The sequence below is a fragment of the Hyperolius riggenbachi genome, chromosome 6, assembly GCF_040937935.1.
Source record: "Hyperolius riggenbachi isolate aHypRig1 chromosome 6, aHypRig1.pri, whole genome shotgun sequence".
Lineage (NCBI taxonomy): Eukaryota > Metazoa > Chordata > Amphibia > Anura > Hyperoliidae > Hyperolius > Hyperolius riggenbachi.
The window spans coordinates 149,762,568-149,834,656 of NC_090651.1; positions in this window are offsets into that span (position 1 = coordinate 149,762,568).

Here is a 72,089-nt window from a genome sequence, read left to right on the forward strand (position 1 = left end):
GGATCTGGCTAGATGGGATCCAGATGAGGCCCTCAACCCCATAAATCGCATTGAGCAAAAGAAAGCAAAAAAGAAACGAAGGGGGTCCTCTGGTCTGGACAGTCTAGAACCCTCTAGTATTGACACAGATGGATCAGTTGTGAGTCGAAAATCTGTGACTTTTTTAGACGAGAACAATCCCAACAGAGGAAGAGGCAGAGGCAGAAGAGGCAGGGGAAGAGGGAGAGGACGAGGGGGAGGGGGGAGGAACAGGAGGGAGGAGTTAGAACAAAACGACCAGGAGAGGGAAGAGACGTTAGGAAGAGTGACACGCAGCGGGAGCCAAAAGAAGTAAAAGTTATGGAGCGGGGAGTTGGTGATGAAACCAGCAGGAATGTGATCAATCTCTCAAAATTTAAACTGAATGAAACTCATATCTCCCTACTTGAGAAGGGGTTGTCTTTCTCCCCTACCATAGCTGGTGATGTATTTGAAATCTATAAGGACATCTATCTGTTCTTGAGGAAAGTGACACTAAAATTGACCCTAGGTGAAAACCAATCACCTGAAGTCAATTCCCAGAACAGATATGAATGCCTATCAATAAATGAACGGGAGGCAATGATAGCCCTTGAATCACTTATGGACGAGTGTGGTGATCACTCTTGGAGTATAAATGAAGATGAGAACAACATTTCCCCCTCAGGGTCATTGCATCCCCCTGTGGTATCATCCCCCCCCCCAACCACGAATTTACGGGTAAAATCATCATTTATGCCCCCCCTATCTCAGAATAAAAATGTTCATGTCTTTTTAAATACAATTGAACAGGAACTGTGGAAATTAAATCTTCTTCCTCCCAGAGGGGAAAACAATCTAACGTCACAAGAAAAAACAGCACTGGATGAGCTGCAAAAAGCCCCAAAACTGATTATCAAACCAAGTGATAAAGGGGGAAATGTTGTTCTTATGGATGAGGACAAATACATTGAAGAGATTAAAAGACAGTTGGAGGATTCACAAACATATAAAAGACTTCGGGAAAATCCATTTCCTGTAATTAAAGATCAGGTTAATTGTTTGTTAGATGAGGGAGTGCATGGGGGAATTCTGACCACTAGGGAACATGAGTTCCTTGTGGTGGGTACCTTTAATGTACCAACTATATATATAATCCCCAAGGTCCACAAATCCTTGACCAACACACCTGGCCGACCGATAGTATCTGCTGTGGGCAGTCCAACACAACGTTTGGGCCAGTTTATTGATAAGAAAGTACGACCTTTGGTTCAGGCGCTGCCATCCTACATACAGGACACCCGCGATGTCTTGGGTGTACTGGCCGGTTTCGAGGTGCCCCCGGGGTCCCTCCTTGTGGGGATCGATGTGGAATCCCTCTATACGTCGATCCCGCATGAGGAGGGTCTCCGGGCAATGTCCTTCTTCCTCCATGAGCGGCATCCCTCCGCTTCGGTCCATAATGCCTTTATAGTCGAGGCGATGAGACTGATTCTTACGCGGAACTGTTTTATTTTTGACGGGCAGTACTACCAGCAACTGCGAGGAACGTCGATGGGGGCGGCGTGTGCGCCAGCCTACGCATGTTTACATCTGGGGCTCTGGGAGAGGGAGCAAGTGTTCCCTAGCCCGGAGTATGGCGCGCATGCCGCCCTTTGGCTTAGATTTATCGACGACATTTTGCTGGTGTGGAAGGGCACCAAAGACGAATTGGAACGATATGTGACCAAACTTAATAAAAATGGAAAAAATATCCGGCTGACCTTTTCTTTTGGCAGTGAAATTCCTTTTTTGGATCTCCTGCTGAGAATTGAGGGCCAGAGGATAGTCACAACGTCCTTTCGTAAACCCACGGCTGGAAATACGGTACTGCATGCTAATAGTCATCATCCGCCATCCCTAAAGAAGGGAATACCGTATGGCCAATTCCTTAGACTGAGAAGGAATTGTGGCAGAGATACTGATTTTAGAAACGAAGCCCGAAGTATGTATAGAAGATTCCGTGAACGTGGTTATACGCACTCGGTACTGCGTCGAGCATTGAAGAGGGCTTGGAGTTTGGACCGGCAAGAATTGCTGGCTCCCGGAGGGATGCCGCGAAGGGCGGGGGAGGTGGGTCATTTGCGCCTGGTCACCGGCTATGGAGCGCATTGGGAAAACCTACGGGGATTGTTAAATAAGTTCTGGCCTATTTTGACTTCAGATAAAGATGTTGCAAGAATTGTAGGTCCAAGACCCCTTCTTACAGCAAAAAGGGCACCAAATCTCAGGGATCGGTTGGTGCATAGTGAACTGCTGAAAAATCCCTCCACTTGGCTTGACCAGAGAAAACCAATGGGAATGTATAAATGCTCAAAATGTAAAATGTGTCCCTATGTTGATAGGACCGATGTTTTCTCAGACTGCAGGGGGGAAAAGGAATATGCAATTAGGTCCTTCATAAATTGTGACACCAAGAAAGTGGTATATATGATACAGTGCCCATGCGGCCTGAGTTACATTGGCAAAACTAAAAGGGCCTTAAAGGAAAGGGTCTTGGAGCATTTTTGTAAAATTACTGGGGGAAAAGCCACAGGAACAATATATGATCATTACAGGGAATACCATCAGAATAGTGTAAAAGGGACCTCGGTGAAGGGAATTTATAATTTGAAAATTTCAGGTAGAAGGGGAGATTTTGATGAGGTCCTCTACTGCAAAGAGGCCATGTGGATCTTTAAACTTGGGAGTGTTTTCCCGGGCGGACTCAACGCAGAATTGGACCTATCCCCCTTCCTTAAGATTAAAAAATATGGCTAATTGTATGTCCCAGCACCGGGGTCCAAAAGAGGAAATAACAACTGTACTAAATTTCATAGCCAGGACTATTCCTGGGGGTAAAGCATGGGAAAAGAATGGATCCGCAGTGACTCTAATGTGCCTAGATAATAGCCCTGTATATGTGCCTTTAAATATATGTGACTGACATTCTGCAACTAAGAAAATATAATTACTTGCTTCTCAGGAATTGAGGGGACTGCCGAGTGGATGGTATGATCTGAAGTCACAATTTGAGGGAACAATATCTATGCCGGACAGGCAGCCTAAGTGCTGTCATATAATGGAAAATTTGGCTGCAAGAAAGGCTACAGTAACATGTGGAATGTGTGCTTCCAGTATCTCACGACAATCTATGAGTATGTTTATTAGATATAAGCTTCCTAATTGCCCCACTAATGAATCCTGCTAAATGCTCTTGCTGTCTGAGGAGAAAGCTATCTGTATGGTGGTGCTATGCAATGTAAAGTATCCAGCCAAATCCCCTACTATGCCCGCCTCCTGAAGGAGTTGGTTATCTGAATGGTGAGTGACAGGGCGAAAGAAAGGTGGGCGGAGCCAAGGCGGATACAAAGGAAGGGCTGTTAGCAGCTATGGACACACCCTGATGAAACGCCCAATGGGGGCGTGAAACGTGTCGGTGGGCGGAGCTACAACTGGTGCGTGTGACGCAGCTCTTCCTCACACACGTTGTCTATGGACTCCTGGGCTGGCGTCCTCCTACTTGCCGGTGTGCGCTGCAGTGAGGGGTCTTGTCGCATGACCCCAGCACACGTCTGAGCAGGTCCAGAAACGGACATCACTTCTGTGCCCAGGAGCTTGAGTCAACCAACTGTGATGCGACTGAACGGGTGAGATCGTTTATGACTGCCTCCCTAATGCAGCAGCAGTTGTACTGTTGCACAGAGCTGATGGAACTTTACCTGGCTTGGCTTTGCTGATTCCACGCTTTTGCTTTGCTTCCTTGCTTCTTCATGTGCAGCAATAGATGAGAAGTTACTTTAAGTTGATGGAACTGAATCTAGCCTGGCTTTAATGATTCCACGCTTATGTATTAATCAACAGGGGGCCCCCCAACGTTGCAATACTTATGGCACAAGTGTGTGTGGTGTGAGCAAGCGCGGATGCATGTAGTGCTGTTGTGATATATTTCCTGGCCAGGATAAGTTTACAGCATTATTATAGGTGCATGCTATTTAGCCACACAGACGTACAGTTGCTAATGCTCCGCATATGGTGTTTTTAATTGTTGTGGGATAGTATTTTGATCAATCTGTGTATCTTTGGGGGTCTGATGTGGATATGTATTTATTAAAAGCTGATTTTGGTATACTTTAGAAGGCTTGTATGACCTCAATATTTTGTCTTAACCTGCCACTGTATACCTGTTCTGTTCAGTGAACCCGCCACTGCATACCTGTTCTGTTCAGTGAACCCGCCACTGTATTCCTGTTCAGTGAACCCACCACTGCATACCTGTTCTGTTCAGTGAACCCGCCACTGCATACCTGTTGTGTTCAGTGAACCCGCCACTGTATACCTGTTCTGTTCAGTGAACCTGCCACTGTATACCTGTTCTGTTCAGTGAACCCGCCACTGTATACCTGTTCTGTGAACCTGCCACTGCATACCCGTTCTGTGAACCCACCACTGCATACCTGTTCTGTTCAGTGAACCCGCCACTGCATACCTGTTGTGTTCAGTGAACCCGCCACTGTATACCTGTTCTGTTCAGTGAACCCGCCACTGCATACCTGTTCTGTTCAGTGAACCCACCGCATCAGTGCGCATACCTGTGCAGTTAAGTGAACCCACCTACCTACGTGAGTGCACGCAGTGTGATATACCACTCCGTGCATACCCGATATGGACAAAACAGGTAGAGGAAGAGGTAGTGCCAGAGCCAGAGGAAGGCCACCCGGCAGGTCTGTGCGAGGTCGTGTAAATGTAATTTTGTGTGGACCTGGCCCACAGTACAGTGCTCGGAAGAAGGCACGTCCCATCACCTCCCAAGATTGTCAGGACGTGGTTGAGTATTTAGCGACACAGAACACCTCATCTTGCTCAGCCACCAGCGCTACTACTAGCACCACTTTCGCTGCATTTGACACTTCGCAAGAATTATTTAGTGGTGAAATCACTGATGCACAGCCATTGTTGTTACAGCCAGATGAATTTTCACCAGCTCATATGTCTGAGTTACGCAGCAACACTATGGATGTAACGTGTAAGGAGGATGAAGGACCTACTGATGGTGCATGTTTGGATTTTTCTGAGGCAAGCAAAGCTGGGCAGGATGATTACGATGATGATGATGATACGGATCCTCTGTATGTTCCCAATAGAGGAGATGAAGAGGGGGACAGTTCAGAGGGGGAGTCAGAGAGTAGTAGGAGGAGAGAAGTTGCTGAAAGAAGCTGGGGCAGCTCTTCGTCAGAAACAGCTGGTGGCAGTGTCCGGCACCATGTATCGCCACCTATGTACAGCCAGCCAACTTGCCCTTCAGCATCAGCTGCTGAGGTCCCCATAGTGCCCACTTCCCAGGGTGGCTCAGCGGTGTGGAAATTTTTTAATGTGTGTGCCTCAGATCAGAGCAAAGCCATCTGTTCGCTCTGCCAACAAAAATTGAGCCGTGGAAAGGCCAACACTCACGTAGGGACAAGTGCCTTACGAAGGCACCTGGAGAAAAGGCACAAACAGCAATGGGATGACCACCTGAGCAAAAGCAGCAGCAGCACGCAAAAGAAAAGTCACCCTCCTTCTCCTCTTCCTCCTTCAGGTGCATCATCTGCTTCTGCCGCTTTCTCCCTTGCACCTTCACAGGCACCCTCCTCCACTCCGCCTCTGCCCTTGAGCGCTTCCTGCTCCTCTGCCCACAGCAGCAGTCAGGTGTCCGTGAAGGAAATGTTTGAGCGGAAGAAGCCAATTTCGGCCAGTCACCCCCTTGTCCGGCGTCTGACAGCTGGCGTGGCGGAACTGTTAGCTCGCCAGCTGTTACCATACCGGCTGGTGGACTCTGAGGCCTTCCGTAAATTTGTGGCCATCGGGACACCGCAGTGGAAGATGCCAGGCCGCACTTATTTTTCTAGAAAGGCCATACCCCAACTGCACCGTGAAGTTGAGAGGCAAGTGGTGTCATCTCTTGCAAAGAGCGTTGGGTCAAGGGTACACCTGACCACGGATGCCTGGTCTGCCAAGCACGGGCAGGGCCGCTACATTACGTACACAGCCCATTGGGTCAACCTGGTGAACGATGGCAAGCAGGGCGCAGCGGACCAAATTGTGACACCTCCACGACTTGCAGGCAGGCCTCCTGCCACCTCCTCTCCTCCTGCTACATGCTCTTCGCTGTCCTCCTCCTCCTTGGCTGAGTGGCAGTTCTCCTCTCCAGCTGCACAGCCCCAGCTCCGCAGGGCCTATGCTGCATGCCAGGTACGACGGTGTCACGCCATCTTAGACATGTCTTGCCTCAAAGCGGAGTGTCACACTGGAGCAGCTCTCCTGGCTGCTCTTAAGAAACAGGTGGATGAGTGGCTGACCCCGCACCACCTGGAGATAGGCAACGTGGTGTGCGACAACGGCAGCAATCTGCTTGCCACTTTGCATATGGGGAAGCTGACACACATACCCTGCATGGCACATGTCATGAATCTAGTTGTTCAAAGATTTGTGTCACAGTACCATGGCTTAGCGGATGTCCTGAAGCAGGCCAGGAAGTTCTGTGGGCATTTGAGGCGGTCTTACACAGCCATGGCACGCTTTGCGGAAATTCAGCGGAAAAACAACTTGCCGGTGAGACGCCTGATTTGCGATAGCCCGACTCGCTGGAATTCGACCCTGCTCATGTTCTCCCGCCTGCTAGAACAGAAGAAAGCCGTCACCCAGTACCTCTACAACTACAGTAGAATGAAACAGTCTGGGAAGATGGGTATGTTCTGGCCCGACAACTGGACACTGATGAGAAATGCATGCAGGCTCATGCGGCCGTTTGAGGAGGTGACCAACCTGGTGAGCCGCAGTGAAGGCACCATCAGCGACTTGATTCCCTATGCTTACTTCTTGGAGCGTGCTGTGCGTAGAGTGGCAGATGAAGCTGCGAATGAGCATGACCAGGAACAGTTACGGCAGGAACAGGCATGGGACCAATTTTCAACTGGACACTGATGAGAAATGCATGCAGGCTCATGCGGCCGTTTGAGGAGGTGACCAACCTGGTGAGCCGCAGTGAAGGCACCATCAGCGACTTGATTCCCTATGCTTACTTCTTGGAGCGTGCTGTGCGTAGAGTGGCAGATGAAGCTGCGAATGAGCATGACCAGGAACAGTTACGGCAGGAACAGGCATGGGACCAATTTTCATCAGACCCAGCTGTTTCCTCAACACCTGCGGCAGCACAGAGGGGGGAGGAGGAGGAAGAAGAGAAGTCGTGTGCAGAAGACGAGTCAGACTCAGAGGATGATGAGCAAGGTGTTTCTTTGGGGGAGGAGGAGGAGGAGGGGACGGCGGCAGGAGAACAACCGCAGCAGGCGTCGCAGGGGGCTTGTGCTGCTCAACCTTCCCGTGGTATTGTTCGCGGCTGGGGGGAGGAGGTTGACTTACATGACGTCACTCAGGAAGAGCAAGAGGAGATGGATGGTACATCTGGATCCGACTTTGTGCAGATGTCGTCTTTTATGCTGTCCTGCCTGTTGAGGGACCCCCGTATAAAAAACCTCAAGGGGAATGAGCTGTACTGGGTGGCCACACTACTAGACCCTCAGTACAGGCACAAAGTGGCGGACCTGTTACTAACTCACCTGAAGGTGGAAAGGATGCAGCACATACAGAACAAGCTGTCAATATTGCTTTACAAAGCCTTTAAGGGTGATGTGACAGCACAATGCCAGCAAGGTACCACTGCCACTAATCCTCCTCCCGTGTCTACGCAGTCAAAGACAGGACGCTCCAGCGATCTCATGGTGATGTCGGACATGCGGATGTTCTTTAGTCCAATGCCTCGCCGTAGCCCTTCCAGATCCACCCTCCACCAACGCCTGGAACGGCAGGTAGCCGACTACCTGGCCTTAAGTGTGGATGTAGACACTGCTGTGAACAGCGATGAGGAACCCTTGAACTACAGGGTGTGCAGGCTTGACCTGTGGTCAGAGCTGTCCCAATTTGCCATCCAACTTCTCTCCTGCCCTGCCGCAAGCGTCCTGTCAGAAAGGACCTTCAGCGCAGCTGGAGGCATTGTCACTGAGAAGAGAAGTCGCCTAAGTCACAAAAGTGTTAAGTACCTCACCTTTATCAAAATGAATGAGGCATGGATCCCGGAGGGCTGCTGCTCGCCCCAAGACTAAGTCAGTCCCCGCACACACAGCATCTCTGCCTGCACGCCGTGTGACTGGCTGCCTGGCCTGCCCCAAGAAGACTAAGTCGCTCCCAGTCCCTCCACACAGCATGTCCGCCTGCAGGCCGCTTGACTACCTTCTCCCCCACCACCAACAGGGTCTGGGACTCCAGGCGGATTGCTGAATTTTTTAGGCCGCTGCTAGTAGCGGCCGCTGTAATAATTTTTCTGGTGCGTGTACATGACTGCCTAATTTTTCTGGCTGCACTGCAGGCAGCTGCAACAACAAAAGAAAAGGCATGTACATGCGCCCATTCCCCTTCGTGATCATTACCTTGCCGTGGTGAAGGGGCTTGCGTATCACAATGAAGCAATGACCGGCGCCTAGATGAGTGTCTCGGGGGGCATACCCACGATAATAAGGTCGTTGCCTCATTGTGGTCAGACCAAATTTGATCAGCTGGACAGTCACTGTTCTGTCATTCAGCTACATCAGCCAGGCGACCATATGGGCTGTAAAGCCACCAAAACCTGCACTCTCGCCATGGTGCGCACCAGTCCAGCACGGCCGTCACTACACAAACAGCTGTTTGCGGTGCGTTACACGGTGAGTTTGGTGTGTCAGTGTGAAGCAGTACCTTAATTACACTACCTGATTGATGTATACACATGCAAGATGTTTTAAAGCACTTTAGGCCTCCAATATAGCATTCAATGTGATTTCTGCCCTTAAAACGCTGCTTTGCGTCAAATCCAGATTTTACCCGGGGACTTTTGGCATGTATCCCACTCCTCCACCTGGGGGTCCAGGTGTTAGACCCCTTGAAACATCTTTTCCATGACTTTTGTGGCCAGCATAATTTTTTTTTTCAAAGTTGGCATCCCCATTGAAGTCTATTGCGGTTCGCGAACTTTTCCGCGAACCGAACCTTACGCGGAAGTTCGCGAACCCGGTTCGCGAACCTAAAAATCGGAGGTTCGGCCCCACTCTAGTCTCCACGTGATAAGCACAATAGAGACAAGCACGCCTAACTAACCACCGACAGACAAACATGTAACAGAGGACGTGAGCGCTTGCTTAACGATTACCTCACCGAGCCTCCAGCAAGCGTTCGTAGCAGACAAGACAGACACACGAAAACAGGGACAAGCGAAAGATAGGATCCACAGCACTAGCAAAAGTGGCTAGCGCGATCCAGGAAGACAGAACAGAAGGATCCATAGTACTAGCGCAGGATGCTAGTGCGATCCAGGTACAGAGTAGCAGAACACAGTGGTGCTCAGCAGAGCTCGAATATTCGAGTAGCTCGAATATTCGAGCTCTTTTCCAGCTATTCGAGCTCGGTATTCGAGCTCCGAATAGCTGGAGCTATTCGAATGGGCTATCCGAGTACACTCGAATAGCCCATTCACTATTCGAGCTATTCGAGCAACCCGGCGCTATTCGAGCTCGGTACCGAGCTCGAATAGCGTCATAGCCCAGATTGATGTCCTTAGAGCCAATCAGAGGGCTCCCAGGCCCTCTGACGGCAGCCAATCACAGAGGGGGACCCTGGCCAGCCCCTACCCTATAAATAGCGGCCGCCATGTTCCGTTTCTCCATGCTTGCCTGAGACTTGTACAGAGAGAGAGTTGCTCCTTTGTGCTTTGGCTTAGCAAGTGCTCTATTGTGATCATTTACCTAGCGTTTTTGCTCACCTACACCTGCCATATACACCTATATTGTTGTTAGTTAGATAGACATTGTATTTTAGTTAGTAGCTTGTGTGTTACATTAGAGACAGGCAGCTGCTGCAAGCTTACAGGTTTAGGCCTCAGGGGGGCCTTGCCTCTGTGGGCAGCTGTCCTCTGTTTATTTCTCTCATCTATACCAGTATTTCTGCTGTCCTTTACTAATAGTATTGTAGTTATACTGTACTAGGAGTAGGACACTCACTGACTGTCACTGTTTATAGGCTACTAGCTAGCTCCTGCGTGTGTGCACTCACTCACTGTCTGTGTGTACACACACTCTATTTCCTTCTGATTACTGATAGATTATTGTTATTTAGTTGTACTTACTTACTACTTACTCTTACTGTACCCGTAGGGACACTCACTGTCACTGTTCATATAGGCTACTAGCTCCTGCGTGTGCGCACTGCACTCACTGTCTGAGTGTACACACACAACACACACTCTATTTCCTTCTGATCGCTGATTGATTATCGTAATTAGTTAGTTGTACTTACTGTTACTACTTACTCTTACTGTACTAGGAGTCTAGGACACTCGGTCACTGTCCATAGGCTACTAGCTCCTGCGTGCGTGCACTCACTGTCTGAGTGTACACACACCCACACTCCATTTCCTTCTGATCGCTGATTGATTATCGTAATTAGTTAGTTCTACTTACTGTTACTACTTACTCTTACTGTACTAGGAGTCTAGGACACTCAGTCACTGTGTTCATAGGCTACTAGCTCCTGCGTGCGGTCACTCACTGTCTGAGTGTACACACACCACCCACACTCTATTTCCTTCTGATCGCTGATTGATTATTGTAATTAGTTAGTTCTACTTACTGTTACTACTTACTCTTACTGTACTAGGAGTCTAGGACACTCAGTCACTGTGTTCATAGGCTACTAGCTCCTGCGTGCGGTCACTCACTGTCTGAGTGTACACACACCCACACTCCATTTCCTTCTGATCGCTGATTGATTATTGTAATTAGTTAGTTCTACTTACTGTTACTACTTACTCTTACTGTACTAGGAGTCTAGGACACTCAGTCACTGTGTCCATAGGCTACTAGCTCCTGCGTGCGTGCACTCACTGTCTGAGTGTACACACACCCACACTCCATTTCCTTCTGATCGCTGATTGATTATTGTAATTAGTTAGTTCTACTTACTGTTACTACTTACTCTTACTGTACTAGGAGTCTAGGACACTCAGTCACTGTGTTGATAGGCTACTAGCTCCTGCGTGCGTGCACTCACTGTCTGAGTGTACACACACCCACACTCCATTTCCTTCTGATCGCTGATTGATTATTGTAATTAGTTAGTTCTTCTTACTGTTACTACTTACTCTTACTGTACTAGGAGTCTAGGACACTCAGTCACTGTGTTCATAGGCTACTAGCTCCTGCGTGCGTGCACTCACTGTCTGAGTGTACACACACCCACACTCCATTTCCTTCTGATCGCTGATTGATTATTGTAATTAGTTAGTTCTACTTACTGTTACTAGTTACTCTTACTGTACTAGGAGTCTAGGACACTCAGTCACTGTCCATAGGCTACTAGCTCCTGCGTGCGGTCACTCACTGTCTGAGTGTACACACACCCACACTCCATTTCCTTCTGATCGCTGATTGATTATTGTAATTAGTTAGTTCTACTTACTGTTACTACTTACTCTTACTGTACTAGGAGTCTAGGACACTCAGTCACTGTGTTCATAGGCTACTAGCTCCTGCGTGCGTGCACTCACTGTCTGAGTGTACACACACCCACACTCCATTTCCTTCTGATCGCTGATTGATTATTGTAATTAGTTAGTTCTACTTACTGTTACTACTTACTCTTACTGTACTAGGAGTCTAGGACACTCAGTCACTGTGTTCATAGGCTACTAGCTCCTGCGTGCGTGCACTCACTGTCTGAGTGTACACACACCCTTCTGATCGCTGATTGATTATTGTAATTAGTTAGTTCTACTTACTGTTACTACTTACTCTTACTGTACTAGGAGTCTAGGACACTCAGTCACTGTGTTCATAGGCTACTAGCTCCTGCGTGCGTGCACTCACTGTCTGAGTGTACACACACCCACACTCCATTTCCTTCTGATCGCTGATTGATTATTGTAATTAGTTAGTTCTTCTTACTGTTACTACTTACTCTTACTGTACTAGGAGTCTAGGACACTCAGTCACTGTGTTCATAGGCTACTAGCTCCTGCGTGCGTGCACTCACTGTCTGAGTGTACACACACCCACACTCCATTTCCTTCTGATCGCTGATTGATTATTGTAATTAGTTAGTTCTACTTACTGTTACTAGTTACTCTTACTGTACTAGGAGTCTAGGACACTCAGTCACTGTCCATAGGCTACTAGCTCCTGCGTGCGGTCACTCACTGTCTGAGTGTACACACACCCACACTCCATTTCCTTCTGATCGCTGATTGATTATTGTAATTAGTTAGTTCTACTTACTGTTACTACTTACTCTTACTGTACTAGGAGTCTAGGACACTCAGTCACTGTGTTCATAGGCTACTAGCTCCTGCGTGTGTGCACTCACTGTCTGAGTGTACACACACCCACACTCCATTTCCTTCTGATCGCTGATTGATTATTGTAATTAGTTAGTTCTACTTACTGTTACTACTTACTCTTACTGTACTAGGAGTCTAGGACACTCAGTCACTGTGTTCATAGGCTACTAGCTCCTGCGTGCGTGCACTCACTGTCTGAGTGTACACACACAACACACACTCTATTTCCTTCTGATCGCTGATTGATTATCGTAATTAGTTAGTTCTACTTACTGTTACTACTTACTCTTACTGTACTAGGAGTCTAGGACACTCAGTCACTGTCCATAGGCTACTAGCTCCTGCGTGCGTGCACTCACTGTCTGAGTGTACACACACTAAATTTACTTGTGATTACTACTGATTATTGTAACTGCTAGTTGTACTTCCTGACTGTTACTACTTACTTACTGTACTAGGGGACACTCACTCAGTCACCTCACCAACCAACCCACTCCATTAAAGTACCCCACTTTTCAGCCGCCCTTTTAAAAAACTTTTCTCTATACGCCCAAAACATTGAAGATGTCTGGAAGTGGCAGCCAGCGCGGTTTGGGCAAGGGGAAGGGCAGCAAGGGAATCAGGAGGAGAGGGAGCAGCATTGTGGCAAGCCGCGGCCGCGGGCGCGCCACCATGCACAGTTCCGCAGCAGCAGCGTCAGTGGCTAACATTCCTCCCATAGCCACTGGCCGTGGACGCCTTGGGCGCCGCCCAGCAGGAGCATCTGCAACTCACGCTGCAGAGACACAGCAGCAGCAGCGTGTAGCACCTGCTCCCATTTTCCTCCAGCCGGGTCGGAAACGTCCCATTGAGGAAAAGGATGCAGACACTGTGGTGCAACTCATGACGGAGGATGAGCAGCCCGCCATCAGCTCTGCATCCGAGGCCTCCACCCTCACCACCACCACCACCCCTGTTCGCAGCAGCCGCCCAGCAGGGTCTGGGGAGGAGGCCAGTTCACCGTCACTCGCCGACCTGTCATTCAGCAGTCTTTTGACCCCAGGCATCATGAGTAAATTGTCTGCTGTTGTTGGCGATCTTGAGGAGGAGATGCTGATGGGCACTTTGGGGGATGAGGGATTGGACAGCAAGACTGTGGCGACAGTCAAGCAGCCCATCCATGCATCAGGAGAGGAGTTTGGGGGGTCCTCATCCCAGCAGGACATGTTTCAGGAGGGGGAGGATGATGATGACCCGGTGACAGACAGAGACTGGGTGCCACCACCTCCAGGGGATGTCGTCCTCAGCAGCTCTGAGGAGGAGGAGGAGGATGCTCTTGTGGGCCTTGCAAGGAGGCGCATCATTGCAAGCATTGGCAGCAGCAGTAGGCAGGTCCCACAGCCTGCTGGTGTCTCAGGCTCAGCAGCAGCAGCAGCAGCATCTGCCAGTACCACCACCAGCCGCACCCAAGCCCCCCAAGCCCCCCCCCCAACCACCACAGGGAGACAGGCAGCAGCGCTTCCATGCCGTAGGGGGATGTTTAAGTCACCAATCTGGCGATATTTCACCATGCCCACTGTGTACAGCAAGTACGCCACTTGCAACCACTGTCAGCGGAAGTTGAGCAGAGGTGCAGACCCCTTAAAGTTCTGCACCAGCTCGCTCATCAACCACCTTGCGGCTAAACATTTCCACCAGCATGAGGAGTTCCAGAGGCTGAAGGCATCTGGTGCTGGCAGTGGCACCACACCCATCACTGCACAGCCTTCAGCAGCAGCAACAGCAGCCACCCGCCCTCCTGCTCCTCCAGCAGCACCAGCAGGAGTGCGGAAACGCACTGCTCCTCCCCCCTCTGCAACTCCTGCCGCCGACACTGAGGCCTGTTCTGGCAGCCAGTCCTCAGTGGCCTCCTCCGCTGTGTCTGCTGATTCCCGTGCCAGCAAAAGGCCACGCCAGAGCCTTTTGAGCGAGTCCTTCCAGGGGGTGGTTAGGGCTCTGCCTCCCAGCAGCCGTCGCGTGCGGCAGCTGAACGGCTTGCTGGCACGGGCCATGTGCTCCCAACTCCTGCCATACACGCTCGTGCAGGAGGGGAGCGACATTCGTGCGCTGCTTGCTTGCGCAGCCCCAGACTGGCAGCTCCCCAGCAGACACTTCTTTGCCCGCAAGGCCATTCCTGCACTGCACCGCTTTGTGATGGCCAATGTGGAGCGAGGGCTGGAGCACGCGGTTGGTGAAAGGGTCCACGTCACCATGGACTCCTGGAGCAGCCGCTTCGGGACAGGCCGCTACCTGTCCTTCACTGTCCACTGGGTCAGCTTGGTGGAAGGGGGTGAGGATGGGAGAGCAGCAGCGGGCACAGCAGCAGCAGCAACACAGTGGGTGGTGCCACCCCGCAGGGTCAGGGGAACTGCAGCAGGTTCCTCCGATCCTCTGCCATCCTCCGGCACACCTGGCCAAACCCCCCGCCTCAGCAGCAGCGTGAAGGCCCGCCACTGCCAAGCGCTGCTGCACTTGGTCAGCCTTGGGAAGACCAAGCTGACGGCAACCCATGTGTTGGCCAAACTCCAGGAGCAGGAGAGGATTTGGCTGACCCCCAGAGGCCTCAGAGTCGGAGAGGTGGTGGCCGACAATGGGGCCAATCTGGTTGCCGCAATAGACAGGGGAAACCTGACCCACATCCCCTGTCTTGCCCACGTGCTGAACCTGGTGGTGCAGAAGTTCCTGCGCACCTACCAGGGGATGGGCGAACTGCTGGAAACGGCAAGGAATGTTGTGCGTCACTTCCGGCGCTCGGCTGCAGCCTGTGCGAGCCTGGAAGACGTGCAAAAGGAGCTGGATCTGCCACGCCATCGGCTGATCCTTGACGTTCCGACTCGCTGGAACTCCACCCTGGCGATGTTGGAGCGTCTGGTTGAACAGAGGCACGCTGTCAACCAGTACCTTGCCCTGGCCACTGTTTCCGCAGCTCAGAGAAGGGACAAGACCAGCAACATCCCGTCCATCGTCCCCGATGATGACTGGAGGCACATGCAGCAGGTGTGCTTTGTGCTGGCTCCCTTCCTGCAGGCCACAAACATGGTGAGCAGGGACCATGCTATGGTCTGCGAGTGGGTGCCCCTGGTTTCTCTGCTGAACAGGGCCCTCGATGCTTTGCTGGAACAGGGAGCGGCAGCCTTGGACCAGCAGGAGCGGCAACCAGCTGCGCAGTCCACCTCTGAGGGGGAGGAGGAGGAGGACTTGGTGGAGGTCCCTGACCTGGCTGCTGATGAGGGGGATCAGCACAGCGCAGCTGAGTTGGTGCGGGGGTGGAGAGAGGATGAGGCGGCAGAGGAGGAGGATGAGGACAGCACTGACGTCGATGTGCCAGCAGACGTGGCCCGCCTCTTCCCAATGGCAGCGCACATGCTGACGTGCCTGCGCAGGGACCCCAGGGTGATCCAGATGAAGCAGAGGGAGGACATCTGGATCAGCATGATGTTGGACCCACGCCTCAAGGGGAAGTTGAGCCAGTTCCTGCCGCCTGCAGGAGGAGACCCAGCGCAACAAATAAGGAGCTTGCAGCAGGCCCTTGTTGAGCGCTTGGAGGAAGCCTTCCCCCAGCCTTCCACCCCCACTGTCCAGCAGCCAGCACAGAGGCAGCAGCAGGTGCCTGCATCCAGCAGCAGCAAGCGCCCCACAGACCTGCTGTCTCTCAGCCACGAGCTCTACAGGACTGTAGAGGCTCCGGCAGCAGTGACTAGAGAGGAGATGCATGCAGCAGCATCCTCCTCCGGTCACAGCCAGCGCCTGACCCGCATGGTGGCTGACTACATGGGGTCGTACAGCGGGCTTGACAGCGATGCCCCTGTTGATCCCATGGAGTATTGGGTCAAGCGCATGGAGATCTGGAGCGAGCTGGCGCAGTACGCCCTGGAAGTGCTGTCCTGCCCCCCTTCCAGCGTGCTGTCCGAGCGCTGCTTCAGTGCAGCTGGTGGCGTGGTCACCGAGAAACGCTCACGTCTGTCTCACAAGTCTGTGGACAGACTGACGTTTCTCAAGATGAACCAGGCGTGGGTGGAAGGCGAGTTCCTGGCCCCTGTTGTCGGCGAGAGGGGGACATGAACTGGCTGCCGGAACCATCGTTAATGTGCCTTACCACCCTTTACCACCTCCTGGCTCCTGCTCACTAAGCCAGCCTGGTTCACTTTGACTATTACGTCGCCTGCAGCCACACATTTTACACCTACAGTGGGCTGCTGTGTACTGCCCTTCTGCTGTCTGTCTGTGTTTCCCACTGCCAGGGTACACAGAATTACCTTCTTCTGCTGCCACTCTGCCACCAGCTATTACGTCAAACAATAGCTATATTGGTTGCAAAACCAAAACCAAACAAACCATTAAAAAAAATAAAAGGTTTAATTTTTCGGAGGTGCCCGGGTTGAAAACTGTGTTGTCCCAGTTGTGTATTGGACACAATGTGGGCTGCACGACCGCTGTCTGGGACCTCCTGTTGTGTTTATTTACAGCCCTGGTATCACCGCTAGGTACCAGGGCTATTATGTCACGCTGCCTACCTGCTGCCACACTCACACTGCTCCTCCACACCTCCTCCTGCTGCTGCTGCTGCTGTCTGTCTGTGTTTCCCACTGCCAGGGTACACAGATGATTTACCTTCTGCTGCCACTCTGCCACCAGCTATTACGTCAAACAATAGCTGCTCGCCTACTCCTCCATTCCTCCTCCTGCTGCTGCTGTCTGTCTGTGTTTCCCACTGCCAGGGTACACAGAATTACCTTCTTCTGCTGCCACTCTGCCACCAGCTATTACGTCAAACAATAGCTATATTGGTTGCAAAACCAAAACCCAAACAAACCATTAAAAAAAAAAAAAGGTTTAATTTTTCTGAGGTGCCCGGGTTGAAAACTGTGTTGTCCCAGTTGTGTATTGGACACAATGTGGGCTGCACGACCGCTGTCTGGGACCTCCTGTTGTGTTTATTTACAGCCCTGGTATCACCGCTAGGTACCAGGGCTATTATGTCACGCTGCCTACCTGCTGCCACACTCACACTGCTCCTCCACACCTCCTCCTGCTGCTGCTGCTGCTGTCTGTCTGTGTTTCCCACTGCCAGGGTACACAGATGATTTACCTTCTGCTGCCACTCTGCCACCAGCTATTACGTCAAACAATAGCTGCTCGCCTACTCCTCCATTCCTCCTCCTGCTGCTGCTGTCTGTCTGTGTTTCCCACTGCCAGGGTACACAGCATTACCTTCTTCTGCTGCCACTCTGCCACCAGCTATTACGTCAAACAATAGCTATATTGGTTGTAAAACCAAAAACCAAAAAACCATTAAAAAAAAAAAAAGGTTTAATTTTTCTGAGGTGCCCGGGTTGAAAACTGTGTTGTCCCAGTTGTGTATTGGACACAATGTGGGCTGCACGACCGCTGTCTGGGACCTCCTGTTGTGTTTATTTACAGCCCTGGTATCACCGCTAGGTACCAGGGCTATTATGTCACGCTGCCTACCTGCTGCCACACTCACACTGCTCCTCCACACCTCCTCCTGCTGCTGCTGCTGTCTGTCTGTGTTTCCCACTGCCAGGGTACACAGATGATTTACCTTCTGCTGCCACTCTGCCACCAGCTATTACGTCAAACAATAGCTGCTCGCCTACTCCTCCATTCCTCCTCCTGCTGCTGCTGTCTGTCTGTGTTTCCCACTGCCAGGGTACACAGAATTACCTTCTTCTGCTGCCACTCTGCCACCAGCTATTACGTCAAACAATAGCTATATTGGTTGTAAAACCAAAAACCAAAAAACCATTAAAAAAAAAAAAAGGTTTAATTTTTCTGAGGTGCCCGGGTTGAAAACTGTGTTGTCCCAGTTGTGTATTGGACACAATGTGGGCTGCACGACCGCTGTCTGGGACCTCCTGTTGTGTTTATTTACAGCCCTGGTATCACCGCTAGGTACCAGGGCTATTATGTCACGCTGCCTACCTGCTGCCACACTCACACTGCTCCTCCACACCTCCTCCTGCTGCTGCTGCTGCTGTCTGTCTGTGTTTCCCACTGCCAGGGTACACAGATGATTTACCTTCTGCTGCCACTCTGCCACCAGCTATTACGTCAAACAATAGCTGCTCGCCTACTCCTCCATTCCTCCTCCTGCTGCTGCTGTCTGTCTGTGTTTCCCACTGCCAGGGTACACAGCATTACCTTCTTCTGCTGCCACTCTGCCACCAGCTATTACGTCAAACAATAGCTATATTGGTTGTAAAACCAAAAACCAAAAAACCATTAAAAAAAAAAAAGGTTTAATTTTTCTGAGGTGCCCGGGTTGAAAACTGTGTTGTCCCAGTTGTGTATTGGACACAATGTGGGCTGCATGACCGCTGTCTGGGACCTCCTGTTGTGTTTATTTACAGCCCTGGTATCACCGCTAGGTACCAGGGCTATTATGTCACGGCGAGCTGCCTGCCTCATTGACTGCCTGCTGCCACACACTCATCCTCCTCCTCCTGCTGCTGAATTTACCTCCTGCTGTCTTTGTGTTTCCACTGCCAGGGAGCACATACAATGGCGCTTCCAACATGCGTGCGCCCACCAGCTATTTGTTACGCTCAAAAATAGCTGCATTTCTTTAAAAAAAAATTGAAAAGAGAAATACGTGAAGATGATGAAGAAGAAGATGAAAAAGAAGAAGAAGATAAAGAAGAAGAAGATGAAGAAGATGAAGAAGAAGAAGATGAAGAAGAAGATGAAGAAGAAGATGAAGAAGAAGATGAAAAAGAAGATGAAAAAGAAGAAGAAGATGAAGAAGATGAAGAAGAAGAAGATGAAGAAGAAGAAGATGAAGAAGAAGAAGAAGAAGATGAAGAAGATGAAGAAGAAGAAGATGAAGAAGATGAAGAAGAAGAAGATGAAGAAGAAGAAGATGAAGAAGAAGAAGATGAAGAAGAAGAAGAAGAAGAAGATGAAGAAGAAGAAGATGAAGAAGATGAAGATGAAGAAGAAGATGAAGATGAAGATGAAGAAGAAGATGAAGAAGATGAAGAAGAAGATGATGAAGAAGAAGAAGAAGAAGAAGATGATGATGAAGAAGAAGAAGAAGAAGAAGATATAGAAGAAGAAGATCTAGAAGAAGAAGAAAGATAAAGAAGAAGAAGAACAAGTATATACAGTAACACTACTGAACAAAATTTAGGACACAACTTCTCTTTCCACATTTTTTTTTAAAGGAACATCCCCACATAATCACTTGCTGTTGTTACTTGGAAAAAAAGATGTTTCTTGCATCATTCACCCTCAAAACAAGTGTTGGAAGCTATTTAAGGCCAATTCGAATAGTCAGCTCGAATAGTGAGCTCGAATACCGACTCGAATAGTGAGCTCGAAGTCCGAGGTCGAATCGAATAGTAAAAATTATTCGACTCGAATATTCGACTGACCTCGAATAATTTACTATTCGAATTCGACCAAACTCGAATTTTAAAAAGGGGTATTTGAGCATCACTAGCAGAACAGAAGGATCCACAGCACTAGCGCTAGGCGAGTGCGATCCAGGCAGACAGAGTAGCAGAACAGAAGGATCCACAGCACTAGCGGAAAGTGGCTAGCGCGATCCAAGGAGACAGAACAGAAGGATCCACAGCGCTAGTGCAAGATGCTAGTGCGATCCAAGTGAGACAGATCAGAAGAGATAGCTGGTAGCAACTGCTGCACCAGCTATACTCCAAGAACAGAGATCAGAACCATTTCCTGTCGACCACCGCTGGGACAGGACAATAGCAACAGAACAAACAAACAGATAAGCAATCCTAACTGCACTAAGGAAACCTGCCTAGTGCAGTTTTCCAGGAATTACTCTAAGCTGATCTTCAAACAAAGAGCAAGGCTGACACTCCTCCAAGAGTGTTAACACAGGACTGAATCCTTATGACCAGCGAAGCATTGTGGGAAACACATAGTACTTATAGTACACGCCTCCAATGAATGTGGCCAGGCAATTTGCATGACAACGTATGCAAATTCCTCAGCAAGCACAAGCTGCAAAACTGACAGAAGCTCTCCTTTCCAGAGTCCTGCAGCATGCAAACCTAAACAATGGTCAAAAAACTGCCTGCCTGCACAGGCAGCTGAGCAGATCATTACATTGTGTAATTTGTATTTATGAAGTAGGAGAAGGGGATGGTAATAAGCTATTAAAATAAGTGTGTTCCATCTCATTTAACCACTTCCCTACCACATATTTTTTCCCCTTAAAACCAGAGCAATTTTCACATCACGCTCCTCCCATTCATCCGCTAATAATTTTATTGTTACTTATCACACAGACATGATCTATATACTGTTTTGGTTTTTTTCACCACAAATTAAGCTTTCTTTGGGTGATACTTTTTGCTAAAAATTATTTTATTTTATATGTATTTTAAAGGGAATAATACAAAAAATGAAACTATTTCTCAGATTCTGGCCATTATAGTTTTAAAATAAAATTTGCAGCTGTGGATAAAACTCACACATTTTATTTGCCCCGTTGTCCCGGTTAGCACACTGTTTAAATTGTGTCCCTAGTATAATGTATGGTGATAATATTTTATCTGGAAATAAAGGTGTATTTTATCCATTTAGTGATTTTAATACTATATCACTAATTACAAGCCTTTATTTGCAACTTTATTTGCAACATTAACAGTAATATACCCTGATGACATTCATATTAAAAAGTCCATAAGGTAACTACTTATGTTTTGTTTGTTGTTTAAATGGTTTCATTTTTACAAGTGTTTTATTTTGGTAACTATAGGGTAAGGGTGTAAAGAGTTAAAAATAAATAAAAAAAAGTATGTATTTGTATATACTGTATATAAAGTGTATGTGTGGGTGCATTTTTACTTTTTGGCCACAAGATGGTGCTACACTTAATTGCCGAGACTGTAACAGTACTCGGAACTATTAAAGAGGAACTCCAGTGAAAATAATTTAATAAAAAAAAGTGCTTCATTTTTACAATAATTATGTATAAATGATTTAGTCAGTGTTTGCTCATTGTAAAATCTTTCCTCTCCCAGATTCACATTCTGACATGTATTACATGGTGACATTGTTACTGTCGGCAAGTTATGTAGCTGCTTCTAGCTGCTCTGGCTGTTACAGACAGCTTTAAACAGCCATTTCCTGTCTGTGAACATTGTTACATTGTGGCAGTTTGCCCAGAGTACCGCGGTATTCAGAGCCTCTTGTGGGAGGGGTTTCAGCACAAAATTAGTCACACAGCGCCCCCTGATGGTCTGTTTGTGAAAATCATTGTATTTCTCATGTAAAAGGGGGTATCAGCTACTGATTGGGATAAAGTTCAATTCTTGGTTGTAGTTTCTCTTTAAAGAGAACCTATGGATCTTCGGAGGGCAAATGGGACACAGAGGCATGTCCTCTGCCTAATGACATGGCTCTGTGTCCCCCAACCGCTTCTCCCCCCCCCCCACACATGCTATAGCTCCCCGAGTTTAGTGACAAGATTTGTCGCTAACTAGGAGGTAAACACAGGGAAGAGGAATTCCTCATTAGAAATGTCCACCAAGGGCTTTCCTTCAGTGTTGCCTGAGCTGCCATTGGCTCAGCTCTTTCCCTGGCCGCACCTCCTGCCACTCCCCCACCTCCCTGCATGCTATGAGAGACACACTCTCTCAGAGCAGTGTCATGACCCAGAGGTCACAAAAGTGAAAGTGGGCGGGCCATTGCGGCCCATGGGAGCAGTGGTTTTTGCGGCTACCTGATCCGCTCAGCCTCGCGGATCAGGTAGCCTACTTTTTATTTAAAAACTGTTTACTTTTTGTTTCTATTTAAGTGTATCTTTTTACTTTCGTTTTGTGAATGAAATGCCGGTATCTCGCTGATGCCTCCTTTTCATTCATCACAGGCACTGTGATCGGGCTTGGGAACAAGCTGTTCCCTTTCACCGATAACGGAACAGTGGGATTGCGGCGAAAACAAACAACAGTGGTGCAACGATCGGGAACGGAGAGGTAAACAAACAGATATGTGTATTTCCATCCCCGTCATGAAGCGCTGTGCAGTGGGTGTAGATACACTGTACACTGGTGCAACTCCGAATTGTTGCAGCACATGTATAGCCAAGTAACTGTATCGGCTTTACGTATAGCCGACTACCGTTATTGGCTGCAACAGAATGGTATCAGTGTGGAACTAAAATATAGTTTTAGGTGTAGGTGGAAGGACTAGAGTTAAAGGGGAACTGAAGAGAGAGGTATATGGAGGCTGTCATGTTTATTTCCTTTTAGACAATACCAGTTGCCTGGCAGCCCTGCTGATCCTCTGCCTCTAATACTATTAGCCATAGCCCCAAAACAAGCATGCAGCAGATCAGGTGTTTCAGTGGTTCAGACTTATAAGTCTGATCTGACAAGACTAGCTGCATGCTTGTTTCTGGTTTTAATCAGATACTACTGCAGAGAAATAGACCAGCAGGGCTGCCAGGCAACTGGTATTGATTAAAAGGAAATAAGCATGACAGCCTCCATATACCTCTCTCTTCAGTTCCCCTTTAAGGATAGGGTAGGGGGAGGTTAGTGTTAGGGCATGGGTGGAAGAGTTAGTGTTAGGCCTAGGAAGAGGTAGAGTAGTGTTAGGTGTACTTAGGGGTAAGTTAGTGTAAGGTGTAAGTAGGGAATGTTAGTGTTACAGGGTAGGATGGGAGGGTAGTGTTATAAAGTGACAGTAATAGTGCAGCACAAATTTCAGATGCTAAGCCATTGCTTGAGTATCATATGCGATATTGAAATAATGTCAATACCTGGCACTCAAATTATTAAGCTGAACATTTACATGGGCACTCTCAGGTAGCAATGAAAAACTTTCCAAAGGGTTTAAACCCTTATCCACTGAACTAAAAATATTGTGATTGATGTCTGATGTTTTTGGTTTCAATTTCATTTTAGTTTATGATAAGGATTATGCATACAACAGGCTAATGATACTAACTGCCATCATTCCATTTTTCAAAAATAAAGCATGAAGAGAAGCTTTTCAGAGAATTACTCTACTTGATGGACATGGGCAGGACCATGTATGGTATCAATAAAGCTGTGTGTTAGGTACTTGTTTGCTTTGAACCTGCTCCTACTTGCACAGCTCTGCTTTCTCATTCTTATATCATATAAAAGAGGTCACAGTTACTTTAATTATTATTCTAATCCCACTTACTAGTTTTTCCACCGATCAAATTATCTTTTAATTTTATTTTTATAGGTTCAACACACTTTTGCTTCACACTGTTTTATATAGATATAATTTACATCTATCTTCTTTTATTTCCTCCCCCGCGCCTGAATTTCCAAGCGTTCCTCAGTTAAGAGGTGCACTCACAGCTCGTGCCTGAAAGATGCATCTTTATCCAATATGCTATAAAAGTTTAAAATGATTAGTGCAGTGTTAATAATGGATGCTTGGGGAATGTGTTAGCGGTAGATGTAGAAGGTACATTACTGTGCTTTTATTATCTTTACTTGTATTTAACCCATGGTGGAACTGAGGCAGGCTTGTAATTACAAACGCGTGCATGAAAAAGAGGCACCAGGAAATTTGAACACATCATTTAGGCAAGTAGAATAAGGGTAAATTTACCGATATTCTACATGGCAGTGGCAATAATAATAGTAAAATATTGGTAAATAATACTGATATTTTACTAAAACTAAATTTAACCCTATTCTCACACTGAACCGTCCCTCTACGGATGCCTAACCTTAACCACCCCCCTGCTGATGCCTAACACATAAGCTCCCCCCCATGCCTACCCTTAACCACCTCCCTGTGGATGCCTAATTTCACTCCCCCCCCCCCCCCACACACACACACACACACCTAACTTTAAAACCCTCCGCAAAAAAAAGATGCTACCCCATAGGTGCCCAATCAAAATATTGGGCAGTGTGTGAAAAATGGGTGCCTGGGGAGCCCGACAATAGCAGATGCCAGGGTCACCCGCTATGAAAATTGTGGCTATAAATTTGCTTGAAGACCAAATATGGAAATTTATCTTAATCATCCCTAATTGTAAAGTTTTGCTGTATAGTAAACTTCCATTTTTTCCCCTCCATAACACTTTCCCTACTTTAACAGGAATGTGTAACTGCACTCTAGAATGAAGTTGCAGTAATAGCTGTATTAAAACAATATAAGGCAGTCTAACAGTTTGTATGGAAGCAGGAAATTTGTGCGCCCGTTAGCAGGAGAGATTTGAGCTCCCAATAGGCAAAATATTGGAAAGTGTGTGAAAAATGGGCGCCCGTGACACCCGATAAATAGCGAGTGTATTGTAGCCACATTTTTCATAGTTGGCTCAAGGAGATTCTTGCAAAATTGTCATTCAAATTCACCATGTGTCCAGCTCAGGCAGTAACAAGTATTTATGAGGATTTACCAAGTAAACAATTGTAAAGGATGTCTTCTCGATATTAGCTCAATCTTTTGTTTGATATTAGCCCCTAATAAACGTGCCAATTTGGCTTTACTAATTTGCAAGTTTCTCTCAGAACAATTGGAAGTTCAGCAAAAAATTTGCAAACTTCAAACTTGCCCACAATGATTTTGCTCACCATGGAGACATGGAGCATACACAGAGCTATACTTTTAGGACAATGACCCTTATTCAATTAACTTTTCTCCTGAGTCTTCTCCCAGGAGATAATTTCCATCTTCTATACAAAAATAATGTTTCAGCACTTAATATCTGAAAAAAATATTAAAAAGTAGGTAAAAAAGTAATACAGTGTTAAACTTATTTTGACCATTTTGTTGACTGTTGGAGGTTTAAGACATTTTTATTGATAAGGTTTGAAAAGAACTCCAGGTAAAAAAGTTAACTTGTGCACAAGTTAGATGAAATTTGGCAGAGGCAGTTGATAATGACTGCCAGAGTTGGATCATCAACAAGGCAAACCTAGGTAGTTGCCTAGGCCTGAAGAGAGTAGGGCTTGTGGACTCTCACCAGTCACCTCTCCAAATCTTACTAATAAAGCCAGCTGATCATCAGCAATTGGCAAAAACTGCTATCTTGGCTAGAGCTCCATTTTATCTTAATCCTTTTCTGATGACTGCCTCTGCCAAGAATCTAGCGTGAACACAATGCCCCAATGACTTGGCCAGCGATCAGTCCGATAGAACAATTCGGTGGATCGCTGGCCGAGAGCATTGTTCCCCTACTCACTCTGTGATGTCACTGCTCAGTTTTGGGGTCCTGAAGTTTACCTTGTATAGAAGGCCTAAGGGAAGGACTGAAATTTGCTTTGTAGGCTTCCTAGGAAAGTCTTATTTTTAAATGTATATAACTTGGTATTTTAATAGAGCCTCGATGGTCCTGCTCTTCAGTTAGAATCAGTAATATGTGCCTGCTATAGATTTATTGTTATACTGGGAAATGTGGGAGCATGGATGCATTTCTACACAGAAGAAATCCATTTTCCGCTCTAAAAAAGAGGAAGAAACTCCAATCACTGAAAATCATATAAAATCATATAAAATTGATACTGTTTGGAAACAAAAAGATTGTTTTTGCATTACACTATTAATGCTTCTCCACACTGGAACAAGTAAAGAGATGTTATTCCAGAGAGGGAGGTGAGGAAAGCCCAGAGCTCCAGGAATTAGAGCGTGGCTAATACCCGGCTGAGAGGTTTTGCCGTTGAAGTGATGCAGTAAATCAATATTCTGCAGAGCTTTTCCATGTTCACATTTTCACAGGCTTCTCTCTGAATGCACGATGGCAGCTCATTCCCTAAAACACAGTGACTAAAATGTCAAAGAACCAAAGGGCACAGGCAACATGACAGTTGCTTACAACACCACATTAACATTATCTATTCTAAACCTAACTAGTTTTTATACTTAAAGGGTAGTCCATACTCCATACATAACTAATATTGGATGTATTAGTGGAGTCTAGTGGCCTCATGTGCATGTTGGAAGTATGCATTTATATCTGTTAGGGGCTTAAGTTGTCCTGGTTACCAACTGGACAGAGAATGCTAATTGTCAAAACAGAAACTATGAAGGTGAGATTTGGAAGCAGGATGGGTTCAAGGTACAGGGCTAGAGTAGAGCTGACAGCAGATAGGGTCAAGGCAGGACCATTTGGAAACTGGCTGGGATGCAAGCATTGGCATAGTTAGATATTATGGGGTCCATCACAGGTTCAAGGAGACCTCAAAGCTAGGTTGACTTAATGTGAACCCGTGGTGAACTTTGTTTAAAAAACAAATACTTACCTAAGAAGAGAGAAGCCTCTGAAACTTCTAGAGGCTTCCCATGTTCTATTTGCCCTCACCTCCATGTAGCCACGCTGCTTCCACTCCACAACTATGCTCATGCTTGAAGATAAGCATGGACAGGATCAGAAATCTGACAAGCTCTTGTCGGATTTATTTCCGGGGTCCACGAGTGGCAAAAGTGGTCCGGAGGATGGCGTTGGACGCCTCTACAGGGTTTGGAAGCTTCCTTTTTCTTAGGCAAGTATCGGTTTTTTGGCCAGAGATTTGCTTTGGCTACAGGGCCGGTTCAAGCTCCCACGGAGCCCCAGTGCAAATGTAGTCTGGGGCCCCCCTAACACGCCCCCCCCCCACCAAGGATGAAAGAACCCATAACAAGTGGTCAGAATAGAGAAATGTGAGAAAAATCGAAAGAGCAGCAGCCATACAGACCTTCAGATTTCAGCGACAAACCCAGCATCTATTAGCAGAGGAGACGGGAGTGAGCAGCGCGCACTTGCTTGTTTCTCATCAGACTTTTTGATCCCCGCAGTGCCCCGTGCCAGAGAGAGCAGCTCCTGCATTTACTTTCAGGAAGTCACTTCCGCGATAGGAGCTTGATGGTGCCACTCATTTCTGCTACTCATTCTGCTCTCTCTGGTGCTGGGCGCAGGGATCAAAAGGTCTGACAAAAGGTGAGCAAGTGACAGACTGAAGGCATTAACGGGGGAAAGACGCGCTGCTGATATGTGCACTGTACACTTGCTTCTCCTCTGGTAGCTGATTTTGGGTGGCTGGTGAGATCTGAAGGTCTGCCAGGGGGACGTATTTGTACTGAGGCACACAGACCTGGCGGGGCCCAGCAAGGCTCGGGGCCCTGGGGCAATTGGCCCCTTTGCCTTAGTGGTAGTGCCGGCCCTGTTTGGGTACACTCTAAGCCAAGCTTTCTCAACCAGGGTTCCTTGAGCACTCTGCAGGGGTTCCTTGGCATTTTCCCCTATAGTGGGGGAAGTATAATAGAGCACACTATAATAGGTGGTACTGTAACAAGAAGCACTAATTTGGGGGGTCAGGAGACAGTATAATGAGTGGCAGTGTAGCCGAGTCGGAGGGCGGAGTCGGAGGAGCGCGCTGACGTAATCAGGAAGCAGGACGAACAGCGGGAGCGAGTGGCTCTAGATCTTCCGCGGTGGAGCTGAAACTTGCGTCCTTGGAACTGTAAGCCTGCTGATACTTTTAATCCAATAAATGGATGTACTTTTTATCACCTGCTTGATTCTCCTTGGCTGGCAAAGCAGTTTGATTTGATACGCAGTTGAGCAAGACGCTCTTCCGGTGAGTGCGGGCACGGAGGGGGGACCTGCTATATTTCCCCTATAAGGTGGTGGCACTACCCCCTGGTGTGCAGCACGAGGTGTTAGCTGTAGCCTGATGCAAGCAATATTGGGCACTATATGTTTTTATGATTTTACAGGGATTGAAGTATGCGCAGTGACTGAACCTGAGAGTGGCAGTGTAATAGGGGGTATTGAAATAAACAGCCAAACACAAGTTTTAAAGACCATGCCTCATGCAAAATAACTGCAGGTGTTCCTTGAGATCAAAACATTGTTTGCAGGGGTTCCTTGGGATCAAAAAGTTATTTGCAGGGTTCCTCCAGGGTAGAAAGGATGAGAAAGACTGCTCTAAGCAAATTAAACTTCAACCTATCCCATGGATATGAGTGGACATGGCAACATACAGTACCTGTACACTCACGTGCAATGTACAGTGCATACAGCAGATGAGCTGTGTGATGCACATGGATTTCTGGATATGTCCAGTAATAAAGGAGTCTTGTTGGACAAGTATGGAACATCTCGTCTTGTTTTGTTGCATACAGCACATGGACATAGAGATGAAATTACAGCAAAGAGGAACATAGAAAAGGAAAGTGAATACATTGAGAACCACCATTGCTCCCATGTTCCAGCCTTCCAGGACCCTTTGAATAATAGTACACCCTCAAATAAAGGTAAATACAGGAGCCTGGTATTATGGAAGACTACTCTGGCATCTATCATGTGCACTGAACATGCACAGGAAACAATGTATGAAACCAATAAGTCACTTTAGAAATGTTATTTGACAGACATTTGTTGATCCTCTGCTTCTAATATCATCTGGATTAGTGATCTAGAATGAATAGGTAGTTCAGAATGCTCACTCAAAATTGCTGCATGTGGGTGCCCTTAAGAAGACTATAACTAAAAGAACAGTATAACAGCCAGGAAAATGTGAAACCAATATAAAAGCCCCAGTCAGTACTATTGTTGTATAATTAATCTGAGTGTAGGCACCATACAATGTCACATTTCTGTGAAATATTCAAAAGTAGGCAAAAATAATGCATACCTATGAAACTGCCTCCGTGAGATTTGGGCGCACGGTAAATATGTTAAAAGGCTTATTCTGCTCCTGCACAAGTCCTGGTGGCGTTAATTACTATTCCCCTTCTAGGCCGCCATGATTAGTGGGGGGGGGGGGGGGAACGTAACTTGGCTTCCAGCTATTGGTGGTGGATGAATTACAGTGGCTTTAGAGTAATTTGTGCTTTGTCTTATGCCGGGCCGGTTCTAGACTTTTTGCTGCCTGAGGCAAACTTGTGAGGGTGACACCCCTCTCCCCCAGATAGGTAGTATAATTTCTCACAGTATAGGTAGCCTGGGGAGTAGCAGCCAGGGAGGGAGAGCAGGGGGCACAGCGGTGGGAGGTCAGACCCTCCCTCTCCTGGATCCCCCCGGTCCCCCTCCAACTATCAGCTTTGTGTGTAAGTTTCAGACAGGCAGCAGGCGGGGAAAGCAATGACTCACCTGCTTGCGTTCCACCACTCACTTCACTTCCTTCAATGCCACCCACTGTAATGCGGAAGTACAGTAGTGGCATTGCAGGAAGTAACGTGAGCGGTGGAACGCAAGCAGGTGAGTCGTTGCTTTCCCCGCTCGCTGCTGATGGTAATGCTATGCAATTAGCTGGAGTGAGAGAGTGGGCAAGGGAGCCCCAGGTGAGGGAGGGGGGACTGACCCCCCCTCCCCACCGCTGTGCCTGCTGCTCCCCCTTCCTGGCTACTACCCCCTCCAGCTCGGCTGCCCCCCCCCACGACCAGGCGGGTGCCGCCCCCACTTCCGCCACCTGAGGAACCTGCCTCACCCTGCCTCATGGGCAGCCCAGGGCTAGTCTTTTGACAGCGCCAAATCCCTCACTGAGCTCTGCTTTAGCCTTAATTCCTACTATGGCCTATGGTGGTGCCGGCCATTTTTATAGCACTCCAAAGTAACTACCATTGGATAAGTTCCTTCTTAAAGCCACAAACAAAAAGTTGGACTGAGCCAGCAGATAGTAATGATTCTGTTAGTTATAGTGAAACTCTTTTTCTTTTTCCATTTACAGTACAGTACTTTGTATTCAATATTTTTATTTATGTTTTTGGATTATGGAATGAATCATCTGAGTTTCCATTAATCTTAATGGGAAAATTCACTTTGCTATAAGAGTGCTTTGGATTTCAAACATGTTCCTAGAATAAATTATACTTACATACCAAGGTTCCACTGTGATCTGGAGTCAGCTACAGAAAGGATATTTTAGATGCAGTCTCATTATTAGACAACAGGTGGTGTATGTACACACCTAAAAATTTATTGTATTTGAACTAGAAATGAAACCATGCTGCGTGAAGTGCAGGGCCGGTCCTAGACTTTTTGCTGCCTGAGGCAAACTTGTAGGGATGCGCCCTCCCCTCCCCCTCCAGATTTACATTCCAAATTTTTTCACAGGTGGCGACATCTTTACAGCTGGTAGTGTATACTACAGAAAGAGCACTGTATGTCAGTGGTCATAGTCCACTAGAACCCAAGAAAATATCCACTCTCTAGCTCTATGCAACAGCCATGTCTCCCCTTCACCTGTTCACAGTCTTCTGTCTATGTGATGTCTCAATCTACTGTATAGTCTCCCCATATCCCCCTGCAAACTGTCTATCTGCCTCCCCCTCTTTGGTGTGTTTCACTTTATGTCTCTTCTGTCACTACACTCCAGAAACTGCCAACTGTTACACCTCAGAAGTGACAGAAACACACACTGCCAACTGTTACACCACAGATATATATCACATGGCAATGACGAGTTTCCCTTTAATATTTCCCCGTAAGCAGCGATGACTCACCAGGCAGCAGAAAGTGGATAGCTTGGACCCTGCCCTCCCTGATCGGCTGCCAGGTCACCCCTTCCCGCACCCAGCCCCTCTCCTGGGTGGAGATGGCGAGGAGGGCTCCGGACGGCTCCTGGTGGAGAGAGAAGCGCAGCTGGAAGGGGCTCAGCACATCTTTTTTCAGCAGTCTGCGAAGGGGATCCCTGGTCTCCAGGACTCCACAGCGGCCCCTCAGTCTCTATGCCAGTGAAGGTGCTGCCCTCCAGCGCAGGCTCTGGCTGAGGTACAGGCGGGAAGGCGGCGGGCATCCATTTCACGCTGGCAGGCAGGGGGCAGTGGTGGGTCATCATTACCGACAGCGGTGCTCGGTGATATTCAGGGCGGGCAGCAGACATCGTGACTCCAGTCACTTCCGCATTCTGCCTGGCAGTCACCCGCTGTCATCATGAAGAGGGCGTGCAGCTTGCAAGGACACAGAGGCCGGCATCTAGGGTGGTGGGCTGGCGTGCACAGCCTAGGGGGTTCCAGCCAGGGGTGCAGTCTGGCCAGATCACTCACAATTCAGTCCAGGCGGGCGGCGGTAAAGCGGCAGGCGGCAAAAGCCAGGTGCACTCACTTCCTCTTTCTGCCTGGTGCCGCCCCCCACTTCTGCCGCCTGAGGAACCTGCCTCACTCTGCCTTATGGGCGGACCGGCCCTGGTGAAATGGACACTTAGGAAACTAAACTAAGACTTGGAGAGTGAAGTACAACCACATAAGCTGTAATGGAGTATGGGTGAGTATAACCCAAACTCCATGTAACGAATGGGGAATTATCTCCGTGGTCAGCACACAAGATGTGCGCTGACACTGCGGAAATCCTCCACAAGCGTTTAAAAAACAGAACCCAGCTTTGGTGCAATGCACCTGTAGAGAGGAATACCCACCGGCAGATGGAGCTGCGGAGTGCAGAGGAATAAACCCTCTGCACTGCCACAGATGCTAGTTAGAAATTGTAGGTGAAACAATACAGGGCAAGATAGCCCCTCGAGAAAGAGAGAGTGAGTACAGAGACAGAATGTATGTATGTCCACCAATCTAGTCGCCACCTGGCGACGGTGAACACACAACACACAACAGCGAAGACCAAGTGGGAACGCAATTGCAAGAATGGCGATTGCTAATGGCGACACAAGACTGAGTAAAGACAGGGCATAGGAAGAATAAAGACAGAACCGATAACAAACTGTAATCCAACACAAAGGAGCAGACAGGACTAACTACACGCGGTCACCACACGTTAAGCGCAATAGTGACAAAGCGCGTGCACGGTACGGTCACCGCACGTTAAGCGCAACAGCGACAAAGCGTACCAACCCTGACTAACCAATGAAACACGAAAACAAATAGAGAACGCGAACGCTCGCTAGTTCCAGACAAGACAGACAGAAGGAGTAACCAGTAGCAACCGCAGCTCTGGCTACACTCCTAGACAGAGTACAGAAGGAACCACCGCCTCTACCGCTAGGGCGGCTGGGATCCAGACAAACAGATAGATGGAGCAACCAGTAGCAACCGCTGCTCTGGCCTACACTCCTAAGACAGAATACAGAGAGATCCACCGCCTCTAACGCTAGGGCGAATGCGATTCAACAGACAGAGCGATTTCCTGTCAGCCGCCGCTGGCGACAGAACAATCGCAACAGATAATGCAGAACAAGGCAAGACAGATAATAAAGGACCTCACTATGCTAGAAGGAATGCTAGTGCACTCCCAAGGAACTACTCTAAGATAATATTAGCAAACCATTAGCAGAGGGCTGAGACTCCAGGTAAGTCTAGCAGGACCAAACCTTTATGACCAGCAGGGAATTCTGGGAGGAAATAGTATTTATACTGCAAGCCTTCAAAGGAAGCAGCTAAGCAATTTGCATGACAAGTGGATGCAAATCCCTCAACAGAACAGCAACTCTGAAAGTTGCAGAGTGAAGACAGGTCTCCTTTCCAGGGACCTGCAGCATTCAGACCTGAAAACTGGTCAAAAAGCTGCCTTCCTGTGCAGACAGCAGAGCAGATCATTACAGTACCCCCCCTCCCTCTAGGGACGGTTTCCAGACGTTCCTCAAAACTGATATTACCAACAAAACAGTCTGACTGAACACTCATGAAGGTCGGGGCAGCCCGACAAGGCCCACTTCCAGAATCAATCCTCCCGAAACCGAACTCATCGGAAGCAGGACCCACTGAAACATGTCCATCAGTACTACAAGCCTCAGCGTAACACCCATCAGAACTGTGAGTGCCAGAGAAGAACCCATCGAAACTCTCTGAGCAATACCCACCACCTTCCAGGGACTGTCCAAAAATACCAAACCTCCCACAATACCCATTAGAAGTCTCCCTATCAACACAGAAGCCACTGTTGATCCCATCCAGGGTACCAAGAAAAATTTCTCCCAGAATCTCCCAGAACACTTTGAAGCTCCGCAGAGATCCCAAGAGACCAGAATGCTCTTTAGGTTCACATGGAGAACTATCAAGAACCCCTATGGAACCTATGACAATTCCAGATTCAGGATTACCAGGAAAACCATCAAGATCAGGGCTTTCAGGGACCACTTCTGGGCATGCAGGCAGGCAGGCAATATCAGAACATGTCTCCACAGAGGAAGCATCTGAGCACGCTGGTAACCGAGACACACTTGGGCATTCTGGCTTACAGAGCGCATCTGGGTACACTAGTACAAGAGAAACTTCAGGACATGTGGAGGAACTGCAAACCTCAGAGTCAGTCACAACAAGACCAAAACCAGGACCGGGCAGAGAATCGTCATGAGTAGTGGTCACAAGTACTGGTCTTTCAAAAGAAGACTTGGACTCAGACTTAGAAGTCCCTGTGACTGTAATTGTATCTAACCAGAACTCATCATTGACTACGCATGACTGAAGGTCCACAAGAGCTGCAAAAATAGTCAGCATAACAGCAATGCCTACTGAAGTGGGCAATACCTCAGAAGGACCTGGGGGGCAGGAGGCATCTCCTAAAAGTTCTGCACCCTTTGGCAGGAACTCGGAGACCTCCAGAACATCAAACAAAATCTCAGGAAAATCATTTCCCAGGTTTTCTGACAAAGTAATCAAGGATTCTGAACTATCCATGTTACAGGGCAAAACATCAAATACATTCTACGGACAGGGCAGATGTCCCATTAATGGTTCTACCATACGCTGAGACTGAATTTCATCTTCATGAACAGGATGCACAGGAATATCTAGTGGAACAAACAGATTCCTTGACTCTAGTTGCACTGCACGCAGAATCCTGCATAGCAGTCAAACCAGACTGCAATTCCGAAATGGCAGAAAAACAGATGAGATTAGTTGCAATACCTAGACGAGCCTCTGGGCTCCCTGCAGGAGATTTTATGCAGGGTAATATTAACTCATCCAGAGTACAGGGTGGAAAGTCAGTACTTTCTTCAGAGCAAGAAAGGGACTTCTAAATGTCAGTGCGAGTGGACATCATAGTTTCATTCATGGTACCGGGTAGGTTTACAGAAATATTCTCTGGACAAAGCAAAGATCCCTCAGTATCAGATTCGCAAAACCAAAGCGCTGTCTCACTCTTAGACTCGGCTAACAATGTAGAATCCGAGGAATCAGAACGCAAAATTTGCGAATCCAAGATCACTTTGGGTTGTGAAACTGAAGCTTCTAAAGCGCAAGCCTCCGGAATCTGTGGACCATACTGCAAAGTGTTCATGACAGAAACACTGGAACAACTTTCATCTGGCAACGTGCTTTCACAGGTGTGAACAGAGTGAGACATAGATTTATTTGCAGAAGAAGTTGCAACATGAGGAACTTTATTAGTCATATTAACATTACTCTTGAGGTTGCATAGTCTAGAGATTTTCCCCATAGCAGGATCATAGATGGAAGATCTTAAAGAATTACTGGGAGAAAAAGATCTGTTTTTAAATGACAAGGGATCCCACATATCTTTGACAAAACTGACACATTCATTTTGATCATAATCTGCAGGAACACCTGGGAAACAGGCATTTGATCGCACAGATTCAAACTCCACACCAGCAGTTGCCATGGGAAAGAACCTTTCAGAATTCACACTGGTGTCAACAGCAGTACCACACTCATTCATTTCAGATCGCACAGTGTCTAAACTCACTTGCTTTACCCCAGAAAGGCAGGAACAATCATCCGATAACAGTGTCTCTTTATTGGGGTCAAATGGTTGGTGTGTGTGCAATTCATCCAAAATCGTCTGCCACACACAAATCACCGGATCCACAAATCACTCGTCACACTCATCAGATTCAATCAAAGTGTACACAGAATTAACACAAGCATTAAGAATCTCTTCGCTTTCTGCGATGTAAAAATCGCAAAACGCCTTCCAATCAATCTCAAACTCCTCAATCAAAGCCCAAATCTCCCACGGAGCAAATGGAGGCTCAAACAACCCTGTATCAAGGTAACTCTCATACGGGTTGGGATCAGGAACATGCATAGATTTTCTTACTCCTTTAATATACTGAACAATTCTGCCCATTATAGGATCCACATATGCTTTTGCTTGGGGTAATAAAACCTGAGACTGAGAAGTCTCTCTGGATTTATCACATTCAAGTGTGTTCCACATTTCAGACTTTACAGAAATAACTTTTTTATTTGTAGTTGCTATGAGCAACGGATTTTTCAGCTGGGAAGCTTTTCTAGACACAGGCTGAACAATTTCATTGTCCACATCTATAGGAAGTGTTTTACTCAGGTGTTTGTGTCTTTTAGACTTTCTCTTTTTAGCAGCTTTGAATGGCTGCTGTTTAAATGCAAAAGAGCTGTCAATGCATTCCTCCTGCACACGCTTAGTAACTGAAGCTGTAACAGGAACATGTATAGGTTCATAAGGCAGTGGACAATCAAAGACCTTACGCAGATTGCATTGTCTAGGAACTTTTCCCATAGCCCAATCAAAAATGGATCTCCTCAAACAATTACTGGAAAAAGAAAATCTGATGTCCATAGACAAGGGAATCTCAGATTGCACAAGGTCAAAGTTCACACATTCAGAGATTTTACATTCAGTTGCTTTAGGTACACACTCATCAAGAATAGGTGGTAAGCAAGGCAGTTTAAACCAGTGGGAAAAAAATCAATGTAAGAAACTGATAAGGATTATCATTCCAGGAATTGCTTTTCAAAATCTCATAAGCCCACGAAAACAGATCTCCTTGCAATAGAATATAAGCTAATTGAAGAGCCCACGTGGACGAATCAGTAATTTGAAAGGTAGGATTCAGAAAAAATCTTACACATTCAGAAAGGAAGTCCTCTTTGGTTTCAGAGTCTAGTTTTTTAAACCTCTTAAAGGTATAAGAACCATATTTGACAAAATCGTACAAATCGGAAATTCCCTCTACACTGGGAATTTCGGTTTGGCTGGTCATACTGTAACGAATGGGGAATTATCTCCGTGGTCAGCGCACAAGATGTGCGCTGACACTGCGGAAATCCTCCACAAGCGTTTAAATAACAGAACCCAGCTTTGATGCAATGCACCTGTAGAGAGGAATTCCCACCGGCAGATGGAGCTGTGGAGTGCAGAGGAATAAACCCTCTGCACTGCCACAGATGCCAGTTAGAAATTGTACAAGGTGAAGCAATACAGGGCAAGAAAGCCCCTCGAGAGAGAGAGTGAGTACAGAGACAGAATGTATGTATGTCCACCAATCTAGTCGCCACCTGGCGACAGTGAACACACAACAGCGAAGACCAAGTGGGACCGCAATCGCAAGAATGGCGATTGCTAATGGCGACACAAGACTGAGTAAAGACAGAGCATAGGAAGAATAAAGACAGAACCGATAACAAGCTGTAATCCAACACAAAGGAGCAGACAGGACTAACTACATGCGGTCACCACACATTAAGCACAATAGCGACAAAGAAAGTGCCTGCATGGCACGGTCACCGCACGTTAAGCGCAACAGCGACAAAGCGTACCAACCCTGACTAACCAATGAAACACGAAAACAAATAGAGAACGCGAACGCTTGCTAGTCGGTTACCTCACCGAGACAACAGCAAGCATTCGTTCCAGACAAGACAGACAGAAGGAGTAACCAGTAGCAACCGCAGCTCCTAGACAGAGTACAGAAGGAACCACCGCCTCTACCGCTAGGGCGGCTGCGATCCAGACAAACAGATAGATGGAGCAACCAGTAGCATCCACTGCTCTGGCTTACACTCCTAAGACAGAATACAGAGAGATCCACCGCCTCTAACGCTAGGGCGAATGCGATCCAAACAGACAGAGAGATTTCCTGTCAGCCGCCGCTGGCGACAGAACAATCGCAACAGATAATACAGAACAAGGCAAGACAGATAATAAACAACCTCACTATGCTAGCAGGAATGCTAGTGCACTCCCAAGGAACTACTCTAAGATAATATTAGCAAACCATTAGCAGAGGGCTGAGACTCCAGGTAAGTCTAGCAGGACCAAACCTTTATGACCAGCAGGGAATTCTGGGAGGAAATGGTATTTATACTGCAAGCCTTCAAAGGAAGCAGCTAAGCAATTTGCATGACAAGTGGATGCAAATCACTCAACAGAACAGCAACTCTGAAAGTTGCAGAGTGAAGACAGGTCTCCTTTCCAGGGACCTGCAGCATTCAGACCTGAAAACTGGTCAAAAAGCTGCCTGCCTGTGCAGACAGCAGAGCCGATCATTACACTCCATTCCAATTCCATAACCAAAAGTAGCCACAGTCACTGATCAGGCGTGATGACCTGGCCATAGACTATATTACTATTCCTATATATCCTTTAGGAAAAATAAAGGTGGAGTTTTGTTTTACATACCCCAGTCTTGAACCTTGACCTTTGTTATTTACTCCTGGGTTCAGAATTTTCTCTCTGCCATGCAAAAGTTTTATAGCTTGCAATAAATTATCAGTGAGAGTAAGGCTTTGTACACACAATAAATGGTTCTTGGCCAAGACGGCTGGTCAGGGCCAGTGCCTTGCCATGGGATTACTGAAAGGTCTTGGCCAAGTTCAATACAATGGCCATTACTCTCCTGCTTAACACCCCCCCAGCCCCTTTGTACACCATGCGCTGTCCCTCCACACCCCTCCATAGCAACAGAGTGTGTCACTAGCCTGCAGTCTGTGCAGCCTCAAACTGATGGCTGTGTCCTGATCCCTGCAGATGACATTTTTGGGGCATGTGCATGCATCATTACCCTAGAGTCTATTTGAAAGTAACAGTCATTCAAAGCCCTGCAATTTTTACCCTTCCAGTGATCAAAAAGGAACAGTCTGGTTCTGAATTTATCTCATCAAGTCACATATCAGTGTAGGTACAATGAGTAGTAAAATTTTTGCAACTCTTTAAGGACCGCCTAACGCCGATAGGCGGCGCCGGGTTTAAGTGGTTATTACATGGAAACGGCCGCTCGTCCTAGCGGCCTTTCCATGTCAGTTCACGGAGACTGTCTCCGTGAACAGTGTGCGAGCCGCCAATCGCGGCTTGCACGCCTAATGTAAACACGCGGGGAAGAAATCCCCGCTGTTTACATCAATACGGCGCTGCTGCGCAGCAGCGCCGTAAGGCAGATCAGCGATCCTCGGCCTCTGATTGGCCGGGGATCGCCGTCATTTGATAGGCTGAAGCTATCCTACACGGATATCCGTCCTGCGCAGCCTAATAAGGAAGAGGGAGGTAAGGGGGAGGCGGGAGCACGGAAAACGCTGCTGAGGGGGGCTTTGAAGAGCCCCCCCCGCTCGGCCACACGGAGCGGCGGCGATCAGACCCTCCCAGCAGGTCATCCCCCTAGTGGGGGAAAAGGGGGGGGAAGTCTGATCGCCCTGCCGTGCACACGATCTGCGCTGCGGGCTGGAGAGCCCACGCAGCGCAGATCTGAAAGAACAGCCCCTGTCCTTAAGTGGTTAAAAAAGCAAAGGCTATACAGTGCCTTGTATCCCACGTCCCCCGAAATTTGCAGAGTTGACAATGAGCGGAACTTGCAGGTAAAGACACTCCCCACTCAGCACCAGGTGCTTTCTTCAGCCACACCACAGTGCCCCCTGTCTATGACTTTGACAGCAGTGTTTCTCATTACCTGATGCCACTGTAGAAGTCATAAGCAGGAGATGCTGAGTGCAGTGGAATAAAGGTCCTGGTGCCAAGTGGTTAGTACCTTTTCCTGCACACTACACTCACAATTCTGCAAAATACTAGGGGCTACCTATACTGGGAAGGGGGCTCCCTTATACTTGTGGCACATCTGGCTACCTATACTAGGTGGGTGGGGGCTACCTTATACTGGTGGCACATCGCGCTACCTATACTGGATGGGGGGCTACCTTATACTGGGGACACATCTGGCTACCTATACTGGATGGGTAAGGGGCCACCTAATACTAGGGGCATATATGGCTACCTTTACTTGGGAGTAGGGGGCCTACCTAATATTGGAGGCAAAACTGACTACCCATAATGGGTGGGGGGGTTACCTAATACTGGTGGCACATCTGGCTACCTGTAGTGGGTGGGTGAGGGGTAACTAATACTGGGGGCACACCTGGCTATCTATAGTGGGTGGAGTGGTGACCTAATACTGGGGACACATTTGCCTACCTAAAGTGGATGTGGAGGGGGCTACCTAGTACTGGGGGCAAAATTGTCTACCTATATCTTGTGAGGGGCACGAAATACTGAGGAAAATTGAGCTACCTATACTGGAGCCAAAGGGCTACTTATTTTTTTTTATAAGTGAAGGCATATAACTATTTTTTGCTTTGTCTGGAAACATGTGAATCCTTGATTCTTTTATCTGGAGGAATGTGACTACTTAATTTATATATCCTGGAGGCATAGTGACTATTCTTACAATAAAAAGCATACCATTCTATTCATTATGTTCTCCTGGGCCCCTCTTTGCTGTTTCTGCCACTCCCTGCTGCAATCCTGCCTTGTAATTGCCAGTTTTAGGCAGTGTCTACAAACAAAAAGCATGGCTGATAACCAGCATGTGATAGGCAGAGAGAAGCTCAGTCTGTGACTCATACAGAGCCTGGAGGGGCGTGGAGAGGGTGTGTATAACTTATACCTATAACAGCAGAGCAGCAAATTCATGCCTGAGCCCACAAAGCTGACAAAGGAAAGAAGATTAGTTTACATAACAGAGATAATACAGCCACTGTGCAACTAGGAAAGGCTGCAGTAAGACAGACCACATTAGAACCTCCTCCTCCTCCCTTGTTTTGTCTTGTTTTCCAGGGATTTGTAGGGTCTCAAAAGCAAGCTCACATGCATTGGCCAGGAATCGAACCCAGGTCAAATGCTTGGAAGGCAGCTATGCTCACCACTATACCACCAACACTACATGCTGAATTTGAAGTCTGGAAGATTCCAGGGCAAGGGTGGGAAGGATGAAAAGCTAGGTGGCCATGCAACCATTCCTGCTAACCTAAAGCTTACTTGTGTCTTACAACACATTGACTTAAGACTTTACCAAATCCAATGTGGGGAAGCTTCTCTGTTTGCTGTTTGCTGTTTGCTGTTTTTTTTTTTTTTAAGTGTGGTGTCACAGTTCACTCATCTCTTCAACTACAAGACAGGCCCAGGAGTAGTCTTAGCTACCGTAATATCTATGTTACGGCAGGGCCCTTATTACACTTTCTCTTACAGGGGTAGGGAAATAGAGTTGAGCTGAAATTTTCGTAATTTCGCATTACTAAAATTACGCATGCGAAATTTGCGATTACGATGCGAAATTACAGTAGCGTAATTGCCATTAAAATCGTAATTGAAAATACCGTAAGCGTAATTTTCAACGCGTAATTTCGCGTTTCGTTCATGCCGTAATTTCGCTTTGTTACATTGTAACTGATAGAACATTTCCGAGGATATTGCGTGGGATCATTTATTTAAAGGGACAGGTAAGTATTAATGGTTAATTAAGAATATTAAAGGACTTTCTTCGTGGTTATGTTTTTTGTTCAATTAAAATACTTTTTCTAAGTGTTTGTGTGTTTATTTACTTTTAACTCTTAAAGGAAATGGGTAAGGGGTACAAGTACCTCTATACTCATTTCTCCTGGGAGGGGGGGGTGGGCATCTGGGTGACCCCTTTTTAAAGGGGACTCCCAGATTCCACCATGAACCCCCCCAGGAAATCGCGGCCTCCACCTCCACCGCCCATCGGAGGTGGAGAAGAGCCCCTTGTCCTTGGATTGGACAAGGGCTCGGAGGGGGAGGGGAAAGCTTGGCTGCTCCTCCCCTTCCGAGACCCCCCAATCCATGGACCATGCGGGCTGGTATAGTCAGGGTGCGGAGCCCCACGCGGCCGGTGCTCCGCATTCTGGCTATGCCAGCCTGCAGGGGGGACAAGGGGTTAAAGAGGTCTGGGAGGGGGGACCCCACGTCGTTTTTTTTTTATATTTCCCACACTCAGAACGAAGTAAGTAAAACTCTTCCCACTTGGGGGAATCTATGAAAATAATACACTATTGTTACCTGTGCAAAAAAAACTGACATTTTCCGCATTTAAAAGACATTTTCGCCCTTGAAACTTAAAAATCGATTTTCTCAAAAACTATAAGGTCTTTTTGAAAAAAAAAAATTTCCTCTTATTCCCACTGATCCCCTTAATATACCCTGGGAATTTGGTGTTCCTTAACTTTAAGCAGGCTTTGCTATTAAGCGTTAAAGTCGGCGGGTTTTTAAATGTTTACATTTTTCCTTTGAAACTTTAACATCGATTTTCTCAAAAACTATAAGGTCTTTTTGAAAAAAAAAATTTCCTCTTATTCCTTCTGATCTCCTTAATATATTCTCCAAATTTGAGGCTCTTAGCATTTAAGGGGGCTTTGCTATTAACCCTTAAAGTCGGCGGCTACCTAACATTGATTCATGCATCAACTTTTCCGCTTCGGGAGCATGGCCATACGCATTAATTTCGTAATACCCGTTGCAATGCGAAAATTACGCGAAAATTACGCTTGCACGAAATTTCGCGAAATCCTTCTTCATTACGATTATGTACTTACGGGCATAAACGTAATTACACTAATTACGCGAAATTTCGCGAAATCGTAATTACGCCATTACGCTCATCTCTATATGGAAACCGTTTTGCCCATGCTATAAAGCGAGGTGCAAAAATGAAATCATGCCTAGCAGGGGATGGTTGCGATCCATCAACCTCTGGGTTATGGGCCCAGCACACTTCCACCTGCTTACATTTGTATACAATCTTCAAGTTTAAGAAGAGAGGAAGGAGGAGGAGGAAGAGAGAGAGAGATTTTAGCTTGCAAAACGGTTTGGAAGCATTTTAAGGCCACTTACGGTTTTCAATCCGGATATCCAAATTCGTCTGGATATTGGGTTCGGATATCCGATTCTACTCGGATATTCAAAAGTTCCTATTCAGATATCCGATTTGGATTTTAAAAATTGGTATCCGAGCACCCCTGATTAGAACAGGTATAGGAACTTTTAGGATAGAAGAAATAAGGCTGAAATTTTTGTTACAGTCTCTTTAAATTCAGATATCTGGAGAACTCAACTGCTAAATGATGATCTGAGGAGGACCACAAAGCAGTCTAATAACATTAGTGTGTCCTGTAGACAGACAGCCTCTGTAACAGAATAATAAATTGCAGTCTCCCATTAGCCATTGGACTAAAAGCCCGTACACATGACAGATGAAACTCGGCCGAGGTGGCTGAAAATGACCACATCTGCTGAGAATCCAGCATGTGTATGGCAGCCCCTCTCCCCAAGACCCTGTCTTCATCTGGCTGTGACTGCAGGCAAGGAGGATAAATAATATAAATAATGCTTCTGCGCTGCTGCTTCCCAACCCATTAATTGCTGCCTTGCAGGGCATTGGGTTGGGTGTTCTTTGCTGTATTGGTTATTTGCAGCTACTGTAACTCCCCCTCACCGCTAAAAGTGGACAACGCCAAAGGGTGCATGGCATGTAATATCTATGGCATATACTTTACATAGTGTAATAGTTTATTGCTGGAAATATATTTTTCTTGTCATGCAGTGCTTGAAAGTTGTTGTTTTCTTGTATGAATGTGACTTAAAATATCATCCAGTTTTTCAACAAATCCATTAGCAAATGAATCAAAAATTGTTACACTTAGTCATGTATTAGTAAAAAAAATATCCAGTAATATAGTATATCTGCATATGGCAAAAGTAACACATCCTTACACATAAACACATTCATATGCGCACATCCACACACTCTCACTCCCACATACACACTCACAAACTCTCACACTTGTATAACACCCCTAGTACCCTGCATCTTGTGCTCACATTTCCTGTTGTTGTTTTAATGGGTGATTGCATCTATGCCAATTTGTTTGAACTGCAAAATATACAAAAGTCTTTAGCCTATAGAACGTAAACAGACAGGAATTGCAGTCAGACTTGGTGGAGATGAGAAAGGCAATGACCCTTCCTGACCCTGACATGATATGAAATGGTTCTGAATTGAAGACTTTTTCCTTCAATGTTAAGCACAATCAATATCACTCTCTGACGTGCGTAGGAGAGCCAGAGAAAGCATTCTGACATGCAGCACCTTGTATGAATAAGAATGAATGCACGCACAATTATAGAAAATGAAGAAGAATACAAACAATAATACACAGACATCACAGACATGCTTTTATGTGTGTATACAAGTGCTCTTATTAGTTACCCACTACCAGTGCCTACCTATACATACATCTAACTAAATATATATATATATATATATAGCTTTAATACAATATAGTGTAATATAACTGTTTATCCATTTATCAAATTGGTGACAGTCATACTTTATGCCTTACTACACTATTTAAATGTAGTGTATTTATATTGCCTATTGTGTTTTGCTTTAAATATATACATACCGTATTATGTTTCAATGACAACTCTACTTTAGTAGCTTTCAGTGAAGAAAAATAATTCAAATGCATTATTACATTACTGTTTTTTTCCTGCTGTTTGGATATTGTACAAGACAGTTGCTGTGTACTTACAGGTGCTTAATACCAACCCTTAGTACTAATAAATAAATGTACACAGCACAGACAGTGGTGGAAAACACTAATAAAATGCTGGTAACATAGAAGATATTAGCGTACAAAAAACTGTTTTGTATTTTGTGTAAAAGCCAGTTAACCCTATTACAGTTAACTTCATGAACTGGTCCCTACACTACCCAATGGCCTAAAAGGAAACTTGAGATCAAATTTACAAAAGCATTTATACTAAAGGTAGCCATACACTGGTCGATTTGTCATCAGATTCGACCAACAGATAGATCCCTCTCTGATCGTATGCCTGCCTTTACTGCAAACAGATTGTGAACCGATTTCAGCCTGAAACCGTTCACAATCTGTGGTGGTGGTGGTGCTGCCGCCACTCCCCCTACCCGCATGCCCGCATACATTACCTGCTCCGGTCGCCGCGACTCCAGTCCCCCGGTTTCCGCTGTCTTCTCCGCTCTGGTCTCCGGGTCCGGCATGCTTCATTTCTTCCTGCCCTGCAGGAAGTTTAAACAGTAGAGCGCCCTCTACTGTTTAAACTTCCTGCCGGGCTAGAAGAAGTGAAGCATGCCGGACCCGGAGAGCAGACCAGAGCGGAGACGGAGCAGCGGTGACCGGGGTGAGTCGCGCCGGCGGAGCAGGTAATGTATTGCCACTCTATTGCATTGGTCGTCGGGCACTCGAACGCCGCTAGCGACGCGCTCCCTACCCGCGGGCGATCAACAGTAATTTCCCACATGAAGCGATCGACGGGATCGATCTATTTCGGGACGAAATAGATCGAAATTTAGCGTGTAGCGTGAACAATGTGACAGCAGATTTGATCCCAGTGATCGAATCTGCTGTTGATTGGCAGGGAATCGGCCTAGTGTATGGCCAGCTTTACCTGGGGCTTCCTTCAGATCTATTTAGGCCATTATTTTCCTTACCATCCTCTTGGGCCACTTCAATCACCTGCTGGCTGGTCCGTCTCTTCCTCAAGTTGCCACCAGTCCCGCAGTACTGCACAGGCACGATCCGGCCTCATGCACGCACCCCCATCATGCTCCTGTTACCAGGAGTGTACTGCCCCTGCTCAGTACTTCTGCGCAGTCACATTGTAGTGACGGGGACGTGAAGAATGAGTCAACTGGAGGGAGAGACCAGGCCAGCCAGCGAACGATCTGGGAGAATGCCGAGGGAATCAACGGCTTTAAGGGGGTTAAAGGAAGCCCCAGGCTAGTATAAATACTTGGTACATTTGATTTCAGGTACACTTTAAGCAAAACAAGTAGGGCATAAACTGCATTTCCGAACTTATAAAGTACTCCTGAAATGCGTTAAATAAAAAGTTGGATACAGTATTTATCTTGGTATTATGAAGCCTTTGGATGACCCGGAGGCTTCCCTTATCCTCCTCAAATCCACCAATTACTTCACCCTTTTCTTCTTGTGGCTGCACTTAGTGTTGGGCGAACAGTGTTCGCCACTGTTCGGGTTCTGCAGAACATCACCCTGTTCGGGTGATGTTCGAGTTCGGCCGAACATCTGATGGCCGAACTAAGAGCGCATGGCCGAACGTTCCCCGAACGTTCGGCTAGCGCTGTGATTGGCCGAACAGGTCACGTGTAGTGTTGGGCGAACATCTAGATGTTCAGGTTCAGGCCGAACATGGTCGCGATGTTCGGGTGTTCGAGCCGAACTCCGAACATAATGGAAGTCAATGGGGACCCAAACTTTCGTGCTTTGTAAAGCCTCCTTACATGCTACATTCCCCAAATTTACAGGGTATGTGCACCTTGGGAGTTGGTACAAGAGGAAAATAAATTTTAGCAAAAAGAGCTTATAGTTTTTGAGAAAATCGATTTTAAAGTTTCAAAGGGAAAACTGTCTTTTAACCACTTGCCGACCGCACACTCATAACGTGCGTCGGCAAAGTGGCAGCTGCAGGACCAGCGACGCAGTACTGCGTCGCCAGCTGCAGCCTAATTAATCAGGAAGCAGCCGCTCGTACGAGCGGCTGCTTCCTGTCAAATCACGGCGGGGGGCTCCGTGAATAGCCTGCGGGCCGCCGATGGCGGCTCGCAGGCTAGATGTAAACACAAGCGGAAATAATCCGCTTTGTTTACATTTGTACGGCGCTGCTGCGCAGCAGCGCCGTAAGGCAGATCGGCGATCCCCGGCCAATCAGCGGCCGGGGATCGCCGCCATGTGACAGGAGACAGCCTGTCACTGGCTGCACAGGACGGATAGCGTCCTGTGCAGCCGGATCTCCAGGAGGGGGCCAGGTAGGAGAGGGAGGGGGAGGATTTCGCCGCGGAGGGGGGCTTTGAGGTGCCCCCCCCGCCACCCACAGCAGGCAGGAGAGATCAGACCCCCCCAGCACATCATCCCCATAGGGGGGAAAAAAGGGGGGCAATCTGATCTCCCTGCCTGCACCCTGATCTGTGCTGGGGGCTGCAGAGCCCACCCAGCACAGATCACTCAAACCAGGGCTGGTCCTTAAGGGGGGGTAAAGGGTGGGTCCTCAAGTGGTTAAATGCGGGAAATGTCTGTTTTCTTTGCACAAGTAACATGCTTTTTGTCGGCATGCAGTCATAAATGTAATACAGATAAGAGGTTCCAGGAAAAGGGACCGGTAACGCTAACCCAGCAGCAGCACACGTGATGGAACAGGAGGAGGGCGGCGCAGGAGGGGAAGGCCACGCTTTGAGACACAACAACCCAGGCCTTGCATGAGGACAAGAAGCGTGCGGATAGCAATTTGCATTTTGTCGCCATGCAGTCATAAATGTAATACAGATGAGAGGTTCAATAAACAATAAACAGTAATTGGTGTTGTCCAGAATGCGCACAATGCGTGGGTCGCGTTTAATGCAGTCCTAGGCCGAAGAGGTCATAGCCTAGGGTCACAAAAACCTGTTTATTTGGGCAATTTCAATGGTGGCGAGTCTGACGTACATAAATCGCAGCAATGGCCGTTAGCAACGTCTGAATCTCACGAAATGTCTCATGCAGGTAGAAGACATATTGTTAGACTTGGATTCCAAAGATGGGGTCTCTACATCTCTGCAAACCAGAGTTACAGGGCTCCAAAATTGGTAAAATCCCCCATAGGCTTTCATTGGGCCTACTATTTACCGTTCCAAAATCTCACACCATTTCAAAGGGCAATGGCTCAGCAGTGGCAAAACTCACCAGTCATGATCCCCCTAAGAGTCCCTACAATGCTAGAAAATTTGGTACTGCTGAGCCATTGCCCTTTGAAAAGATGTGAGATTTTGGAAAGTGAAATAGGGAGGCAATGAAAGCCTATGGGGGATTTTACCAATTTTGCACCCCTGTAACTCTGGTTTGCAGAGATGTAGGGACCCCATCTTTGGAATCCAAGTCTAACAATATGTCTTCTACCTGCATGAGACATTTAGTGAAATTCAGACGTTGCTAGACATATTGTTAGACTAGCGTTGCCGGTGCCTTTTCCTGGAACCTCTCATCTTTATTACATTTATGACTGCATGGCGACAAAATGCATGTTACCTGTGCAAAGAAAACAGACATTTCCCGCATTTAAAAGACAGTTTTCCCTTTGAAACTTTAAAATCGATTTTCTCAAAAACTATAAGCTCTTTTTGCTAATTTTTTTACCTCTTGTACCCACTCCCAAGGTGCACATACATAAATTTGGGGTATGCTACATACCCCATAAATTTGGGGTATGTAGCATGTAAGGAGGCTTTACAAAGCATGAAAGTTCCCCATTGACTTCCATTATGTTCGGAGTTCGGCTCGAACACCCGAACATCGCGGCCATGTTCGGCCTGTTCAGCCCGAACCCGAACATCTAGATGTTCGCCCAACACTAGCTGCACTCCTGGCCGTATATGAGTGTATCCGTGCTAGATATGTGCAGTTAAGGTATGCGCATGCGCAATAGTGAGAAACCACTCGTATATGTTTTTTTCCTCTATGAATGAACACCTGGTTCTTTTGCGAATCTTACTCATGCCCAGTCTGGATGAGCACGTCCAAAGCTAGGAGCACAGCCAGAAGGAACTTATTTGGCTGACTCCAGTAGAATATGTTTAGCGACATCCATCACTGGAATGGTGGAATGTAAGAAGATTCTCGGGAAACCTCTGAGGACATCCACAGGCTTCCCTCTACTGCGGTAAGTATCTTGTTTTTTACTTTTAGAATGCTTCAGGGGTTCTTCAATATGGGTAAACACAAATCATCTTTCACAATCATTTTTCAGGTAGCAACAAAACTCTCACACATGAAACCTTTAAAGATACAATATTTAAGTCACAGGGTTTTAAAACAAAGACTTACACACAAAACGGAATTGTGCTGATCTTGCAGAAACATTCAATAGACAAGGGCAGGTGCTGGTACAGTGTAGTCAAAACAAATAGAGTAACGGTGACAATAATAAAAATCACTAATGTTGTTGCAATGGAGTATATCTGGTAGTAAGCCCAGTTTGCTATTAATTTGGAAGCCAAGCTATAGGTATCCCTTACCCATTTCTTTAAATAGTTAAAAGTGAAAAGTCCCTGATGTAATCAGGTTCAGATGTTGGCCCCTCTTGCAATGTCTACTCCTATCCATGAACCATGTCAGCTGGTAGGCTAGTTGCATTCCACATTCAATAAAAGCAGGATGGCCACGCAATGGGAAAAGTTGCATCATGTGTTATGTGTGCACTGCAATGCATACAGTAAAAGTATCCTTCACCACAACTGCAAATGCACATGTCATCCAATACTGCATGCCTCGCATTATTCCAGCAGATTCAAGGCCGAATTAATACTTTTTGTGCCCCTAGGCCAAATATCTTGTGACTCCCCTTTCTTGTGCCGCAGCACCCCGTCCATCCCATGTGCAGCCCCCTCTTCCATGTGTACAGCAGCCCCTCTCTTTCATGTACAGCCACCCTGAGCATCAGCTTCCCTTTTTCATGTGTTGCTTCCCATTTTCACCCTCTTCTTTCATAAGTAGCAACCTCTCCTCCATGTCCAGGTGCTCCTTGACCTTCAAATGCCCTACGCCTTGACTAGTGTTGGGCGAACACCTGGATGTTCGGGTTCGCGAACGTTCGCCGAACATGGCCGCAATGTTAGGGTGTTTGCGCCGAACTCCGAACATCATGGAAGTCAATGGTGACCCGAACTTTCGTGCTTTGTAAAGCCTCCTTACATGCTACATACCCCAAATTTACAGGGTATGTGCACCTTGGGAGTGGGTACAAGAGGAAAAAAATTTAGCAAAAAGAGCTTATAGTTTTTGAGAAAATCGATTTTAAAGTTTCAAAAGGAAAACTGCCTTTTAAATGCGGGAAATGTCTGTTTTCTTTGCACAGGTAACATGCATTTTGTCGGCATGCAGTCATAAATGTAATAAAGATGAGAGGTTCCAGGAAAAGGGACCGGCAACGCTAACCCAGCAGCAGCACACAGGATGGAAGAGGAGGCGCAGGAGAAGGCCACGCTTTCAGGCGCAACTCAGGCCTTGCATGAGGACAAAAAAATGCGTGCGCAAAGCAATGCAATGAGTAGTTTTCAGGACACAATGGGCTATTCGGAGGAGCTATTCCCACCCTCACAATCTTCTACCTGTAAAAGGTCAATGGAACAGCCACAAATGTTGTGCCCGGATTCACAATCTTTTTCTGTGGAAAATGCACCTCGCACTGAAATGCAAGGCGAGGCCGAGGATGAACATGACGTCAACAACTCAACATGACGCAAAATGGGGGCGGAACAGAAAGCTGCTTTCAATGTTTTGAAGGCCTTAATTGCCTCCGGTGGCCAGTTAGATGCATCATTCATCACACCCAAATCCCAGAGCAATATGTGTAGGAATTTGAATCGCAGGAGGTGCACCGAGATCATCTGGACAAGTGACCAAGTGACCAAGTGACAAGTGACAAAGTGAAAAGTGACAAAGTGACCAGTGACAAAGTGACAAAATGACAAAGTGACAAAGTGACTGACAAAGTGACCACAGTGACTGACAAAGTGACAAAATGACAAAGTGACCAAGTGACAAAATGACAAAGTGACAAAGTGACTGACAATGTGACCACAGTGACTGACAAAGTGACAAAATGACAAAGTGACCAGTGACAAAGTGACAAAGTGACAAAGTGACAAAATGACAAAGTGACAAAGTGACCAGTGACAAAGAGACAAGTGAGAGGTTGTTCTGGGGAGCTCTACTCCACTGCAAACAGTCACATATGAGGAGAGGTCTCTTCGGGACTGCTGATCCTCCTCAGTTTGCTCGAAGCCTTGAGGGTTCCTGAAGATCCTCTGCTTGGAGTTCGCCGGGGTTCAGCTTGGTGTCGGGGTCGGCGGCGTCCTCCTCACTCCAACGTGGCAGATCTTCTGTTGAAGGGAAAAAAAAAACATTTTTTAAAGTCCAGTACCGCTTCTGAAGGACTCACCAAGAGATGCAGGAGCGCTTCAATGTAGCGCACCATCGCTCGCTGGGTGATGTCCCTCCCTACGCGCTGGAATTCTACGCTGCACATGCTAGCACGCTTTTGCGCAGTACCGAGGCGCATTCCAGCAGCTAGCTAGTAGCTACCAAGCTTCTGTGGATCTGATTGGGCCACCATGTTGGACCTCTGCCAAATCCTCCAAAATTTTGAGCAATCCACGTTGCTTGTGACTGAGCAGTGACAACTCTACAGTCAGCATTACAATACCACTGCTGTGTTTACTGAAGAAATCAATGTTGAAGATGGAAACCGCTGGCATGATGCAAGTGGGGGAATCTGAAGATGAAAACGATCAGCGTGATGATACCAACATCAGGCAATCTGCCTCAGGAAACGCTGGTCCCAGCTATGACAAAGAACAGGACGAGGAACAGCTGGAGTTGGAGCAGGAATTGGATGCCCCCACTGCCGAGGGACAGAGCGGTGCACGTTGGACTTCCACAATTTAGCGGGAATGGACAGCAGAAGAGGAAGAAAGTGATGCTGGTGACGAATATGGTGCATCACAACAATCACAACGCTCACAAGAACATGAAGACAGAGGAGTCTGGCAGGACTCTCTGGCACACATGGCTCAATTCATGCTAGACTGCATTGAACGCGGCCCGCGCATTATTCACTGTTCATTATTATTCATTATTCTGGACAACACCAATTACTGGGTTTATACCCAGTTTATACAAACACAATGTTAAAAAACTGATTGAAGAAAGTGTCAGACAGGTCAAAAATGGAACAATTCCAGCAGGCCCTTGAGGATGGGGACTTTAGAGAGGAGATTGACATCCTCCTCCTTCTCTAGCCAGTTGTACGCCGACAGACTGACTTCAGTAAACCCAGGAGGACCAGGAGGGCAGCAAAGAACACAAGCTGTTGCTAGTGCCCAAAAGGGAATGGTATTGGCAGTGTCCTTGGAGTGGGAACATTTTCTGCCACCCATGCAGCAGCACACAGAACAGCAATCGGGCAGTTCCACGTCCTCCAACACCGATCGCCTGGAGAAGATGGTCAAGGACTACATGTCAGATGGAGTAGCTGTGTTGAACAATCCATCTGCAGACAGACGGTGAGTGTGACAGCACAGAAGGACCATGGCAACTCACTCATAGTACCACAGTTTGATAGTGCTGCCCAAAAAGTTATATGGATCCGTGGACCCGGGCAGTACTGGGAACGCAGATTTTAGTACCTAAACACACGATACAACATGTTTTCCGGGGTCGGACTCTGAGGCACATACAGATGGTCCCGATCATCATCCTCATCATACAACTCTTCTCCTGAGTCTGACCCACCCACCACCTCTGCCACCCCAACATCCCCAGACACAGACCCCTCATCGTCCTCAACTTTAACTTGGGATGCTGGCCTGAGCCCGACCTCCTCCTCCACATCAGGATCCATCATCTCCTCAATGGCAGCCCTCAATAATGGCTCTGGCGCCGGACCGATGGACACAACGTTCTCCTCCGGGGAGGGCTGCTGCTGACCACTGGCTGCTGGGGTGGATGTTATAGCTTGCGTGGGGCGTTGGCTGTTGCTGTTGTTGGGAGTGCTGCTCACAGCGGAGGTCTCTGAGGAACTCATGGTGAGCTCATATAGTTTTTGACGGTGAGTGGAGTATTACTGATCCCAGCAATATACACACTGACTGGCAGAGTACGCAATGCTATATAGTGGTTGACGGTGAGTGAAGTACTACAGATCCCAGTAATATATATACACTGATTGGCAGCATACACAATGCTTTATATAGTAATGGAGTGACTGAGCGTTGGTGTACTACAGATCCCAGTAATATATATACACTGATTGGCAGCGTACACAATGCTTTATATAGTAATGGAGTGACTGAGCGTTGGTGCACTACAGATCCCAGTAATATATATACACTGATTGGCAGCGTACAGAATGCTTTATATAGTAATGGAGTGACTGAGCGTTGGTGCACTACAGATCCCAGTAATATATATACACTGATTGGCAGCGTACACAATGCTTTATATAGTAATGGAGTGACTGAGCGTTGGTGCACTACAGATCCCAGTAATATATATACACTGATTGGCAGAGTACAGAATGCTAAATAGCAATGGGGTGACTGAGCGTTGGTGTACTACAGATCCCAGCTATATATACACTGATTGGCAGAGTACAGAATGCTAAATAGTAATGGGGTGACTGAGCGCCGGTGTACTACTGAACGCAGCAGCACACACACTGACTGGGGGGGACTCTGGCTAGCCTGGCTGGAGAGCGAGAGAGACTCTATCTAACCTGCCTGCCTACCCAAAGCTAATCCCACAGACAAATGACGGGGAAATGACGCGGATCGGGTATTTATTTACCCGACCCACGTGACCCGTTCGGCCAATCAGAGCGCGTTCGGGCCGAACCACGTGACCCGTTCGGCCAATCACAGCACTAGCCAAATGTTCGGGGGACCGTTCGGCCATGCGCTCGCAGTTCGGCCATATGAACATCACCCGAAAAGGGTGATGTTCTGCAGAACCCGAACAGTGGCGAACACTGTTCGCCCAACACTAGCCTTGACCTTTGTGGACTTTCCAGAAATCCGGCCCTGAGCGGATTCTACAGCATCACACTGCTAACATGCTATTGTGAACGTACCATTAAAACTTAATAGCTACACAATTATATTGTCTCACACAACACAATGTGTCAATGTGAAAGTACACATATGGTTAACCTGCTAAGTGGTAATCCCGAGTCAGGCAATGGGCGGAAATCCACAGCTCAGAGCGGTAATCCTGTGTCTGAGCAGGAGCTGCTGCAGATCTGTCTGTGGTATGTTTTTTTTTCTTATTTTTAGGGTCTAAAAGCTTGTGACAAAATTGCACGGCTTTTACACCCTAAATCTGGAAATAATCATAGTGCCAGGGAGATTAAAGCTGCAGAGTCCTATTGCAGGCAGCTTTGCTGTGCTTCGCAATAACTGCCTATGTGCTGAATAAGGGGTTTAAATAGAGTAGGGGGCCATGCAACTTTGTTTGTTTGTAATGTCTTGAAAAAGTAAAGTAAAAAAGGGGCATAAAAACAAAATGCATGCCAAGCATTTCCCCATGGGCTTGCAGGCAATTTTATGTTCACATCAACTTTACCAGCAGCCCAACACAGTCAACAGTGCAGCGAGCAAAGCTTTTGAAAATCAGAAAGAATTGTTACACCTAAATGAAAACAGCAGACAGTTTTCTATAAAGAGTGGTGTCATTGTATACCATAAAGTATATGAAAACAGTACCAAGATGCATGTGCGAACTGGCTGGCTCTCATTATAGTCCAACACTCTGATCAAAAAATGAAGCTTAGTCAGGGACAGTTTTAGGTATAATGGGGCCTTGAGCAAAAAATAATGTGGGGCCCCTTACATATTTATACAACTCATGACTTCTCTGTGACTTGTAGGGTGTTCAAGGAGATTGGGGCCCTGGGCTATTGCCCAGTTTGACCCTATGGAAGTTCTGGCCCTGATGAAGCTGCTGGTAAGTTCCTTTTTGAACGCTACTGCTCAACTCATCCACCTCCATTTTGGCTCCTCAGATGTAGTTCCTCTGTTCGTCCCTACACTGGTCATCCCTCAGATATATAACCCAGGTCCATGTTCTAACTCTAATCTACAAAGCTCTCTCCAATCTAGCTCTGTCAAGCATCTTTCCTTTCATCCACCCTAATCACTTTTTCCCACTTTTGCATACAGAATTTCTTACATGCTTTTCCTGTTCTCTCGGACTATCACCCTAAATCTGGGTAACACTTACCAAACTTTACAATCTTTAAGTGCAAAATGAAAACTCCTTCATCAGTCAAGCAAATACTCAGTCCTAACCCATTTCAGCCAGTTAGCGGCTACCCTTTTTTACTCCTAACCTGTTCTGTAAAACAATTTTCTCCAAATGTTTTGAAAGAAAAGTCATCCTAGAAAAGCTTCGTAATACATTTCCTCACATTTTTTGCTGACTTTGATACTTAGATTAACTATTGCAGTTCACTTATTACAATATTTCAAAATAAGTGCCAATAAAATGTTGCTCTTAATGCTGTCACAGGATCAAGCCTAGCACTGTGATGAAAAAATAGCACTGCAAGAATGTCCTTAGATTCGCAGCGTCTAAAGCAGAATAGATGAAATTTCCAGTGCAGTGAATGTGAGGATGGGGTCTGGGATGCAATAATAATCTCAATGGCGTCAATTCACCAGAGAGGATTTACTAAGAGAAAAAAGGTAGGTAGTTTATCTCATGAGGTATTTTAACACTTTGGAGTCAATTCACCAGTGTGAGAGGACAGAGAGAAAAATGTTCGATAGCAGGGGATAATGGAGAGATATGCATGAGGAAAGTGTGAGTAAGCAGAGAGTTAGGTAATCGGTATTAATGGTTTACATGGGATACTTTTCCTCTCTGTAAGCTTGAAAGAGTATTCCCGCCTTTTACTGCCGGATCATATCATAAATCATATCATGAGTGAGTCTGAACTTCTTCACCACCTCTGTCTCAGTAAAATTATCAAGAACTGTTCTCTCACGAAAAATACGAGGGGCGATTAACCACCCTGGCGTTCTGATAAGATCGCCAGGGCGGCTGCGGGAGGGTTTTTTTTAAATAAAAAAAAAACTATTCCATGCAGCCAACTGAAAGTTGGCTGCATGAAAGCCCACTAGATGGCGCTCCGGATGCGTTCTTCTGATCGCCTCCGGCGGCCAGAAGTAACACGGAAGGCCGCAATGAGCGGCCTTCCGTGTTTCGCTTACCTCGTCGCCATGGCGACGAGCGGAGTGACGTCATGGACGTCAGCCGCCTCCGATCCAGCCCTTAGCGCTGGCCGGAACTGTTTGTTCCGGCTACGCTGGGCTCGGGCGGCTGGGGGGACCCTCTTTCACCGCTGCACGCGGCGGATCGCCGCGCTGCGGCGGCGATTGGGTAGCACACGCGGCTGGCAAAGTGCCGGCTGCGTGTGCTGCTTTTTATTTCATTAAAATCGGCCCAGCAGGGCCTGAGCGGCAGCCTCCGGCTGAGCTCGTCCAGACCGCTCAGGTGGTTAAACAGACCCTCCTCCTGCGCCTTCGTCTCCTCATAATAGAAGCAAGCTCTAAGGCCTAGTGCACACCAGAGCAGTTCGGCTGCGTTTTGCGATCCGCTTGAGGCTGCGGATACGCTTGCGTAATGTATTTCAATGGGCTGGTGCACACCAGAGCGGGAGGCGTTTTGCAGAAACGCATACTCCCGGGCTGCTGCAGATTTTGGATTGCGGAGGCGTTTCTGCCTCAATGTTAAGTATAGGAAAAACGCAAACCGCTCTGAAAAACGGCACTTCAGAGCGGTTTGCCAGGCGGTTTTTGTTACAGTAGCTGTTCAGTAACAGCTTTACTGTAACAATATATGAAATCTACTACACCAAAAACGCACCCAAAACCGCAAAATGCTAGCTGAAACGCTACAGAAAAATAAGAAAAAGCGTTTCAAAATCTGCTAGCATTTTGCGGATCTGCTAGCGGTTTTTGGTGTGCACAAGGCCTAACAGAGTAAGCTCAAAAGGCTCCATCTTCCACAGCAGCAGCTGCAGTGTAAAAACCACGATATCTCCAGGTTCATTCAGGGGATAAAGAGATTAAAAAATAACGAATGGCCACACACCCTTTCTTCCCTGGTGAATTGTGATTTGGAGAAAAACTAACTACTAACTATCACTTATTTATCTCATACTTATCTCACATTTATCTCTTGCATTTCTCTCTATTGATATTTTCCCCTATACTTCTGGAGAATTGCTATTTGGAGATATCACAGGAGGTAAATTACCTCCCAAGAGATAAATAGGTTGGTAGCCTCTGGTGAATTGACGCCATTGTCTGGGAGCATTTCCTGGAGAGGCAATGCCCTAATACCTGGAGGAAAGGTAAGTAAATACTGTTGAAAATTCTGTCTAGAAAATGCATCATAATGCAGCTATAACTGCAGGATAGAGAAAATAGAAGTCTGTTCCTGCAACTCAAAAGGTGAGCGTAATTTTGAATTACAAATGACTTGCTGTGTATAGAATGTATTTGTATTTGATTCTAAAAATAAGCTTTTCCTTAAAGAGAATCTGTATTGTTAAAATCGCTCAAAAGTAAACATAGCAGTGCGTTAGGGGGCATCTCCTATTACCCTCTGTCACAATTTCGCTGCTCCTCGCCGTATTAAAAGTGGTTAAAAACAGTTTTAAAAAGTTTGTTTGTCAACAAACAAAATGGCCACCAAAACAGGAAGTAGGTTGATGTACAGTATGTCAACACATAGAAAATACATCCATACACAAGCAGGCTGTATACAGCATTCCTTTTGAATCTCAAAAGATCATTTTTGTGTTTTTCCCCCTGTTCTCATGCACTGAAGTTTCAGGCTGCTCTTTTCTTCCTGCAAACAGCTTTGCCCTTGTTTGTAATTCCTCAGTATGTGAAAGCCCAGCCAGCTCAGAGGACGATTTATCCAGCTTGTAAAAGATAAGTGAGAAGAGAGAAGCTGCTCTAATCTAAATATCACACAGGCAGTGTGCAGAGAGGGGCCGGGAAGGGGAAGTTCATAGCAGAACCACAACACTGAAGAACTTGGCAGCCTTCCAGACACAGGCCGACAAGTCAGACAGGGGAAAGATACATTGATTTATTACAGAGACAGCGATAGCAGAAAGTGCTGCAGTAAGCAAGAACACATTAGAATAGCTTTTGGAACTTGTAGGATGATAAAAAACAGGATGCAATTTTTGTTACAGAGTCTCTTTAAAGCGAAACTACAGTAAAAATGTACCCTTTTTCTCCAATAGATTAGACAACTATTAAAGTTTTTAGAAGTTCTTAGAAAGTACTTTCTTGGATTAGTTTTCAGAAAACATATTACTGACCTTAGTATTTTAAATAAGTATCTTAAAGCGGAATATAACCCTGCATTTCAACTTTGCTCTAAAACATTATTTACAGTATATTATATGCAACCAGCATTTTTTTTTTACTAGACCAGCATTGGAAGGGTTACACAGGGCTTTAAAGTCCCCGGAGATTTCTGCAGACGCATCCGAACTTGAGTTAGATACATTTTGTTTACATAAATGTATCTAAGGCCACATACAGACATCAGACCATAGTCTTTGGAAAATAAAAGATCACAGACCAATCTTACCCCCCTTCCTGTAGTATAAGAGCCATACTCTACACAGTCTTTTCTATGGAGCTGAACTCCACATCAGGAAAAAATCTTGGCAAGATGCTGCACACACACAGATGCTGTACAGACACAAAAGATCAGTATCTGCAAAAGATCTGTTCCTGCCAAAAATCCATTCCTGCAAATTGCAATGATAGTCTATGAGATCTGCAGATCATCATACACACATGATTTAACTGACATTCATCTGCAGATCTGCAGATCTGAAAATCCATCCTGGTGGATCTGATCTGCAGATGAATGTCAGTTAAATCATGTGTGTATGATGATCTGCAGATCTCATAGACTATCATTGCAATTTGCAGGAATGGATTTTTAGCAGGAACAGATCTTTTGCAGATACTGATCTTTTGTGTCTGTACAGCATCTGTGTGTGCAGCATCTTGCCAAGATTTTTTCCTGATGTGGAGTTCAGCTCCATAGAAAAGACTGTGTAGAGTATGGCTCTTATACTACAGGAAGGGTGGTAAGATTGGTCTGTTATCTTTCATTTTCCAAAGACTATGGTCTGATGTCTGTATGTGGCCTTAGTGTTGAATGTGACTCATCTCTCTCACTGAGAAGGAGTTGGAGGACAGCCAAAGAGTGTGTAACATTTCTAAATCTATACATATAACTAAATAGAATGTAACTATCTGAACGTCTGCACGGAACTTAAAACCTCTGTGTTTAACCCTTCCAATGCTGGTCTAGTAAAAAAAAAATGCTTTTTGCATATAATATGCTGTAAATAATGTTTTAGAGCAAAGTTGAAATGCAGGGTTATATTCCGCTTTAAATAACTACCATACACTTTTAGGTTTTTTTCTCCATTTTTCCTCATCCTTCCTCTCTCCCTTCGTAAGGCTCATACACACATCAGACTATAGTCTTTGGAAAATGAAAGATCACAGACCAATCTTACCACCCTTCATGTAGTATGAGAGCCATACTCTACACAGTCTTTTCTATGGAGCTGAACTCCACATCAGAAAAAAATCTTTGCAAGATGCTGCACACACAGATGCTGTACAGACACAAAAGATCAGTATCTGCAAAAGATCTGTTCCTGCCAAAAATCCATTCCTGCAAATCGCAATGATAGTCTATGAGATCTGCAGATCATCATACACACATGATTTAACTGACATTCATCTGCAGATCAAGCAATCATCGCAGATCTGAAAATCCATCCTGGTGGATCTGATCTGCAGATGAATGTCAGTTAAATCATGTCTGTATGATGATCTGCAGATCTCATAGACTATCATTGCAATTTGCAGGAATGGATTTTTGGCAGGAACAGTTCTTTTGCAGCTACAGATCTTTTGAGTGTGTGCAGCATGTTTGTGTGCAGCATCTTGCAAAGATTTTTTTCTGATGGGGAGTTCAGCTCCATAGAAAAGACTGTGAAGGTATGGCTCTCATACTACATGGAATGGAGTAAATTTGGTCTGTGATCTTTCATTTTCAAAAGACTATGGTCTGATGTGTGTATGTGGCCTTAGAAATCCTCACAAAGCAATCTCCTATCTGGGAGTCTTTTTTTTTCTTTTTTTTTTCTCTAGGTACATCCTTGCATTAGGAATGTTTTACTATTATGATTATTAATAACATGTAGACCTAAGCCCTTTTAAAAACAGGCTCTAGGTCTATCTCACCGCCACTAGGGCCGCAGGTCTGTGCGCGCACCCACCTGTCGCACTCGCCGTTTGAACACGCACGTGCCCTCCGCTCGCGCACACACACATGCCTGTCCGCCTGCGCCCCCCAGCCGAGTCCTCCTCCTGTCCCATCGGCTACATATGTGCAGTAGCCAAAATACACGGGACACATGGACAGGAGGATGACGCAGGGACAGGTATGGTTTTATTATATAGGATAATAATAATATGCCTTTGTATAGTTCTAACATCTGCAGTGCTTTACAGAATTTTTAGTCAAGTCACCAGGGCCGGGCCGAGGCATAGGCTGGAGAGGCTCCAGCCTCAGGGCGCAGTCTAGGAGGGGGCGCACAATTCATTCAGCTGTCATTCCTAATTGTGTTTGAAGCAGAAAGAAATAAGAAAAGAGGATACATGGCAGTGACTGCAAGCTAGATAACTAGATATTAAGGTGTTGGGGAGGTTGTGAGCCCTGTGGCGCTTCTTAGTCTAATAGCAATCAGTGTGTGACGGCTGGGGTGGGAGGGATTGGGGCGCACTTTGGTGTCTCAGCCTTGGGTGCTGGAGGACCTTGTCCCAGCTCTGCAAGTCACCACCTGTTACTCACAGTAGCTCACAATCTAATCTCTGTGTGTGTGTGTGTGTGTGTGTGTGTGTGTGTGTGTGTGTGTGTGTGTGTGTGTGTGTGTGTGTGTGTGTGTGTGTGTGTGTGTGCGTGTGTGTGTGTGTGTGTGTGTGTGTGTTTGGGGGGGGGGAGGGGGGATTAATTTACTACAGCTATTCTTTCAAGAAAGTACTGTTGATGTCTTACACACAGTACTCAGTTTCTTTTTCAAATTCTAGATCTTTAATAGAGCTTGGAGGAAACCTGTAAACATGCTCAATTTTCAGACGAGTTTAGTGTAGCTTGTATGTTTAATCTGTTGACAGCTGTATTTTCCTGACTGAATCACACTAGATATAACATTATGAAAAATGGCAGCTTTCCCACTATCTACTGTGACCAGCAGGAGAGAGATTTTCACACATATGACATTACTTTGAAGTGGGATAAAATTCACTTTCTAAAACTTGTGTGCCTATTAAGTACAACAGTAGTAGTTTAACATAGATTTCCACCTCTTTTTTATATACATTTACAAATGTATAATTAACTGGATAAACAGGGAAGGGAAATATGTTAAATTACTACTCTTGTACCTAACAATAGGTACAAGAGTTTTATCCTACTTTATGTCAAAAGCAGACTGGATAATTACATTCTCAGTAAGAAGCTGAGGGCAGTTTTTTTTTTTATTATATGTTATACCAGACTGTAGTTCTGTTTTAAATGAAAGTTCACAGCATATGCTAAGCTTTGAAACCACAAATGCACATAGTCTTTCAATACTTTGGGTATTGCACAAAGCAAACTTTTGTATCATAACAGCATATTTCCTAACGCTATCCTTCAAGACTGGACAAATGCTGAACAAAATATTTTATTTTAGTTTCTCAATTGCATTTTCATTTCAGTAAATTGACCGCATCCATGCAAAATCAAACTTACAAAGTTTTTAGTCAAATGTAATTATTTGATCGAATAGATAATATAGACATCTAATTCAACTCGTTATTCTTAAACACCCAGGCAATCAGTCAGGGCTCGTTTCCACTGTTGCGACGCGATTTCGGCCGCATTCCGACGCTTGTAAAAACGCATGCGGATGCGTTTCCGCATGCGTTTTTACCCGCGATTTCGCGTGCGATTTCGCATGGCAGGGTGCCATGCGAAATTAACCATGACACTGCCAGGGCAAAATAACATTGAAAAGGTGCGAAATCGCCCGCGAATTCGCGGGTAAAAACGCATGTAAAAACGCATGCGTTTTTACTATTAAATACATTAGCGGCGATTCGCCCGCATTCCTGAGGCACGCGAATCTGCACGACCCTGTCGTGCAGATTTTCCCCGCACAGAAAAACGCCGCCGCCGCCGCACACGTGGAAACAACCCCATACAGTAACATTAAGTATGCGAATCCGCATGCAGTGCCCGCATGCGGATTCGCTACAGTGGAAACGAGCCCTCAGAGAAACTGTAGTGAAAATAACATAATGAATACAATTACCTATTTTTTTTTACAATATTAATTTATAGTTTGCTCATTGTAAAATCTTTCCTCTCTCTGATTTACATTCAGAGATGTATAACAGGTGGCAACATCTTTAGCACTGGCAGGTGCAGCACTGTGCATAGAACTCTCAGTAAACAAACATTCCACAGAGGGAGATATAGCTTGCTTGGCAATTGCAAACAACTGTTATTTCCCACAATGCAACAAGGTTACTCAGTAAACTGTCAGGACCATGGTCCTGACATGACACTGTGGGAGGGGTTTCCCCACAATGTCAGCCATACACATGACGCTGATGATGTATCAGAGAAAAGAGAAATATTTATCATGGGTAAGGGGGTATCGGCTACTGATTGGCATGGAGTTCAATCCTGTGTTAAAGTTCCTCTTTAAGAGTATTTTGTGATAACTTTATAGGGTACCTGAAGCTACATGTAATGTTATAATTGTGTTTGTACAAGACTAATCTCACTTAAAACTAGGCTGTGTACTTTTTTTCTCACTGTAAGGGTTAAGAGGGTCTCTGTTGTTGGGACAGTTTGACTATTAACTAACTAGAGGCCATAAATCTCCTGCATGGCAGAGAAAACACATCTAACAGTAAATAATAGATTAAAAGTTCAGTGGTTCAAGATATGAATGTATAGGAGATGATGTGACAGTTGTAATCCTCTAAAAGAGGGTCCGAAGATTTTGCTAATGTATATCTATGTATGAGGTAACTTGGCATCTAAGGTTAAATTTCGCCTTAGATGTTAGCCTGATGGAACCAAAACGGCGCATGGGAGAGGAGTGGAGGCGCTGTAATGGTCGCATAGACCGTTGCTAAGCGGCCAGAGCACACTGAGCAGTGGAACTTTCTAGAAACCCTGTGCGGCCTGACAGACACTGCAGCGCAGGCACGGAGGGGCAGGGCGTGAGAGGTGTAGCCAGAGGAAACTGGTTGGAACCAGCCAGAACACACCAGACAGCGAGCGGAACTTGGGAGAAGACAGGAGACAGAGGTGAGGAGCAGGAGAGGAGGCCACAGAGAGAAAGGCCACAGCAGTCACCACGGAGACTAAAAGGGGACCCGGCGTCCATGCAGAGACTACAGTGGAGCAAGTAAGCCAGAGGCAACCTGGCCAGACAGTGACCGGAGACCAGAGGCAGCGTGCACAGAGTACATCCGAGCTAGTCCGGACAAAAAAGGACCCCGGCAGCCAGATGAGTATAGGCCTGAGAGCCAACTACAAGTTACAGTGTGTGTTCAGTTAGTAGCCAGTGTTCAGCGGAGGCTTGCTGAGCTAGAAATATAGCAACCCAGAACCTGAAGAGGCCAAGTCTGTTCAAAGTGCTGTTACTAGAGACTGTTTGTGTGCAAAAGCTTTAAAGATACAGAGTCCTTGTGTTGATGATACAGTTGTTGATGCAAGATAAAGTTGCCCAGCTAAGGTGAAGAAGTCTTCTGCTGATTGTATACATTGTATTAAGTGTTAAGGCCTTGCTGTCACTAAGAGACATTAACTGCCCCCATAAGTACCGCTTGCATTAAGTCCTGTTCTAGAGACGTTGTTCCTGTCAAGTCTGTTTCAAGTCGAGAGTTAAAGTTCATGTGCTCTTCTGTGCTATGTTCTGAAGTGTTACTAATAGTTTCATTCAAGAAGTGAACCAAAGTGTGATTTATGCATATTACCTGAGTACACGGTCCTAAAGAAAAAGGAGATAACTAAGGCAGTGAGAGTAAAGAGAACCTTTCAGTATAAAAAGAAGATAAGTGAAAAAAGGAGGAGTTGCATTGTGTCTTGTGATACTAAAAGTGTGCTACAGTAAGAAGTGAACTGTCATCTGACTAAGGTACAGAGTTAACTCATTTGATGTACAAGTCTTGCAACAACTCTAAATTAGAGCTTATTCAGCCTAAAAGTCAAAGTACACTAAAAGAGAGTTATATTGTGGGAGAGTGAGCTGGGTGCATTGGTCGCTTTATATTTTATTTTGTTTACTTTTATTTTTCTAACCCTTTTGATTATTTGATTTATATTTTATTTTGTTTGTTATTTTGGGAGGAGGCCCTATCCAGTCAGGTGGAGCTAAGTGTAAAGTGGGTTTGGTGGGATATTACCAAGGGTAAAGAGTGTGAGAGAGCTTGTTAACAAGGTGAACATCCTTTTGGGTCAACCAACGAACTGTGGACATTATTCGGTACCATCTTGAAGACTGTCACGAGTTCCCCTAGGTTTTGCTGAGCAATATAGCTTGGACTTGGTTACAAGGGACTGAGAACTGTTTAGGAATTAAACTGCTCAGTAGATCATCCCCTTCCCCAGCCCATTCCCCACTCAATGGTACTGTGATGTAAACATGCTGTAAGGTGGTTGATTATTGTACAAGAAGACCTTTGTAGCTCAACTTTCATATATAATTTGTATGTAACTTAACCATTTTATTCTGCAGCATTTACTGGTGCACTGGCTGTGAAGACTAGAAGATTGTGTATTTTGACCTGTGATGTGCAAGGGAGGTGTATTGTGCTGTTGAAGTGTTACGGGTTGATTGAAGCTACAGTGACCACTGCTAGGTCACAAATAAATCTTTGATAATTTCATCTGAGTCAGTGTCTGGTGGATTCCTCTCAGCCGGAGCCCAGTGCTAATGGATAAATCGGGTAACAACAGCAGGGAGTGAGAAGCAGTGACAGATGCGTGTTGATGAGTAGTGACTGCAGGGAATGCCAAATAGTGACAGTACAGGAGGACACATAGTGACAGCAGGGTGTGATGAGCAGTGACAGCAGGGTGTGATGAGTAGGGACAGATGGAGTTTGATAAGTTGTGACAGCAGGGGGATGATGAGTAATGATAGCAGGGAGTGACAGTAAGTAGCTGCTCTCACCTGGTGATAGTTAGTGTATAGGCAGGACTGGTGGTCAGTAGGCAGGCTGCATGCTCTTTCCGTCCTTGGCTCTCACATATCCACATGGGTTAAGGCCTCTTCCTTCAGCTGGCCAATCACTTCCTCCCACCTGCATTTCCATGTGTTGTCCAATCATGCAGCAGGAGGGAGAGGGAGAGAGATCAATGCCAGCTATGTAGCAAATGGGCTAAAGAACATTGAAGATGCAGCCTTTGCACTGAGGTTGCATCAGCTGCAGGCCTACAATGCTTATGCCTAAAAACAGCCTTGATGCCAAGTAAACCAATATTCTGTCCCCAGTGAAAATTGATGTAAATGCATAAACATAGAAGTGTCTAAACTATGGCCATAAAAGCAACATTTCAAAAAAATGAATAGATCTATTCATTTTCCAAGTTAATGTTTTTTATAACTGTTATATGTATAAAAGTTTTATTCTACACTTATTTAACATCAGATGCAATATTTTTGCTTAGTTTGCAAAGTGAGATGGGCCCAACATTACTTGCCTGGCACACTAAGATCTTCTGAGTTTACTTTGCTGGGAAAGAAGAGGAGAATGTGGTTCCTGCCTATGTGAGTCCCTCAGTTTGATATAGCACTGGCAAAGCCAAAGACCAAGCACTTGGTCTAAATCAAGGTGCAATGAAGTGTGGCTGACATCCCCAGTGTGAATGAGCACTTGTCTCTTGCTACTATGTCTGTTTAATAGACACCTTGTGGTGAGTCTCAGAGCCTCTTGGATTACAGGGTGACACTGTTTATCTGTTCATGAGTCCTCTGAGGAAGTTGGCCATTGACCACAAAATGTGTCAGGATGCATCTGTTAAACATATTCCTTCAGCTGGTTATTTACCAAATTTAGAACATTAATAATGACCTTTGTTATGTTATATTAATTATCTATTATTTGCTGACTTCTGTTCTCTACTGCTCTCTGTCAAGATTTATATATGTGGTATTCTCTGTGAGCTGTTGACCAATGCAGGCTATTTTACGTTTGTGGATATAAAAAATCTGTTTCATGGTCCTTCTACCTTTGACCACATGCAGGGTTGTTGACATAATTAAGTCAGTTATGCTACAGCCTGTTATCTACATGACACAGTTGTGTCACACTATTGCCGTTTTGCACATTCTAGTATTTCTCACGTGAGTCAAACTTTAAATTACAGTTTGTGGAATACAGCATATTTCATATTAAGGTATAACTGTAAATGTAACAAGATATTTTTAAGCACTGAACAGAAAAAGGAAAACACTAATCCCTTAAAGCAAACCTGAAGCGAAAATAAACGTATGATTTGTATGTATGGTACAGCTAAAGTTGGCCACACACAATACAATAAAATGATCCGATTTTACGATAATTCAATAAAAACGATCGTATCTCCCGAAAAAATCGAAAGCTTTTTTTTTTCATTCGACTGAAAAATCCGATCGGATTTCCCGTCTTCTTCGATTTTTATCAATCCGGAATGCAGGTATTTTTCTTCAATCTTTCTAAAGATTGTATGGTGTGTGTTAGATTGTCAATTTATTAATATACACGCCCTAGCAATTTTCTCAGAGTTTCCAATCATTTTTATCATAATTGGGAAAAAATTGAACATACGTGTGTGGTACATTGGTCATATTTTTGAAATGTTACAATCAGTCAGAAAAATTTATTGCAATTCTTAAATTGAACAGATATTTAAAAAATTGTATTTAAGAAATAGAACATTGATAGCAAGGAAAATAGCCTCATACTGTTTTCCAGTACAAGAAGAGTTAAGAAACGTCAGTTGTTATATATGCAAAAGAGCTTCTCTGAGCTCTTCCTCTCAACTTGGGTAGAAGACAGTCCTCTTTTCTGAAGCCCTCAAACAAACAAGAAACAGAAAGTCAGGTGGAACTGAGGTTTTACTGTGGGGGAGTTCAAAGGGTCATTACCTCTGCTCTGTTTTTGTTTTTGTTGTTTAAAATACAGAGTGTGGTTTGTAAACTGCAAATATGAGAGAATGATGCAATGTTATAAAAAAAAAGCTATAGTATATAATGGAAAATAAAAATAAGAGACTCTTTTCTTTGCTACTAGTGTTCTATTCATTATCCATACTTCACATACAGTTCATCATATCATAAGTTTTTTTTTTTTTTTTTTAATTTAAGTTTTAATTCAACTAACCTTTCCTGGGCATAATTCATCTTCATACGGCTTCTTCACACATGGTAAAATATTGAGACAGGTGGACTTCTTTCATGCTATACATCTCTGTCGGGTTTCAGTTGTAAAATTCTGGAAGCCTTTAGTGGCTTGGCTTGAATACACAGTGCTGTTTGTATTCTCTTTTAAGAAGTGCCATTTACCTAGCTTTCATGCTGATTAGAAATGAACTTATCTGACTATTAAGGAAAAGAGTTTGGAAGAAAGAGAGCAAAGTGGGAGAGAAAGAGAGATTAGAGAGGAGCAGTTGAAAATGGCGCAAGACATGTCTTGTTTTGAAGGGCGCCTGTTGTAATAGCGAGCACCGGGCCCACCCTCTATGTGACCGCTCAGGGAAAAACCTAAGACACAACACGTGGAGCACCATCCGTAAACAATAATGCAGTCCTATCTGTAAATGATAAGGAACCCTGAAATGTGCAGAATGGCCAATGAAGACAATATCAAATCAGGAAGAAAACAGCTATGGCCTCTAAGAACCGCACCAAATCAGCACACAATAATTTTGAAAAAAGTACATCCTTTATTAACCACCCTAGCGTTCTGGACGAGCTGAGCTCGTCCAAGAAAAAGTTGCTGCTAGTGTTTAGGACGAGCTCAGCTCTTCCAGCGCTGTCCCCACTCACCGCTGTGCAGCGTGTGATTTCCGCCGCCTTCTCTGTGCTGCTGCGGCTGCTGCGGGGCTCCCTCTCCCTCCTGCTGGGCTCTGATCGCCGGTCCCAGGCTCCCCAGGCTCCCCCGATCCTCCGGTCTCCGCTCCCCTCTTCTCTCCGCAAGCCTACGGAGATCCGGCAGTCAGGGAAGATGGCGTAGCCCAGCCACTACCTCTGACGCCGGCTCCTGCGCCCCCTAGTGTCCGTCGCGGCGACAGCATCATTGGATTACATAGGGAAACAAACTCTATGTAATCCAATCATGCTAGTGTAATTCAAAAAGTTGTTTGCACAAACACAAACACCTGTCAGCTCTCAATAAAAGCCCTGAACAGTTACTGGCTCTCCCTCTTTCAGAGTCCCCAGCGTCCAGTGTTAGTCTGTTGTCAGCTAGCATCTGTGATTTCTGTGCGATTTCTGTGCGATTACTGCTTTTTTCCAGCCTTAGCTTTGTTCATATTACTGTCAGATTGCGTATTGCTTTCCGTCTTTTTCAAGACGCTGTGATCCCTGTGCGTTTGATTTTGCTGTTTTTTTTTTTTTTTTTTTTTGTCGCTGCCCGTGACCCCGTACCCTGCTTGGGGTCATGGCCTCATCCTCCCGGAGGAGTGTGCGTGACGAGGAGTTGCTGGATGTCCTCGAGGCAAGCGACAGCGAAGACGAGCTCCTAGAGGAATCGACAGACAGCGAGGTTCCCGGTAACCTGTCTTCGGAGACGGAGACCAGTGATGAGGAAGCCGAGGAGCCAGTGACGGTCGCACGCACCTGGTGTGAGCTGGGGAGCCCCACCCAAGCTCCGCCACCCAGGTTCCCCTTCACAGGGGCACCCGGGCAGAAGATCGCGTGCGACGAGAGTCCGCTGTCCTTTCTGGAGCTCTTCCTGACTGATGATGTCATCCGCAAGATCGTTGAGGAGACGAATCGCTATGCAGCGCAACATCAGCAGGAATCTTCTCTACCCAGGTTCTCGCGGAGCAGGAAGCGGGAACCTGTGACCAGCAACGACATCTGGGTGTTCCTGGGGCTCGTCATCCTCCAGGGAGTTGTTGGTAAGCCGCTGCAGAAGTGGTACTGGACCACTAATAAGATCCTCAGTACGCCCTTCTTTGGATCTGTTATGTCCGAGCCACGGTATACCCTCATCATGAAGTATTTGCACTTCGGAAACAACGAGGAGTTTGATGAGGCCACCCATCCCGCACCCAAGCTGAAAAAAATTTGGGACATATACCAGATGATTGTTGCGAACTTCAAGGCTGTGTATGTTCCAGATCGCGACATCACGGTTGACGAAAGCCTCATGGCATATAAGGGGAGACTGAGCTGGGTGCAATTTTTTGCATCAAAAAGGGCACGCTTTGGGGTGAAGTCGTTTATGTTATGTGAGGCCAACTCCGGGTACATCTGGAACTCTGTAATTTACACGGGCAAAGGCACCAAATTTGCCCCTCAGTTCAGCCAGTTTGGGTGTGCCACCTCCTCTGTCCTAACCCTAATTGAGCCATTGCTGGATCAGGGGTACTGCCTGACGACAGACAATTTCTACAGCTCCCCTGAACTTTTTGATTACCTGGTCCAGCATAAAACCGATGCCTATGGTACCTTGAGGGCTAACCGTCGCAATCTGCCGCCGGCCTTTTCTGCCAGGAAGCTGAAAAAGGGGGAGGTCGTTGCCTGGCAGAAAGGCAAAATGATGGCTCTAAGGTGGAAGGACAAACGTGATGTATGTGTCCTCAGCACTATTCATTATGCCGAGACTGTCCGCACCACCAACAGGAGTAAACAGGAGGTGGATAAACCCAAAGCCATACTGGATTACAACAACACTATGGGGGGTGTGGACAGGGCTGATGGAGCCATGACTTTCTATCCGGCTGTCCGCAAGCAGCAGCGGAAATATTATAAAAAAAATTTCCGCCACTTACTTGAGCAGTGTTTGTGGAATGGCTATGTGCTCTACAAGAAAAGCTGTGTAAGGCCTGTACCCCACCATGACTTTGTCTGGCAGCTGACGGAAGCAATCTGCATGAAGTACCCCCCACCAGAGTCAACATCTAGACCGGGGCGCAGGGCATCATATGTCGTGAATCCGGCACGGCTTTCAGGGAGACAGTTTGTGGAGTACTTGCCACCGACCCCACAGAAAGCAAACCCTACAAGAAGGTGCGTTGTTTGCTGCAATAAGAAGGACAAGGATGGCAAAAAGATGCAGAAGGAGACCCGCACTTACTGCCCAGATTGTGACGTGCCACTTTGCGCATTACCATGCTTCAAGATCTACCACACTAAAGAAGTGTTCTAAGGTACACTTGTACCCTGTATAATTTTGTTTCTGCCTTCATTTATTTATTTCTGCATTGATTTATTTATTTCTGCATTTTCTTTATATTTCTGCATTGAGGAAAAATGCAAGGTATTTCAGTTAGTTATTAATAAATTTTATTTTATTTTTGACAAGAATTAGTGTTTGACACTTTTATTATACTCAGAATGTATACTGAACTCTTGCTTGGCTCATTTTGGTAAGTTACAGGAAAAAAGGTGCTGAAAATTAAATGTACCGCTTTTTGCACAGAAATCCTTGGGAATCAGAACGCAGAGGTGGTTAATTGATCCACAAAAGATTAAAACACAATTAAAAACAGGTGGGGGGTAACAATAAACCCAGATTGTCGGAGAACTGGCAGGAAAATAAAGTGCAAATAGTGCTAATAACACACCACTAAGGGTGTGAAACAATTTAAGGGGTGCCAATTAAGGATAATGACCAATACGATTATATTGTACATAAGGGGGGTGCATTTCTATACAAGGGGGTGGGGCTATGCACCAGAAGCCGACGGACATGATGGCCGGGTCTTGGTAAGTGAGTTAGAGGAAAAAGCAAGCCAGCAAGTCATTATAACTGGATATGGGAAGAGGATGCATAGCATGTCAGTTTTAGACTGAATAGGCTCTTTGAGAGAGTGTAGGTAAAAACCGTAACAATTCTAGAACTAAAACATTCTGGTTTTTAAAGCAAGTGCCCACTCAGCCTGAAGTTTTACTTGTTTTGAAGTTTTTTGTTTTGTTTTTGTTTTATTTAACTGTAGAATGCTTGTGTGTTGTGGATGGAATCTATGCATCAATAATCATCATTTGTGCCACTTTCTGCTTAACCCACTTTTACGCAAGAGAACAATGTCAAGAGAAGAGCCATAATCTAGAAGCTATTTAAATCTTGCTTACGTGTCACAAGCTGTGTAGATGTAATATTGATCTACAACATTAAAACATCTGGCATCAGTTTATGATGAGACACTCCCCTTAATTGACAGAGCAGGAACTGACAGATTGGATTTAAAACAAAGCTGCATTATAAGCCGCGCTCTGAGAGGAGCATGGTACCAGCCAGAAGTCTCCCCAGTGCTAGACAAATGATGTGTGTGTAAACATGAGGTGCTTCCAGCTCAGTCCTTGTCTGACCACACAAACTTTTGCTATGGAGAGGACTTTTATTCTGCGGCTGAAGCGAAAATAAAACAGCAATGCGATATGTTCTGGTGATGGACGCATTCTCACATGTAACGAAAAACTAGGTATCCTAAAAAGCAAAGAATAAAGGACTATACTGCATATTAGAATTATATATTAATGGTATTAAAAGGGACCTTTTTTTAGTAAAGGATTGGTATATCAGGACCATTTTATAGGTAAAGCTTTAATTTCTGAAGAGGAAAACAAAAGCATTTTAGGCTTAAAGTAAACATAAAGGGAATAAGAGTGCCCCTCCAGAGGTAAAACGCATGTGAAGCCTAAAAAGGCTTCTCCTGTCCTCCTCAGCAGAGGGAATTCAGCGCTGGCTCCACGGGATATGTGCTTGTTGGCGATTGTCGCGGCTCCTGCACAGGTGCTCCAGCGGCTTTCCCCCAGGCTCCAGCAGAAATAGCAGAGCTTGATTGGTTCCTTTTTACTGAAATTTAGAGCGAACCCAATTGGGCTTGGCTATTTCCGCTGAGAACGTAGTGGGCCTGCGCAGACAAGCAGTGTAAATATTATTGCTTTGTGCTTTGCAGGGGTTCCTGCGCTAGAGCCAGATGGCACATGAGGACGAGGAGAGCCTCATTAGGATTCACAGGCTTCCCCCTCCTGGGGTGAGTATCAGTTTTTTAATTTGTAATATATTCTACCTTACGTGAAAGGGATGCAGAGGCTGCCTCTAATTCTTTTAGCCATAGACCCTAAACAAGCATGGAGATCAGATGTCTGATTGAAGGGTGGCTGGATTTGTTGCATGCTTGTTTCAGGTGTGTGATTCATACACTACTGATGCCAGAAAGCTCAGCAGGACACCAGCCAACTGGCATTGTTTAAAAGGAAATAAAGAAGGCATCTTCCATATCTCTCTCACTTCAGGTATCCTTTAAACAGACTGCTGAAGAAATTAAATTAAGCCCCCTTCCCCTTCAAGCTTCCCCCTCCAAACCACGCAACAGAAATTGTGTTTTTTCATGTTCATGATGCCCCACAAATGCTCGGAAATGTCCCCATAGGGTATTGCCGGAGACCTGCAAGAATGGTATATCTCTATCCAGGGTATCTTTTGATGCAGACACAATTCTCTGCCTTACAAATGCAAAACTTTAAAGGAAAGTTGTAAATAGGTTGTCCCCAACTTACAAACCACCCACTGAGAGGAACAAACTGAAAATGTACAATTTGATTCTGTGGAAACAAGAGAAAAAAAGGATTTCAAGAGACCTTGTCGTTTTTGAGTAAAAATGTTTTTTAAACCGGTAAAATGACATGTTGCTGTGGTACACTGAGGGCACAGGGGGACATAGGTGATACAGTGCCCCTCACTGTGTCACCTCTCTCCCCCTGTGCCAGCAGTGTACCACAGCAAAATGTTATTTTTCCTTGTTTAAAAAACTGTAGTTATCAACTACTGCCATTTTTTTATCCTTTTTTCTGACATGTATGTCATTTTAA